This window comes from Arachis ipaensis, chromosome B3, assembly GCF_059453495.1.
Source record: "Arachis ipaensis isolate K30076 ecotype BB chromosome B3, ASM5945349v1, whole genome shotgun sequence".
Classification (NCBI taxonomy): domain Eukaryota; kingdom Viridiplantae; phylum Streptophyta; class Magnoliopsida; order Fabales; family Fabaceae; genus Arachis; species Arachis ipaensis.
In genome coordinates, this window is record NC_142438.1 from 128,731,211 (window position 1) to 128,791,103 (window position 59,893).

Here is a 59,893-nt window from a genome sequence, read left to right on the forward strand (position 1 = left end):
GTGCACCATTGCCACTATGTTGTCCTGCACAGGAAACTTAACACAAAGGTGAACCGTAGAGACAATAGCTCCAAAAGAGTTAAGGGACGGATGTCTCAAAATAATATAATAAAGGCTAGTGTAATTAACTACTAAAAATTGAATATCTATAGTTTTTGAGTTCAGAGACTCCCCTAGTGTCGTTCTCAACCATACATAACCTGATATAGGGACTCTTTCTCCATAGAACCCTACCAATTCTCTGGCTGAGGGTTGTAGTGCTTTGTCGTTAAGCTACATCTTTTTTAAGGTGGAGTAGAACAATACGTTGGCACTGCTCCCTGGATCGAGGATAACCTTTTTTACTGTTAGCTCCCCCTTGCGGATTGAGATCACCACTGGATCATCCAAGTTTGGACACTGTGACTTGAAGTCAAATGCATCGAAAGCAATTTGGGCAGCTAGAGCTGAGGTGTGCATCTCTTGACGAGATCCTTCCATTGTCATCATGGCTCGGTAGCTTCGTTTCCTAGCTGTATTAGTTGTTCCTCCTCCTGCAAAGCCACCTGAAATATAATTTATTACCCCTTTCAAAGCAGGGGTTTCGACCACCCCGTGCCATTTTCCTTTGTCTTTGTGATTCGAACTGTTGTTCGATTTGTCATTGTCTCTGGTTGCTTCCTTTTGATTTATGGATGTAACATATTTATCTAGCAACCTCTGCCTGGCTAAACTCTCCAATAGGTCTTTGGCCACTACACATTCATCTATGGTATGGTCGTATTTTTGGTGGAACGCGCAGTGTTTGCTCCTGTCAACGTATTTCTGATCTTGATATGTTCCTATTTTGCTTGACGGCTTTATCAATTTGTTGTGTAGAATTTCTTTAATTATATCCTCTCTCTTGGTGTTGAATTTGGTGTACAAATCAAATTTTGGCATTAATTTGAAAGGTTTCTTGAGGTCTCTGTTCCAAGATCTGTGTGATCTTTCTTCCTCTTTTCAGGATGGTGGTTTCTCCATTCTCCGAGCTTCTCTTAGTTCTTCGACTTCCATTTGTCTGGTTGCTTTATCTCGGAATTCTTCCAGTGTCTTCGGCATTGCCACTGTGATTGCTTCCTGAAACTTTCCAAGTCGGAGGCCACTTTTTATTGCATGTAAGTATACCTCCGAATTGAGGTCTGGGATTTTCATAGCCGCCGTTGTGAATTGTGTCATGTAGTCTTTTGGGCTTTCATATTGTCCCTGCTTGATTGTGCTGAGATAGTCTGAATCACGCACGTAAATTTTTGACACTGCAAAGTTGTTTATGAACAACTTGGCGAATTCGTCAAAACTGGAGATTCAATGTGTAGGCAAATTAGAAAACCACAGTAAAGCAGCTCCATCTAAAAAAGTAGGAAAAGATTGGCACAAGATAGGGTCGGAATCACTATTAAGGAACATCATAGATTTAAATTTTGTGACGTGCATTTTGGGATCTCCGATCCCCTTGTATGGTGCTAGTGTCATTGAGAGCGTGAAATTTTTAGGCGTTTCAAAATTCATTATTTCTTCGGAGAAGGGACCGATTCTTCGCCTTCTAGATTTGGGGGGTGCTCTGCCTTTCTTTGCGTTTGACTCAGATTGGTGTTCGTCATGGAGGTCATCATTGACCTTTTTATGCTCATTCTTCTCTTCGTCATTATTCTGTTTCGCCGCTAACAGCTCGGCCATTCGTTGGTTTTCCACCTTTAAAGCAGTGTTTGCTGCCAAGAGTTCAGCATTAGTTCGGTTAGCATAAGGAGTAACTGAATGATTTGTCATTGCTTGAACCCTGCGAAGAAAAGAAAACACAGGAAAAGTTAGTAAAGTGTTAGGTCAAACTGGAAACGAGGTTGGGCCCCACGGTGGACGCCAAATGTTCTGGCAATGATACTTTCTCCAAATTATACGTCGGCTTTCGCTTCTGGAATGCAGTATCCCGCGAACTCGGACCCAAGTGTGGTATTTGCAAAAAGGACTCGGACGCTCAAATCAATAAAAAAATCTCTAAGAAAAATGAGTATAAAGTCGTTGTTGCGTTGTTTTTGTTCTCTGCCTTTTGTCGTCGGCCTACCTCCTGATTTATAGTGGTTTGGGCTGAATCATTCGTCGGTTTGAGTCGAAATATTCATGGCCGACTTGAAGGCGAGATTTGGGAGAAAAGTTTGTTGTGATAGAGAGTTATTCATATTTGAATTTGTTTGATCAAGCCAAGGTATAATCTGTTTCTTCCGATGTATTGGGATACAATACAATTCCATTTCACCATTGGTATGATGATGAGCTGAGATTGTTCATGATGAAGTGATGTTATTACGCCCAGTCTGATTTATTGTGATTGATGGTCTTATTTATATGTTCCTTTGATTATAAGTTTAGGAATGTCACGTTTATGGAACTCGTATGCAATGTATTTTACCTCAGTTGAAGGTTAGTGTATGTTGAGTACAGTGGAGCGTATGAAACTGAATGAATGAGAAGTGTAACATAATAGAGTTTGTTTTTTGTATAGCTGTCAAGTTGGTTAGTTTGTTAGACATAATTATAGCACTATTAGTTAGTAATTTATTTTCCCTTTTGCTATATATATTGTAATTGGTACTCAGTACTCTGTGGTGGTTTTTTTAATCAATTATTCTCTCTTTTCACTTCTTTCTAATTCTTCTTCCATTACTTTAAATTTCAATGACCTGAGAGTACATCACCGACCTTCTTATTTTCTTATAATTATTTTTGTAATTCACTTGAATTTTAAGCTTGGTATCATTTTACATGGTATCAGAGCGAGAAGATCCAACTATGGCAGATAATTTATCTAATCCGAATGCAAGCCCTTCATCAAATTCCGCTGCAGATTTTGAGAATTTCACCGCTTTCATGCGTCAATTCTCTCAGTTCCAGGCACATCTTGGCAGATCTAGTTCCTCTTCTGCAATTTCTGATCCGATTAGCCCTTATTTTCTTCATCCAAGAGAAAGTCCTGGATTGGCTCTAATTCCGCTTAAATTGACACCTCAAAATTATTATCAGTGGTCGCACGATATGTGGAGAGCACTCAGATCGAAGAACAAGGTGAAATTCCTCGATGGATCCATTCTAAAACCAGGTGAAGGTGATCCTAATTTTGAAGCATGGGATAGGTGTAACAATTTTCTCCTCTCCTGGATCAACCTCTCTCTCAGCCCTGAAATCGCTAAGAGCGTGATGTGGATTAGCTCAGCTCCAGACTTGTGGAATAATTTAAAACGTCGTTACTCACAGGGAGATGTCTTTCGAGTTGGTGCGTTAAAAGAAGAATTGTATGCACTCAAACAAAGTGATCTTACTGTTACCTCTTACTTTGCTATGTTGAAAGCTATTTGGGAAGAATTAGAAAATTTACGTGCTATTCCTAGTTGTGTTGCTTGTGTTAATGGATGTTCATGTGGATTACGAATTGTTCGAGACTATGCTTCTGAGGAATATGTTGTCAAATTCTTAAAAGGATTGAATGAGCAATATTTAAATGTTAAATCACAAATCATGCTAATGAAGCCGTTACCTGAAATCAACACAGTACTATCTATGTTAACCCAACAAGAGCAAGAATTGAATTGTGACCCGTCAAATAGCAACATAGTGACTAACTCTTTAGAGGTGCAAACCTCAACTGGAGGCGGTTCATTTTCTGGAAGAGGCAGAGGCCGTGGACGAAATTCAGGCAGAGGAGGAAATCAAAAATCTTATAGTCGAGGCTACACTTCAAAGTTTTGTAGCTACTGTAATCGAATTGGTCATTTAGCAGAGACATGCTATAAGAAAAATGGCTTTCCTACTCACCAAAAGCAGCGAGTAGCCAATCAACTTAGCACTGACGAGATAGTTGAGAATTCTAGTGCTGAGATTCCTGATTCTAACCATGATAAAAAGAGCGATGATACAGTACTTGTGTTGACTCCAGATCAGAAGGAAACCTTACTAGCACTCCTTCAATAACCACGCATGCCAACTTCAAATAGTGTAAACCACATTACTTCTTCCGCCACCCTTACTCAACCAAAAGGTAGGCATTGCTTGAGTGTATCATCAAATTTTACTAAAACTTCTTGGATACTTGACAGTGGAGCTACTGATCATGCATCCTATATTCAAGAGTCTTTCAAAACTTTTCATTATATGAGACCAGTTTTGGTAAATCTACCTGATGGTTCTACCACTACAACAAACATTTGTGGCACTGTGCAACTCTCTAAACATTTGATTCTTACCAATGTTTTATTCATACCTCACTTTAAATATAATTTGATTTCAGTGTCTAAACTCACAAAGTCATTACATTGTGAATTAAAATTTACTGATTCTTTTTGTGAGATACAGGTACTCCCATCATTGAAGATGATTGGGCAAGCTAAAGTCATTGGTGATCTTTATGTGATGGATGCTCAACCTTGGAAACTAACTACACCAGAAGTTAACACACATTCTGTAAATGTCACATTGCAGCAAGATTTAGGAACTCTATGGCATGCTAGACTAGGTCATTTACCATCCAAAAGAATGTCAATCATGAAAAATACATTTCCATTTATTGAATGCATTTCATCATCTCATGTTTGTGATTCTTGCCACTTGGCTAGACAAAAGAAATTGTCTTTTCCCATTAGTAATACACAATCAGAATATATTTTTGATTTGTTACATATAGATATTTGGGGACCACTCTCACTTTTATCTACTGCTGGCCATAAATATTTTCTTACAATTGTGGAAGATAAAACGAGGTTTACTTGGATTTATTGCATGAAACTAAAATCCGAAACTAGAGTGTTAGTAGAAAATTTTGTTCAAATGGTGCAAACTCAATTTCATAAAGTTGTGAAACAAATTAGAACAGATAATGGGATGGAATTTAAAATGAACTCCTTCTATAACTCAAAAGGAATATTACATCAAACATCTTGTGTTGAAACTCCTCAACAAAATGGAATTGTTGAGAGGAAGCATCAACATATACTGAATATTGCAAGAGCACTTTTGTTTCATTCTAATGAGCCAAAATGTTTTTGGCATTATGCTATGCAACATTCAGTACATTTAATAAATAGACTACCAAGCACCTTCTTGAATCATCAAACGCCTTATGAGGCACTTTTCAAGAATAAACCAGATTTGACTCATCTCAAGGTGTTTGGTTGTCTTGTTTTTGCTACCACTTTGAGTACTAATAGAAGAAAATTAGATCCTAGAGCTAGAAAATGTGTTTTTCTTGGTTATCAATCAGGAACAAAAGGGTCCATTTTGTTTGATTTAAAATCCAAAGAAATATTTATATCAAGAAACACTGAATTTTATGAACACTATTTCCCATTCAAACAAATACCAAGCACTGATTTTTCTATAGATCAGCCTTCAATTGAATCATCCAATTTTGACCCTTTTGCATTCTTTTATAATAACTCTGCACATACTTCTTCATATGAGCATACTCATGGCATAATTGCACCTCACACCATACACACTACACCTGATTTATCTGCCACTTCTACATCACCCATGGCATCTCTTCATGATATAACAGATTCTGCATCACCCGCCACCTTAGACTCAGCATCTGCATTGGCACCATTGGAACATTCATCCATTCATATTGAGTCACAATCTGCTGCACCAGTTTTGAGAAGGTCTGAACGAGAAAGAAAAACACCCTCTTATCTTAAAGATTTTCATTGTTTCCATATTTCATCACATAGAGATCCAATTAATGCGGCCCAATTACCTTCAACATGTAAGTATCCCCTTTCTCACCATTTGTCATATTCATTGTTTACTCCCAAGCACCAGGCCTTCACTTTTGCTCTCATAAATAACTCGGACCCCAAACACTATTCTAAGGCTGTTATGCATGATTGTTGGAGGAAGGCTATTGAGGCAGAACTCACTGCTCTTGAGCAAAACAAAACCTGGATCATCACTTTTCTTCCTCCTGGAAAGAATGCAGTTGGTTGTAAGTGGATTTTTTGCACAAAATTCCACCCAGATGGCACTATCGAGAGGCATAAGGCACGTCTTGTTGCCCAAGGTTTCACTCAAATTCCTGGAGTCGATTACATTGACACCTTTAGTCCCGTTGTGAAAATGAGCACTGTGCGTGTTCTTCTTACCGTTGCAGCAGCAAAGAATTGGCATCTTCATCAACTTGATGTGAATACAGCTTTTCTCCATGGAGACCTACATGAGGACGTTTATATGAAACTTCCAAAGGGGTTACAGTGTTCCAATCCAAACTTAGTCTACAAGTTGACAAAATCTTTGTACGGTTTGAAACAAGCTAGTCGCCAATGGAACATCAAGTTGTCTGCTGCACTTGCTGATCTGGGGTTTACTCCATCTGAAAATGATCACTCACTTTTTACCAAATCCACAGGTACAACTTTCACAGCTATTCTTGTTTATGTTGATGATCTTGTGTTAGCTGGAGATGATTTGAGTGAAATTCAAGCTGTCAAAATGTTTTTGGATGATAAGTTCAAAATTAAAGACCTTGGCCTTCTTAAGTTCTTTATTGGGATGGAGGTAGCACGAAGCAATGCTGGTATTGCACTGTATCAAAGAAAGTATGCATTGGATTTGATCACAGACTGCGGTTTGCTTGGTGCAAAACCAGCATCTACTCCTATGGAGTACACTACTTCTCTGTCTAAGGTTTCAGGCTCCCCTCTTCCTGATGCAACCATCTATTGTAGATTGGTGGGCAGACTTCTGTACCTTACTAACACAAGACCATATCTCAGCTACTCTGTTGGATGTCTATCTCAATGGATTCACCAACTGATGCCCACTTGAAGGCTGCCTATAGGATCATCCGGTATCTAAAACAATCACCAGCAACTGGCTTATTTTTCTCTGTCAACAATTCTTTCACACTATCTGGTTACACTGATTCTGATTGGGGGCTTGTAAAGACACCCGAAAATCCATCAGTGGTTATTGTTTCTTCCTTGACCAAACTCTTATTTCTTGGAAGAGTAAGAAGCAGGCTACAGTTTCAAGGTCGTCCTCGTGCCCTTGCTAATGGCACTTGTGAACTCGTTTGGTTACTCAAACTACTAAAGGAATTCAACATTCTTCCTCCTCTTCCGGTTGATATCTTCTGTGATAATAAATCTGCTATCTATATTGCTTCAAATCCTGTCTTTCATGAAAGAACCAAGCATGTTGAGGTTGATTGTCATGTGGCTCGAAACAAGTTCAAAGAAGGGGTTTCTAATCTTAGGCACGTTGTCTCCAGTGAACAAAGTGAACAACCAGTTGATATATTCACTAAATCCCTTCCTCCAGGACCATTCTCTCATTTGCTTTCCAAGTTGGGATTACTTGATTTGCACAAACCACGTAATACCAGCTTGCGGGGGATGTAACATAATAGAGTTTGTTTTTTGTATAGCTGTCAAGTTGGTTAGTTTGTTAGACATAATTATAGCACTATTAGTTAGTAATTTATTTTCCCTTTTGCTATATATATTGTAATTGGTACTCAGTACTCTGTGGTGGTTCTTTTAATCAATTATTCTCTCTTTTCACTTCTTTCTAATTCTTCTTCCATTACTTTAAATTTCAATGACCTGAGAGTACATCACCAACCTTCTTATTTTCTTATAATTATTTTTGTAATTCACTTGAATTTTAAGCTTGGTATCATTTTACAACAAGAAAAACTAACTATTGGACCTTTGACTAGCTATTTGACAAAAAAATCTCACGAGTCATGACTTGACAGCCTAATATCTTTGTTGTTTTTAATGAGAAAAATACATTAGTATACAAAAGGTGCGGTTAAATTCTCATTTGTGTGTGAAATAATGTACAGAGGACGATCTTTTTATAAGAACAGAGACTTGTGTCTTCAGAGTAATATAATATGTATACTTTAATTTTTGGCCCGATTAGATTTAAAAATAGAAAAACACTGTAAAAAAATAAGTAATTAATTTGTTTTCTTATATTTATTTTGTATTTGAGATAATATTTTAACTAATTATTCATTTCTTTATTAAAAATGTAGCTACTTAGTAACTTTTTCTCTTACATTTATTTAACATTTAAGAGAAAATTAACTAAATTTTTTATTTTTTTTTACTAAAAAGTTAAGGATAATATTACAGGTTTAACACAAGTTATTTTTTTGTTAGTAATTAGTTAATAAATATTTAAAAATATAAGCTAAAATGTGAAGTTAAACTATTAGACTAAAAATATTAGACTGTTGATTAAAATATACACTGATCAATATAAATTAAATTGTTGACTTTGAACTTTCTTCTAATAACGTTAATCTTCTAATATTTTCTCTAAAAATAAATTAAATTATCGCTTGGTTTAATTCATGACCAAATTCACTACATGATGTCTCTCTAGCAGCCACAAGCCCACAAACCTAAACCTGTCCATGAAAATTAGAAACGTTATAATTTGAATGACGATTACAATTATTAATAATTAACCCGTATCTAGTTGAGAATTTTTAATCATTCAATTTGAGCTTTTGCTGACTTAAAAAGACTTTGATACAAGATAATAATAATAAGAGGAAGAAGAAAATCGAACAAATAAATAATTAAATAAAATTTCATAATACCAAAATATAAAAAATAAAAATTCATGCCATAAGATGTTGCCATGCTTGGCTCCAAGAAGCTACCAAAATATGCGAAAGCCCACAACTTTAATCCAATTATATAATACTAGTATAGATGTGCGTATTAATTTCCTTCTTTATTTATTAAATATATATAAAAGTAATAAAAATAGAACTAATTGAAATGATAAGTTATTTATAGTTTAAATTAAAATAACAAAAATTATGTTTTTTTATAAATTATATATATATAATGAAAGATATTTATACAAGAAAGTTGTGTATTGATTTTTTTAATATATATTCTCATTATGTATAATATACAACTTAGAAGTATAAATAGTTATGATACATGTGCACTGAGACAGATATGGAACACAATTCGATATGTGATATTTTTAATATTTTATTTTAATTATATAAAATATTTAAAATATTTTTATTTTAATAAATAATAATATATATTATTTTTAAATTTATTTTAAAAATATATATTAAGAATAAAAATAGACATATTAATACATGATTATATTTAAATATATTAAAATGTGTCCAAATTTTTTATTATTAAAACACAATTAGACATAATAGATACGCATATCTGACAAATATAAAAAAATATCATGTGCAAAATATATCAAACATGCAAACACCGTAATTCAGCAAATTGTGAATGTTGGATAGATAAATAGATAATATACTATAATGTATTAATATGTGGTATAATTGGCTTAGCAAGTAGGCTCAACATAGGTACCACCACGTCACTATGGTGACGCTACGACTTTCAAGTGTGTGATGCAGACATATCTGTGAGTGTTAGGAACCTTCAATACATCCCTCCACGAAGGTGTTTGGAAGCATCAAGCTTAGTTAGTAAAGCATAATGGGTATTTTGAAATCACTCACTTTTCCATTTATATATCCCTTCTAGATACTATCTTTATTATCGCATAAAAAACTCAATGCTCTATCACCTCATTAATTAGGCTTTTATTTGTACTTGAGTAGAGTATTCAACTACTTCAAGCACGCACACCAAAAATATTATGGATTACTATTATGTGAACCCAATAAACCCCAATTACGGTGCTCATCATGATGATGATGACTACTCTGCCATGATGAGCATGTCCGATTTCATGATATCCGATTTTCTTGTGGCTGATGATGATGCATATGGGTATGGTGTTGATGATCATCATCATAATAATCAAGAGAGTGGATCACAATCGCAAAGTACTAATGAATCGTCGGAGATGGCAGCCTTCAGCGATGTCACTACTACCAATAATAGTGGTGAAGCCTCTAGCATCAACAATAACATGTAAGTGCTCTTTTCTCTTTCTCTTTCTCTTAGTATTAAGCTTTGCTTAGTTTTTCATGTAGTAACAAGTATTAACTAAGTGTAGTTTGTTACGTTGTGCAGAAAATGCAAAAATGGGAGTAAGAAAGAAGTGAATTCAAGAGTGGCGTTTAGAACGAAATCGGAGCTTGATGTTATGGATGATGGATACAGATGGAGGAAGTACGGAAAAAAGGCCGTCAAGAACACTCCAAATCTAAGGTAATCAAATCATGGCGTTTTTAATTTTAAGATGTTAGATGCGATCCATCACGTAAAAATGTATTCAGATATATGACAATTAAAATCTTGAGTTAAACATACATGTCAACGTATTTAAGTATTTAATACTTCTCAACGTTTTTATGTTAATAATATTTTAGTTTTATGATAAACTTTTTCTACATATAGTCATTATATATTATGATCTATATTGTTAAAAAAGGTATATAATTATCATATTAATTATGGTTAGTTCTATATAATCAAATGAAAAAATAACAAATAGATGCCTATGTTTTTTATCTTGAAAATAAATAAGTTTTTGATTAATTAAAAATACAAAAACGCCTCTCACTTTTTAAAACGCGATATATCTAAGTCTTTTTAGAAGATTTATTTATCTTTATATATTTTTGACAAATAAATTTAAATGTTTCATATTTTAAAAAATAAAAAATGTTTTTATATTTTAATTAGTAAAAAATTTATATATTTTCAAATTAAAAAGTAAGAGATTTATTTATCTTTTTCTCTAAAAAGAGTAATTCAGCATGCTGATAAAAAAAATGTTTATTTGACTTTTTTATACGAAAAGCCATGGTATAATAATAATAATAATAATAATAATGTTTCCGGTATTGAAAGTGCATAGATTATCAAAGTTCATTCCATTTTGTAACAAATTAGCAGAACTTTTTTTTGTTGAAATTATTTTTCATTTAAATTGTTATTTATGGAAGAAAAAAAAAAAGGGAAAGAGAGAGAAAAACGTTACATATAACTATATAAGTATATAACCACATCTACTCATCTTGTGGTCTGTATACTCAATCCCTTTTTCGCATGTGAAACGAGGAATGCAAACGATCACATTGTTGAATAAAAAAATAAAATTAATTTTTTATTTTCTTTATTGATAATTTATTTATAATAACTTTATCTGCATTTGTAACGTAAAAGTTCTTTTTTCATCCTAATTTTTATTATCTGTTTTTTCTTTTTCTGAAAAAAAGAACAATGGTCAACTTGTCAAGTGGACTATATATAGCTAGGCCTACAGTGGGATATGTAGACATGTAGTGCCCCGGTATCTAAAATTCTAAATGCTTTGATGAATCTTGTGGCGGCTGATCGCACACTGATCATAATTGTATAATTTGACTAATGTTGTCTTCACACTTTTTATAAAATTTTTTATTTATTTAAAAATACACGAAAAAAAAAAAGAGTTGAGGTCTTTTACTATATGATTGGAGGAGGTAAAATAGGATACTGATTAAATGGGGTCTTCTAGGTAATAAAGCAATGTGAAGCAAAATACTAAAATCTTGTTATGTCTTGTCCTAATGCAATTATGCCTGATTGCCTATTTTGTCCCATCAATTTAATTTGTAGAATTATTGATTGACGACGATGACACATACAGGAACTATTACAAGTGTTCGAGTGAAGGATGCGGTGTGAAGAAGAGGGTGGAAAGGGACAGAGACGACTCAAGCTATGTTATAACAACCTATGAAGGGATACACAATCATGCAAGCCCTTTTACCTACTAAGTTCTAAACCTTAATTGGTTTATCAATTTCTGATCCATAATTAATTAGGAATTTGGCACTTTGATCAGGCTTGTCTCATCTTAGTGTCACTTCTCCTATGTTACTTAATGTGTCTTCTCTCCTCTTCGCTTTCATATATGGCTATTTTGTGAATTACCATGTGAGCAACCTCTCCCTACTCCAAAGCCTGTGCACGTTCCTGGCTCCTAATAAGAGAAGGTCAACAAGATCCAAGGTCATAACCTTGTTTAGTCAACTTAATTGTATTATTATTAGTTTATTACTGGTTTTATGATGTCATCATTTGTTGGGGAGAGAGAAGGGAGAGAGAGTTTTACATGACTTTTTGTAATCTTTTTGGGGGGTTGAGGGTTTACTGTTTATCCCCCTTGTGATGAGTACAGTTTTTTTTGGGTGAGTTAGTTTAATATCTCCCTTAAAAATATAGTCGAAAATTTCAAAAAATAAATTTTAATGTGAAAATAAATGTTTTTTTTTTTAAGTACAATAATGTTGTGTGGAATACTGGAATATAATCATATAATGTTCGGAGGGACTTTGGTCTATTTCAGGTACATTTAGACATGACGGAAAAAAGTATTTAAATTTACTAAAAATATTATTATTATTATTATTATTTAATAGGTTTATGATATCATTATATTATTTTACAATAGTTTGTACTTTGTATTCTGATGTAAAAAATATTGATGTATCAGTATGCATATTTCTCTCTTTTTAAATTATTTTAAAAAAGTCAATAAATTATAGCTCAATGACATAGTCTTTTCATATTCACTTTAAGAGGTTGCAAGTTCAAATTTTTTTATCTTTAATAAAAAAAATTATTTTAAAAAAATATCTCTTTTATAATTATATAAAAATCAAAATTTAATAAATATTATACTAATTATCAATCCTTATAATATAATTATAAATCATACATAATTAACATTTATATGATATTTATATTGGCATCAAACATATTAACATGGCACATTCTAATATCAATTTACATACTTCTATTTTCTCAAATTATTTAAAAAAAAAGTATCTTTTTTATAATTATATAAAAATTAGTATTTAATGAATAAAATAACTTCAAGGATATTAAACATAACATTCAAATTGAATTTTGAAAATAAAATAATATTTAAATTTTTCATTGTTAAAAATTCCGCAATTGATTTGTTTAAAGTAGTTACTTCTAAATTTTGTTTTCTAATACATTGAATATGATTTTATTTTGATACCTTTTATTATATCATTAATTAATAATTTTTTTTTCTAATTTTAGAAGCATTATACTTATGGGAGGAACGTGCATATATATTAATATATTAATATATAATTATAAATAAAAAAATATTTATATATTATTAGTTAGAGTGCATATAATAATACTTTAAATCAATTAATAGTAGAAATATATTAGAATATATTATTAATTAGAAGAATATAATATTCTAATTTATTATTAATTACACTAAATATAAATTATACTACAATCATACATAATTATTTGTTATTAATTATTATATTATTAATTAATATTTTTTAATTAATCTTAAAAGTAAATAAATGCATAGATTTATCTTAAGAGATAAATATGTTAATCTTATAATTAGTTTATTTTAGATAGTTATTTTGAGATTTTGTTTCCTGACGTATTGGGTATACTTTTATTTTGATGATTTTTATTTTCTCTCTATTTATGTATGGGTATTTTGGGAGTGTACAACTATCACATAAAAAAAATATTTTTAATAAGGTTTAATTATTTTGTTAGTCCTTATAGGTTTACTAAATTTTTAATTAGATCCTTATATTTTTTTTCTTTTTTACTGGGTCCCTACACTACTTTTAATTTTGTAATTAAGTCATTTTCATGTCAAAAACGTTAAAATTAATAGAATATTTCTTCCAAAGTTCATGCGGCCAAAGATCTAATTAGGTTTTTAATTATGAATACCTTCTGAACTATACCAACAACCTCGGCAATAAAACAAACAAATAAACGAGTATATATCGGAAAGAAAAGAAAACCCCAGCAACGTTCCAAAAGCCGATATTCGAGCAAACATGATAACCACGAATTCGAAATTCAAATTACACATAACCACCTGAAGAACAGGGGTTCAGTAACCCTAAAGTCGTTACAAGGCAGTAACCTTGGTCATCTATAAAAGATGAAGACACCAACTAAACAAGACACAGCGCATAGAGCAACATCAACAAAACAATATAAGAATAGAGCTTTTTATTTCTAGAAATTCTACTGACTTGAGCGTCGGAGTATTTTCTGCAGGACCCCCGATGGATTGAAGTCCTTATTGAGCAGAAGAGAAAGACCAGCGATGCCAAGAATACTATGCATTCAAGGAGCTTGGACTATACCTCGGCTAAATCACTGGTCTACTTAGAACATTTTGGCGCCCACCGTGGACCCAGTTAAAATAACCCCACTGAATCTCACTTTTTTTTTCTTTTTGAGCATTATTTTACAGGGGTCTTTCTAGTATGGTTGACAATGGAATCTCAGAATTAACTCAATACGAGCTGATGGGCCAAAACGCAGAGCTTCAGGCCGAGGTTCAAAGGATGATCGAGCTACTGGCCCAAGAAAGAAATGGGAAGCAAAATGCCGAAGACCTCAAAAGCACTAACGGTATACAATCCCAAGACCCAGAGGAGGTGACTCCCCCAAAGCAGAAGAAGATGATATCCAACCCCTTCTCGGAAGATATAACGAAATTTCTGATGCCAAAAAACTTTGTGCTGCCCACCACGCTGAAGCCATATGAAGGCTTGGGGGACCCTAACATTCACATCACCAAGTTCTAATCATTGTTTTTCTTTAATGGTGCTTTCGATCTTATACTTTGTCAATCTTTTTCGACCATTTTAGATGGTGCTGCTATATTGTGGTTTTCTAAGTTACCTGCAGGTTTAATCTCTTGCTTTGAGAATCTGGAAGAATCCTTCACAAACTATTTTGCGGCTTCTAAAATATATGTTCACGGCTCAGACTACCTTAGTACCATCAAATAGGGACAACATGAGAGCCTCAAGGATTATAAGACGCGACTTGCAAAGGCGACTATGGAAATTCCTTATCTTAGCCCGGATGTCCACTTACACACACTCAAGAGCGACCTCCGACCAAGGAAGTTTCAAGAGACCATAGCCGTAACTAAACCAAAAATATAAGTAGAATTCTGAGAAAAATTTGTGGGACAAATGGAAATCGAGGAACTTCGAGAAGCTCAGTGTCTAGAAAAAATCAACAATCTCGCCGAGAAGAGGAAAAAAAACCCAAACCACAACCAAAGATATTAATAAGCCCTTCAAACTAACCCCGAAGTTTGATGCTACACTCAATTTAATACCAAGAGGGAAGACATCATTAAGGAAATACTCAATGCTAAATTATCAAACCACCAAGCAGAGCAAGGTCGTACCAAGATCGAAATACGTTGACAAATATAAACAATGTGCTTTTCACCAAAAGTTCGGCCACATTACCGATGAATGCGTGATTGCTAGAGATCTCCTAGAAAGATTAGCAAAACAAGGTCTTTTGGATAAGTATGTAGATGGTCGCATACAGGAAGGACAGTCGAAGATAAGTGGCACACAATTAGAAAATGTCCCAAACACGCACAAAAAGTCAAAATACCAACCACCCCCAACAAGAGGAGTTATCAACTGCATCTCTGGAGGGTTCTCAGGTAGGGGACCCACAAGCTCGACAAGGAAGAGGACCTACCGAGCAATGCTAGTCGTAGAAGGGACACCATCAGAAGTAGCACCACAATCATCCACATCCATAATCACTTTCAAGCACCTTGACTACCAAGAAAAGGCAGCAATTTAGATGACCCTGTCATCATTTTAATTCAGGCAGGAGACCTCTTAGTAAGGAAGGTCTTCCTTGACCCAGGCAGCAGTTCCAACGTGTTATTTTATTCTACATTTTAGAAAATGAAGCTAAGTGAAAAGGTGGTACACGGAAATTAACTTTGTACAACTGAACCAGTAAGTGCACTGGGTCGTCCAAGTAATACCTGAGGTGAGCTAGGGTCGATTCCACAGAGATTGTTGTTTTGAACCAAGCTATGGACACCTTGTAGATCTTAGTCAGGCGATTAGAAAAAATAGTTTGTTGAGATAAACGCATAAAACAAGCATAGGGATAAAATTACTTAATTTGAGTGAAAACAGTGATAAGAGAACGGTTGAGGTTTCGGAGATGCTTCATTCTTTTGGATCAACCTTTCCTAGTGTCTTTCTTCAACTATGAGTGATTCTTTCCATGGCAGGCTGTAAGTGATCAATGCCGGTTTAATGGCCGCCAATCTTCCTCCCTTAGGCCGAACGCCAGGTTTAGTGTGCACCCAACCTGAATGAGGGTGAAGCTTCTGCAGTTCATCCCCTTGATGATCCTACTCAAAATGCCACAGACAAGGTCGAATCTTTCAGATCAGAGAATGATGCACCTTTGGTTCTAGCCTCTACCACAAAGACTCTAATCTCTCCATACCTCGGCTGAACTGGTGTCTCGAGAAGTCCCTAACGAAGTCGTGGATTAGCCGTCTAAGAGATGTATAATCAAGCTGATGGTTCAGTGATCTCCTGTTACAGACTCACACTGAACCCATATAGAATGAAGATGAGTATCGCGGATCATTCCATTCATAAGGTTGAAGAACGAAGATACATCTTAGAATAGAGTCACACACGAATTGAATAGAACATTAGTACTTTTATTAATCCATGAAAATTAGCAGAGTTCCTAACCTTAACCTTAGGAGGTTAGTGACTCATACTGTATATAATAGTATTCGAAAATAATAGGGGAGGAAGAAAATCCTAAACATGGTTGATCTTCTCCTATATATATAAACTGCTAACTAAGGATTATAGAAATAAGATAAACTAAGTTGATAGTGCAAAAATCTACTTCTAGGACCCACTTGGTGAGTGTTTGGACTGAGCTTGAGTGTCTTCCATGTGCTAAGACTCCCTAGGGGCATTGAACACTGGCTAGGGGTCCCCTTTTGGGCATTGGACGCTGGCCACCCCCTTGTGGGCGCTGGATGCCAGGACTGGGGCTGGTGGCTGGCGTTGAATGCCAGTTTTGGGCCTTCGTTTCTGAAACCAAGTATGGACTATTATATATTTCTGGAAAGCCTTGGATGTTAGTTTTCCATAGCCATTAAGAGCACGCCATTTGGACTTCTGTAGCTCCAGAAAATCTCCTTCGAGCGCACGGATGTCAGATCCTGACAGCATCTGCAGTCCTTTCTCTGCTTCTGAATCAAACTTCTATTCAACCTCCTCAATTTCAAACAAAAAATACCTGAAATCACCATAAAACACACAAACTCAAAGTAGAATCAAAAAATGTGAATTTTGCACTAAAACCTATGAAAATATAATAAAACTTAAATAAAATATAATAAAAACTATATGAAAGCAATGCCAAAAAGCGTATAAAATATCCGCTCATCAAAAGACAATGCAACCTTCCTCGGGGGAGCTGGTAGGCTTCTCAGGGGTGCGGGTACCCATCCTCGAACACCAGTAGATAAAAGTGACACTAGGAAAACACCTATTTATCTAAAATAATGGATGTTCAATTCTTAGTAGTCGGCTGCATTAGCCCTTACAATATCATTCTCGGTAGACCTTCCTTAAATTCTTTTGGTGCAATAGTTTCTACTGTTCATTTGTATGTCAAGTTTCATGTGCAGGATAACCAGATAACAACTATTCACTCTGATCAAAGGGAGGCATGACACTACTACAACGCGAGCCTGAAAGCCAGATCGGTGCAACCACCAAAAACCGAATTTTCACAAACTATATACAACATCGTCGACATTTCGAGCACATCTAAACTTGATCCAAGAGAGGATTTCAAAGAGAGGCCTTCCCCAGTGGATGACCTCGAAAAGGTAATTTTTGATGATAATGGCAATTGATTTACTTATATAGGCTGTTCTTTGTATGCAGATGACAAAGAGTAGATCATCAACATACTCCGACAAAACATGGATCTCTTTGCTTGGACTCCGTAGACATGTCATGCATTGACCTGAACTTCATATGCCACAAACTACAAATTGATTCAACCGTCCGACCTGTAGCACAAAAGAAATGGGATATGGGCGAGTAAAAGAGAGCGGCTTGTTTGGAAGAAACCAAAAAGCTCCTGGCTGCAAGTTTCATTAAAGAATTACACTTTACCACATGGTTGTCTAACGTGGTCATGGTAAGAAAAGCCATAGGTAAATGGAAAATGTGTGTAGACTTTACAAATTTGAACAAAGCATGTCCAAAAGATGCCTACCCCCTCCCATGCATTAGCAAACGTGTAGATAATGCTTCAGGTTTCGGCTTTTTAAGTTTCTTAGATGCATACTCTGGCTATAATCAGATTCTGATGCACCCCAAAGACGAGGATAAGACAGTTTTTATGACTGAACATGGAAATTATTGTTACAAGGTAATGCCTTTTGGCCTAAAGAATATAGGTGCTACCTATCAGCGATTAATGGACAAAGTTTTTGCTAAACAAATTGGAAGGAATGTTGAAGTTTATGTTAATAACATGGTGGTAAAGACAAAGCACTGTCAAAGCCACAAAGCTAACATTAAAGAAATTTTTGATCAGCCCTGAAAAATATGCATTCGGTGTCAAAGGAGGAAAATTTTTGGGTTTTATGCTCCCCTCCCAAGGCATCAAAGCGAATCTCGAGAAATGTCAAGCTATAATAAACATGTGAAGCCCACAAACAATAAAGGAGGTGCAACAACTCAACGGTAGATTGGCCGCACTATCCAGGTTTTTGCTTGCTATTTCCAGTCATTCTCACCACTTTTTTAATATACTGCGAAAACAACGCAGTTTCAACTGGAGCTTGGACTGCGAAACGGTCTTTCAAAATCTAAAAACAACGTTATCCTCATCTCCGATTTTACAAAAGCCAACCCCAGGTATGCTTTTATTAGTTTATTTATCAGTTTTTAGTAATGCCGTTAGTTTTGTTTTGGTCATAAAAATACAGGATAAACAAGAACCGGCATACTTCGTTAGCAAGTCATTACAAAACGCTAAGCTAAGATATTCGCCCATGGAAAAACTAGCATACACGCTAGTCATCACAGCACAGAGGTTGAGACATTATTTTCATAGTAACACCATCGTCGTTAAAACAAACCAACCTTTGAGGCAAATCCTAACAAGACCCGAGGTATCCAGACAGTTTGTAAAATGGTCCATCGAGCTGTCTGAGTTCGACATTACTTACGAATCTCAGACCGCCATAAAAGCACAATTTTTAGCCAACTTTATAGTCAAACTAGCAACACAAACAAAACAGGATGGCGTCTGGCACCTGTATGTTGACGGGGCCACCAACACAGAGGGATTATGGGCAGGGGTACTGCTTACCAACCAACATAACTTGAATACCGAACAATCAATCTAGTTCTCTTTCCCCACAAGTAATAACCAGGTGGAGTACGAAGCATTACTCACCAGACTTAGACTGGTTCAATCTTTAAATGTCACACATATACAGGTATATTACGACATATTATTGGTCGTCCAACAGATAACAGGTCATTTTCAAGTCCGAGACTAATTACTTGAAATGTACTTTACAATGGTAAAAAACCTCATCTCTCTATTCATTTCATTTCAAATAACACATATAACTCGGGAACATAACACCTGAGCAGATGCATTATCAAAATTAGCAACAACCAGAAAATATATGAACGAATCTATTTTTTGTCAACTCACCCTTGCTGAGCCCAGCTTCAACAACAAAGCTGTTTTGTCTGTTTCACAGGTCCAGGATTGGAGATAACTGTACAAACAATATATACAAACGAGAGATATCCCAAAACAAAAGTCCTTATACGGACATGACCATTAATCGTAAAAGCAAAAGCAACAAAGTTTGGCAAAACAAACTGATATAATCAAAATAGCTAACATCTACAAATGACCATACTATTCTATACAAACAAAAATGCAAACAAGAAGAGATTTCAAATTACTCTTCTTTACTAACAGAAACGCTTTTATCTTGGTTCTAGACCAACATATCATCATCCAATAATAGACCATTAGATACAATCTTCGTAACATCAAATCTTGTCACATCTACTCGGGTGCAATCACTCCAACCTGTGCTATATCTTGGTCAAAATCCTGTGTAAAAGCACTCAATATTTCGTTCTCCAGCTCAGCAATCCTCGCCTTCAGCTTATCACCCTCAGCCACATTCAGTTCCAACTCATTTCTGACCCTTCTCGACTCATTCTCCATATTGTTTAAGTTTTCTTTCAAACCCTTCACTTCCGTTCTCAGTTTGTTCATCTTCTCGTCTTTTTCCTTCACAAACTCCTTCAACTTCTTTATAGCAGCAATATTATCACTCTCCAAAATAGCGTCCAATTCATATGTGTGACCAATCGACATCAACTGAACCCCAATAACTTTAATATAAACAAAATCATATCTGGATTTGCAAATGCAAGCAAGGAATCAAAAACGTAAAAACACAAATACAACTCACCTGCAAATATCGAGCCACACCAATCTTACCAGCCTCGTAAACAATTTTCACATTAGCATCAACCTGAGCAAACTCATCAGCAACGGCCATGAAAAGATAGCTTGTGGTCCACAAAGAATTCATGGGACCTTCCTTGTACCCATGAAGAACCAGCTGACTCTAATAAGTTGTGTTGATCTCCTCAGCCGTGAACACCCCGCTATTCTCCTTCAAGTCGGTCAAATCAACAACTTTGGACAATGCATCACCCTTTTTTCTCTTTAGATTCCCCTCCTGATAGGCCACGGAAGGCACCATCAACCTCACTATCTTTCGCCACATTAATAGAAGATCCTTCCTTCTCTTTCTTCTTAACATTGTTAACAAATGCCTTCAGGTTGGCAGTGGTCAACGTCGGAGCTTTCTCACCTGAAAGAAGAATCACAAATACAATAAATTAAAAATATTACAACCACTCCTAGATCACAACATCAAATATACAAACCTAGATTACCTAAATACTCCTCCATTGCCTTTCTATCTCCTTCAAGCTTCAACAAACTAGAAATTGACAACAACTCCGATGATGACATCACAGATACCAAAAATTTTAAAATATACTCCTCACTCTTCACCCTATTTTCACAATCCAAAATCTGTTTCGGTTCCGGAGACCAGAAAATAGGGAATCTTTCATTCATCAACGAGTCCGGGAAGAAAGGATAAAACTCCTCACTAACTTGCACTTTCACAAACATATCTTTAAAGTCCTTAAACGAGGACTTATATAGGCTAAAAATGCTACGACCTAGGTAACTGCTTAAGTGTACCCAAACCCATTTTCACACACCCTTTGCCTGAAATAAAGAAAAGAATAACCCCAAAGATGGGTAATACTCCAAGTATTCCACCAACACACTCAAAAGCTCGCACAAAGGGATAATATTATGAAACTGAGCTTTTCATAAATGCAGCCTTATCTTGCTTAATTAGAGAGTCTATAAATAGTTCCGTAAATAATGATCGAGATAAATAAAACCTTGACCAATGGGATTAAATGAATGAAGAAATGAGTTTCTTAGGTCATTCACAATTCATTATAATAATGGTAACAAGTTAGAGTTTGACAATTAAACCATACTCTAAGGGTTCACAAAGAGTTGGAAAGATGGAATGAATTATACTTTATTTTTCTCGGGTTCTTAGTAAAAATATATTACTTCATACTATCGGGTTGTTAAGGAGTGTTGCAAGATGCCAACCTTGATTAGTAAATTTAGTATGACTAATTTACTTCTCGCTTAATGTTGAACCTATGGGATCACACACTAACAAGTGTTCTAATCTTTGCTAAAGGATTATTTAATTATTATTTTGATTTGATCAAATAAATAATTATATTAATTTAAATATAATATTATCATATTCTTTGTTAGCACCAAAAATATAATAATAATATGATTAAATAAAAATTGAGAATAATTAGTTATTCTATTTCTAAATTTAAATTCTAAGTTTGGATGAAATCCTAATTGATTCTGTTTCAAATTGAGTTAATGATATGATTCATAAATTTAAAGGATTTAAATTTAAAATTACAAGATATGATTTAAATTTGAATTGAGATTCAAATTTGAAATCAGTAAAATAAATCTCATACTATATATATGTATGTCAAGAGTAGAGAAAAAAAATTAACCAGCACAAGAGTTTTATTCCTTCACGTCTACACACATAAATGTATGTAAATCTAATTTTTGGAGAAGAATTTTATGGTGTGCAAAGATTGTAAAGAGGTTTCTCAATTTAGATCAAATATTTATTGGTCAAAAAGTTGACAGCAAAAGTTGGTTTCGGTGTGGATACTCATAGCACTTTCGTACCATCGAAGGAGAAAGTGAATTTTACTAGCGTACTTAGGTATTTGAATCTAATCTATCTTATTAGAATAAAATTTAAGTACAAAATAGATATTTAGGATTACTTTCTTTTCTTCCACTACGTGTTATGAATACATAGTAATCCTTCACATTTACGACAGCGCGAATGGTCTGTGATCTATTAGATATGAGAAGAAGTCCCGGCTGTGGAGTAACATGCTGCCTTAAATTCAATAGGAAAAACGATCATGACTCGGTTGTCTCAGACTTGACTAATGCAAAAGCAATGGGCAGAATGTTGTTATTATCATCTTGAGCCACATTAATTAATAGCATGCCATCGGACTTTCCGTACAAGTGTATCTCATCTACTGATACAAAAGGTTTGCACTGCTTAAACGCATCAACGCAAGGAGGGAATGCCCAAAAGACCTTATCAAGTTGGCTCCAATCTCCGTCAACCATGTCCCCGTCATAATACAGAACAGCAACGCAATCGTGAATCGCTATGTATTTAGATAATTAATTTATATTTTATATATTTTCGTAATTTTTATATTTATTTAATTTAAATAAAAAATTTTAAAATTATATCATCAATGATTAATGACCAAAGTCATGCAATCCACTCGTTCTATTGTTTTATTGAGATTTTTTTATTCACCAATCCTAATATTTAGTTTTTCTTTAAATATTATTATTAAATATTGCATACAATCATTTAATTAGATTTGATATTTAAGTAATATTTTAAATAATAAATTTAAATATTAGTTATTTCTATCAACATAATAATAATAATAATATATAACTAACTATGTGTACATGAAAATTAAATTCTATTATTAATACAAAATATGTCGTTAATAAAATATAATTATATTTAAAAATTGAAAGTGAAATTATTAAGATTTGACGCACTCACGCGCTATCGGTGGCGTGGTTTTCACGAATTGGTATCGAGATGGCATCTCATCTTCCTTTTCAAGTTTGTGGCACCGTCATCCTCCATGATTCTTTCATTCTCAAATTTCCTCATCCAAACTACCTTGCTCTTTCTTCATTTTCTTTTTCTTTTCTTCTTTCCCAATTTGAACAAGTTGCATATTCCATCAATTTTTACCTGAACCCTAATCGTGGACCATTGTTTTACTCTGGAACTTTCTGGTACCTTTTCAGAAGCTTCTTTCATTAGATCCGATTGGCGAAGTAATTGATTTTCTTGGTGGCGCATTTGGATTTGTGGTGCTTTCTTTCAGAGATGCGTAACAATGGGGTTTGGGATCTCGGTGTGATTCTCACATAACATGGATTCTGGAAGGGGATTTGGGATCCCTATTTTGAAAAATCGGTGCTTTACGGGGAGATTGAACCCTTTTGACGGAACTTGAGAAAGAGCATTTGGGGTTTTGGCATTTGGTATTGCGATAGTGATTCCTAGAGAGGGTCTTGGAGGGAACCATGTTTTGGAGGGAACGTGAGAACACGGAGCAGAATAGTGGGGTGCTCTGTGGACAGGTCAGAGTGCTAGTTGTTGGTGACTCAGGTGCATGAATGATTCTTAATTTCTTATAGAATACCCTTTTGCTGCGTTCACTTATTAGTAGCTTAGTGTTAACTTTTCCGAATTTATTTTTTTTCCCCCTAATCATTCGTTTTGGTGGGAAATTTTCACGTTGTTTTGTACTGTGGATTGAAAAAAAGAGAGAGAAACAAAAAGTCATGCTGATTAAGATTAGGAGGTTGTACTATGAAGATCCATTGGAACTTTGTGATAGCTCTGCTGGAAAACCTTAGATCAGGGGAGTAGGAGAGTAAGAAAACTAATCACTATGAATGAAATCAATTTTACGGTTAGTGATGGCTCCAAGAGTTATTGTATTCCATGTATTTTTAAATGGATCAATATCTTATTCTGTTTGAGAAGATGGTGGGAATTGCTGTAGCCTTATGTTGTTTGGAAATTTTTTTTTTTTGTCAACACAAGACTCCAAGCAGTAAGACAATTTATTTAGGCTTGCTTTGAGGACGTATCTGTTTGATCTTCGGAACCAAGTGATTTCCTTCTTATGGCTCCCTTCTTTATTATTGTTTCTGATTCATTGCAGGTGTTGGAAAGACTTCTCTAGTTCAGCTGATTGTTAAAGGTATTCCTGTTGCTCGCCCTGCACCGTCAATAGGTTGTACAGTTTCTGTGAAGGTAGTTAGTAACACTTAAACAAGAAAATATGTTTTTGTTTCTGTTTATCAGTGTCTCTACCAAATACGAATGACTGTTATTTTCCCCGCTTTTCAGCACACTACTTATGGTAATGCTGGCAGCTCTTCAAGTAGCCTTAAAGGTGATTCTGAGAGAGATTTCTTCATTGAACTATGGGATGTCTCAGGGCATGAACGGTACAAAGATTGCCGATCTCTGTTTTATTCTCAGATTAATGGTTGGTAACAAAGCTCCTATTGTTTTAGTTATCAAAAATGTATATGCTTACATTTTTAAGTAGTATTTGTGTATGGTGAACTCTACAAAGAGGAGTATCTTGCCTTTTGGCCTTGTAAAACCAACCAATTGCTTTTCATACCCAGGTGTAGTTTTTGTTCATGATCTTTCACAAAGAAGAACAAAGACTAGCTTGCAGAAGTGGGCAGCTGAGATTGCGGCAACTGGGACATTTTCAGCTCCTTTGGGATCAGGTGGCCCTGGTGGCCTTCCCGTTCCATATATTGTTATTGGCAACAAAGCTGATATTGCTGCAAAAGAGGGTAAAAGAGTAAGCAGCGGGAATCTTGTTGATGTTGCACGCCAGTGGGTTGAGAAGCAGGGTTTGCTTCCATCCAGTGAGGAGCTTCCGCTGACTGAGACCTTTCCTGGTGGTGGTGGCCTTATTGCTGTAAGTGTGTCAACTTAAAGTTTCTGTATCGATTTTAATGAAGGATTCACTTGTTGCTTTTAACTTTCTATGCTCGAGATTCTAGAGTTCCTCCATGTAAAATAGACCATCACATTCAGGTACATTTGATCTGATATTAATGCTAATAACCTGGAGTTTCAACCACTAGTCCCTCTAAAATTACTTGCCACTCTATTGAGCTCTAGAAACTTTTGAACTGGAGATGCTGTAACATCTGGATTAAAATGTTGAAATCTCAAATTATATTAATTTGTTGCAAAGATATGTTTGGTTTTTAATTCTGTTGAATAGTTGTTGTACAATTAATTTTTCTTCTTGTAGTTGTGGTTTTAATGCCAGATGTCTGCAGGCTGCTAAAGAAGCAAGGTATGACAAAGAGGCTGTGATGAAATTTTTCCTCATGGTTAGTATGGCTATTGATCTTGTTTCCTTTTAGTTTATTTCCTTCATGATTGGATGTCATCTAAGTTTTCTGGCACTACCTCTTCTTTTAGCTGATCAGGAGAAGATATTTCTCAGATGAAATGCCTGCACCAAGACCTTGGTCCATTCCTTCTGCTCCAAGAGCCACTCAGCGTATAGATGATGATGATGATCAATGGTCCATTCCTTCTGCTCAGAGACTTCCTCAGCGAATAGATGATAACTTCATAGAAGATGATCAGTCCTATAGTACAAGGTTTTTCTTTTTCCTTGGAAATCATTGTTTTTTCTCTCTTCAAGCTTGTTTCATGCCTGGGCCTCAGATTTTATTGTTGACTGCAGCGTAAGCAGTGATCCTTACAAGTATGACACGCTTCCCCCCCTTCCGGCTCAAAGGAACCTAACTCCGCCGCCTACTCTTTATCCTCAACAGCCAGTTTCAGTCACTGAAAACTATAGTTTCCCTAGATTTTCTTTGTCTGGCTCCTCCGAAATCAATGCTGCAATGAGGACAAAGCGCTCCGATATTAATGTCTGAAGATATCTATATTTGGTTATCAGTCCTTCTGTCCTTGATGATACAGTGATGTGTATTCTTGCATTGAATGAAGTTGTATGTTTCTTTAAATTCTTTGTTCCTCTTGTAACTTTTCTATTGATTCATTCATTATTTTTAGAGGCTTTTCCTCAGTGGGAAGGAGGAGCTACTTGATCAAAGTTTGGGAAGAATTATATGATAAATGGTCAATTCCTGTTATGTCATACATATCTTTCCCTATAGTTGGAAACGACAACAATACTCTAATTCTTTGCGAATGGGATGGATCTTTTGTTTCCGAAGTTTTAAGTGTCCTTTGAAAGAGCTTTAGTTTATTGATGCTTAAACGCATGCTAAAGAAATTTGAGTAATTTGGGTTTGATTTATGAACATGGTCAACTTTGTGAAACTTTTAAAATCCGTTCAAGCAGTCTTTCATACCTGATGAATATAAATAAGTAATGGAGATTTTCTTTCATGAGAGTGCATGTAAACACGAAAGCCATTTTTAATTGTCAGTAGAAGTTTGATTTCCACAAAATTGTTAGGGCGAGGTTATTGATCTACACCACCCACCAAAACTTAGAAGCGGTTTTTGTGGATAGGTAAATGTTATTTAGATATATAGAATTTTAATATAATGTTAAGAACGATATAAAGGTAGGATTAAATTCTCTCAATTCTTTTTCAATTAAGGGTGTAAAATGTAATTTTTTATTTTTTAATATTTTATTTATTTATTTTTTAGTTCTACTTATAAAATATATAAAATATATGATAAAAAATTACATTTTATCTCTTCAAGTGAAAAAAATTTGAAAGTATCTAATTCCTTAATTTGCAAAGAGATAATTTCAATGCATTGGTAATGTAATTTTATACTGCCAAAAATTATTAAATTCATAAAAAAAATGATAACTATTCAATGCATTGAGTGACTTATTATTTTATTTATAATACATGGATGCCAAAAGATAATTATGTTTGAAGTATTCAAGAAGCAACGAATGACTACATGCAAGATGCGAAGGCCACGTATCTTGAACGGGTTCAAAATGCAGAAACCGCAAACCAGCCACATACATTGTCATTCCTCCCTCCCTCTCTCAAACCTTGAAGATTTCATTACATATTGGGATGGATAGATTCAACGGAACCTCCCTTTTATTCTTTCTTCTGTTCTGTGTCCCATTCATTCTTCAGTTTCAGCCTATAGCACCTGATGAAGGTAGCCAACATATTAATCAAAACAACTACCCTGAAAAACCACTTCTCTCCAGGATAGTAATGGACACCATTTCTCTATTTAGAAAATCCCACGAAAGTTCATGGGAGAAAATCAAAACCATCATACATGACTTGCAGATGCAGTTTTCCCCACCAGATCTTGAGTAAGCTCGGTTCCTTAGACACCCTTTAGATTATTATATCTTTATACGCACAGAAATTTTTGTGTGACCACAAGTTTAACATATCAGATCAACACAATTTTCCTGTAAACACAAATTTAGTGCTTTATTCTTAGGCACATACAATACTTGGTGGGGTCTATAAATAATAAATGTATATTAAACTAAAGTTAGATGGGGATCCATTTTAATTGTAAATGCACTTCAAAATGATTTGTTAAATTTGTATTTATGTAAGAATATCTCTGTTTACACACAGAAAAATGAACTCTACCATTTATAAATTTTACCATTATTCTTGTGATTGTGAGATATTAGATTTGTGATCATCTAAGTAAATAGTATGTTTCCATATAAAACAACAAGGGAATTAATAAAATCAACGGTATGTATACATGTTTTGGTGGTCAGCTTTAGGGGTGGGGCTGATAGAGGAGCTGATAGTGTTAAAGGAACAATGATGGATGCGGCTGAGAAGAGTTTTGACACAAGCAAAGAAACTGTTAAGGAAAGTGCAAGATCAGCAGCAAAAGTGGTCGGAGAAGCTATTCATAAGACAACAGTAAAGGTTACACAAACTGACTCTGAGAAAGAATCTCAAGCGGAACTCTGATGCAAAATCTCAGAAGTATATACTGCTGTTTGTGAAGGTGATAGGAAGCTATGTGAAAGTAACTTTCATTTTCTTTGCTTTCTTACATTATTGCTCCAACTAGTTAATTAGGCTAAATGTTTGGAAAGAGTAAGGTGCATAGATATTCAGATATTGAAGAATAGAAAAGAAAATTCAACCTTATCTCCAACAAATATTATATCACTTATTTTTTATGACAAAACATAAACAATCATTACATCTCATATGCAGTATCAAAAAATTTGTGGCATTATTAAGAGCGCTTCCAAACTAGGCTGTTACCGTGCAAATGATCCAAACTGCTGTTCCGTTGATAAATAGATACACGGTGAACACTCACGTACAATTGTGAAGTTAATAGTTTTCATAGTCGAAAATTATTAAATAATAATTTAGTTAAATAGTCAAATCATTTTACAATTCTTGATTAGCAGCTTCCGTGAATTTCCATATAAATACAGATAAGAGATGAGATTATAACAATAGGGTAACTTAATATAAAAATAATGTTTTTCCATCAAAAAAGACATTAAATGACCAATATTTTTTCTTTACAACACTTTGTAATTGAATTTAGCTAATTTTCTATTTATTTTTTCGATTCCGCTAGAAATTAATTAGGAGGGTAGCCAACTAGAGTTAATTAGTTAAAAAACAAGAAATTTGTTATAAAAAAGAAAAAAATAATTTTCTATTAACCTAATTTTTTAAATTTTAAAATTAAAAATACAAAAAATTGACTTGAGTTAACTTATGTTATAGTTGATTGTCTAAATTTTTTCTTTTTTTTTTTAACAAATTTAACGTCCGATATTTTTCTTTTATCATATTAACGATCATTTTGCCAGTCGAATCTATTTTGCCCATAAATTATTTAATATATAATATAATAATTGAATAAAATCAGAATAAAGATAAGGATTTTGGGGATAATATGGGATTTGTGGTGTACGCTCACTGGCTTATGCTCATAGGTTTGCATCACATTCTTCAATTCCATGTCCTCATCTTATTTCCACATCTACAAAATTTCTCAATCAGAGAAAAATTGATATAGCAGGGGCATGGGGCCAAGTATCTAATTGAATTATATTTGGGTCTTCTGGTAAATGTGGATCAACTATTACTAACCATGAAAACTGCAAAGCTATTTCTGTTTTCTTTCCCCACCTACAAGGGGTGCAGGACCATCTTACCTAACATACAAATTGAGTGACGGTCTAATAGTAAAAGTAAAATATATATAATATGATAATTTTTATAATAAAAATATTATATTTACATAAAAATTAGCTATTAAATTATTTATTATGCATTTGTATATAAATATATATATTATTCAATTTATTTTTAATGTGTATTTTATATTTTAAAATTTATTCTGTATAAGTGATTATTTTTTATGTATATCTAACATAATTGTTGTTATAATTATATTTTGTTATTGTAAAATATAATATTTTTTTGAGTCGATTTTTAAAAAAGAATACCAATCTCATTTAAATTTGATCATTATAATGTATATTTAATATAAAGTTTTCAAATTGATTATCAAATATCAAAAGTTGAATAAAATATTATTATGGAATCAAATTTAATAATTTAATAAAAACAAATAAATATTTTTATTATTATGTACTATTCAAACAAATTTTAAATTGTAGTATAAAACAAATAGATCCGATACGACCCCGTAGTTGAATTGAAGCTCAAAAGGTATTAAAACCCCACCCCACTAGTATTTCACCATAACAAACATTGTGTACACACACTCCTCAGGTTTTTGTAGTATTGGATAATCCCATGATAAGAGGTGTATTGTATTGACCTAGCATAAATAACATCAATTTCATCACAGGAATATTGTGTAAAACTTCTCAAGGAATTAAGATCTAGTTAGAACTTCCTTTTCCATCGTAATATTTATTTATTATTAAATTTCTCACTAATGGAATATTTAATGAATATTATTTCATGTCAATGCATGGTGGCTGCTAGTGTTAGTTAGACTTGTTCAATCCGGCCCATGCAAATTCAATATTTGTAAAGATTTTGGCCTTTCATGGCGAGAATTCACTGATCTTATTAATTTTCGCACCTTATCAACAAGGAAGAATTCAAATACCACGTTGGTTGTCATCAATGTAAATTTTGCCAATGAGCAGCGAACTATTTTTTTTTTTTAATATCTGGACGAAAAACAGAAAAGACATATCTTTTGCAAAAGGGATTCGAATATGGGAGATTCTTGCAATTTCTCTTTTTGAATTTTGAGCATGTGCTGAGAGTCAGTTTCTACTAGAGTGAAGTTCCTTTCTGTGCTTAACGTCCTTCTGAAATGTCACAACTTCGGTTGACACGAGAAAGGAACTCTCCAAAACCAATTAACTAACGACTATGCTACGTGTACACTAAAATTAGCCACCAAGTCAATCTATAAAATACATGTTAGAATATAAATACATGTTAAAAATAAATTAAATCACACATATATTTATATACAAATACATTGATAGCTGATTTTAGTGGCTGATTTTAGTGTACAAATAATATTTTTGATTAACTAAATACCTATTTATATCGATAAATATTTGAATAATCATTATCATCATATTATTCTATAATAGATTACATTCTGCCATTAAATATTCTGTTGTGGAGTATTCTAGACTTTCTAGTATCAATTTGTATATATTCTTTTTTCAACTATTTTTTTTAAAAGATATATATAATTACTCATACATAAATAAATATTTAATGATTATTTATATTAAAAATTATCAATAATTTTAATATTTTATTTTATATTTTTTTAGTAATTAATTAATTATTATTATGATTCTTTCTTATATTTTAGTGAACCAATAATCATTAATTCTAATTCTACAACGGATAATATTTTAGTGATATGTTTTGGTGAGAGTTTCGATACTTCTCTCTTTTTAACTATTTTTTTAAAAATAATTATATAATCAATTATACGCAAATTAATATTTAATGATTAATTATATTAAAATTTAAAAATAATAGTAATATTTTATCTCATATTTTTTAGTAATTATCATAATTTTTTATGTTTTTGTAAATCAATCATTATAATATTTTATTTTATAATTTTTTAAAAATTATTACGATTCTTTTCATATTTCTGTGAATGTTATATATAGTCTTTTATTTTAATATTTAGGTTTAATTATTCTATTGGCTCCTATAATTTTATTAAATTTGTAATTAAGTCCTTATAATTTTTTTTTTTTTCAATTGGATCTCTACCCTACTTTTAATTTTATAATTAGGTCTTTTCTAATGTAAAAAATGTTAGTGTTAATTAAATACTTCTTCATAAATTAAAGGTATTCATAATTAAAAACCTAACTAAATCTTTGACTGCATGTATTTTGAGAGAATATTTGATTAATTTTAATGTTTTTAATATAAAAATGACTTAATTACAAAATTAAAAATAGTGTAACTGTGTAAGGACCTAATTGAAAGAAAAAAATATAGAAATCTAGTTGAGATAGACCAACAGAATAATTAAACCTAATATTTATGAGCGTAAGTTTTAGAGCAAGTATGTTAGCATGGCACATTCTGGTGCTAATCTATATGTTTATGCTATTTTTTGAAAAATACTATGTATTAAATAATTATATTTGTTAACCTTTAATGATTAATTATAGTGAAATTTGTCAATCATCATCATTATATTATATTATTCTACAACAAATTACATTTTAGTACCAAACATGTATGTTAATGTGACACATTCTGATGACAGTTTACATTTATTTTTGTACAAGATGTCTCTGGTACGGGTTGAAAGATGGATCGAGAACTTGCAGATTGAGGTAGATGCCAGATCACTTGACTGGAGCAATGGGGGGGAGGTACCTGCAAAGACACTCCGACACTCAAGTCAGAATGGATCTAAGAGGTATAAGGTGTGAGGAATGAATGAATACTTGGAGGGACCTGGGTCCTCTATTTATAGGGGATGGTGAACATCATATCTTATCTTATCTGGCTAAGATAAGGGAGACGTTTGAATTCGAAAGTTGGTTAGGAACTTCAGCGGGCCGGTTCCGGGCCTTCTGGAAGGGCGAAGCGGGTCCAACCCGGGTAACTGGGTTCGGAGACCGTTCCGGGTATAGGATCCATGGACTGAATCCGTAACAGTTGCCCCCCGAGCGAGAGAGAGAGGTTGCTCGGTCTCATCGCTGGAGGAATCTTTGTTGTTTGGTTCTTTCAGTTGAGGTCGACAATTTGGGGAGTTCCTGGCCGTTTCATGGTCAGGCGAGGAGCGCGTTATTTGGGCGTTTCATCACATGCCGGGTTTGATGACCGTAACAGTTGCCCCCGGAGCATGAGAGCGAGTGAGGTCGGTCTATCGTTAGGAGATGTGGGTTCGACCGCGAGTTAGGTCGGTTTGTCGATGGGGAGATGTGGTTCCGACCGCGAGTCAGGGGAGTTCGGTGTGTCGGCCCTGGTCTTTTAAGGTCGTGGCGAAGTTTTGCCTGGCTGTTTTTGGTTTGACACGACTCTTCTGTGTCCATCGTGCCTGTTGCGTTTTTCGAGGCGTACTTTATTGGTTTCTTTTTTGAGGGGCATTTATTATGAGGGGACGTTTTTGGGTGTTTTTCCTCTATTGCCCCTGTGCGTCATATTATTGCTCAGGGCCATTTGCGTCTTTCTGCTTTCTTTTGAAACTGTTTTGTTTTCCTTCTTGCTTCCCTCGTTCATTTTACTTTCCCTTCGTTCTCTAATCTGAAAAATCTCTTCCTCTTTGTTGCGTTTTTCTGGAGTTGAGTTTTTGCCTCCCATCTCCATTTTTCAGGCTTGTTTTCTATATCATCAGGTTGGTTTTCCTCTGCTCTTCCTTGTTTTCACTTTTGTGATCTTTTGTTGTTCTATATTTTCCATGCGTTGTTCTGCCATTTCCTTTTTTGTACTGCATTTTGTGCTTTGGGTGGTGGTGTCTGTGTTTTAAAGGGGTTGAGCACTACTGTGTTGGGTTGGTGGTGGCAGTAGGGTTTCGGTTGTCTTCCTTGCTTCTGCGTAGGGTTAGTAGGCTGATGGTGGTGCTCCTCCCTGTTTTAGGTATGCATCGGCGGAGGAGTGAGGGTGTGGGTACTCCAATAGCCCCCTCTAGGGGCGTCCCCGCTCGCTATACCTGGGTGACTAGCGACGTGTGGGGCGTTCCGTCACGGATGACGGAGGCCGATCTTCAACGCCTCCGTGATCAAGGGGCAATTTGTGGTGGTGGCGATATGGAGCGGCAGTATGAGCTTGCCCTCCCAGACGCCGACGAGCGCGTTTGCTATTTGAACCTTGATTCGCCCACTGTTCCGGACTGGATATGGGTTTATGAATCAATATTTACTCGGCTCAGCGTGCGGCTTCCTTTTTCGCCGTTTGTTCAGGAGCTGCTGAGTCGGTGTTCCGTGGCGCCGTCTCAGCTTCATCCGAATAGTTGGGCAGCCGTTCGAACTTTTGAGCTTGTGTGTCAGTATCTTGATCTCCCGGTTTCTGTTCCTGTCTTCCTTTTTCTTTTCTTATGTACTCTTCCGTCTAAGGAGGGGAAGCATAAGAAAGGGTATATGTCGTTCCGGGCTCAGCCTCATCGCCGTATTTTTGGTTTGTTTGAAGACTCTTTTCATGGTTTTAAGAGAGAGTACTTTAAGGTGCGCCCCGTTCAGGGGCATCATCCATTTTGGTTGTCGTTAGAGGGCGTGCGCCGGTTTCCGACCTATTGGAATTTTCGTGCCGGGCCATCGGTTTTGACTAAGGTTACTTATGATGGTTTGTCTCCCGAGGATAAGGACATTGCCAGTGTCTTGTGGCATTTGTTTGGCGAGCGCCCGTTAAATCCTCGAGACGTCATGGGGGATCCTGAGGCTTGTCGGACGTATATTGGTGTGTGACTGTCTCTTTTTCGGTTTTCATGTTTGTTTTCCCGCTTTTGTAACTTGATTTTTCTTTGGTTTCTTTCAGTTGAGATGGCTGGTGGTTTGACTTCCCTGGCGCGGCTGAAGGCGGCGATGGGTCGGGAGGAGGGATCGCCGTCTCCTGCTACCCCTGTCTCTAATCCCGCCGTGGACTCTCAGGCTGTTTCTCAGGAGGTGGTTTCGTCGGGGGTGAGGGCCGACGCTCGGGCTTCGCCTAGTCCCGTGAACTCGCCTGAAGTCGTTGTGGTCACGGCTGCCGAGGCTTCTCGGAAGAGAAAGAGGCCTAAGGAACCTAGCAGCGAGACTTTTGAGGAGGAGGGTGCTGTGCCCAGTGTGATGGATCGACGTTTTGATGCTTCGGGGTTCATAGATCAGCACTTGATGCCTGGCACAGAGCCATTTTTTGATGATTTTGATGTTTCGTTCCAGGCTAAGTCGGTGTATCGTGCCCTCCTCCGATCTGCTATTGTTGTTCGGAAGGCTGAGCCCGTGATGGCTCAGGTCGGTTTGTTGGACAAGAAGCTCCGTCATTCGCAAGCTGAGGTGGCTAAGTTGAAAGAGCAGCTCGAGGCTACCGAGGTAGCGAGGGAGAAGGCAGTGAAGTCTTCCGAGGAAGCCGGGACGGAGATCCTCCTTCTTTCCGAGGTCGAGACTTCGCTTCTTTCCCAACTGGGCGAGGAGCGGCAACGGGCTTCCGACGCGGGTTCTCAGGCTGCCGTGCTTCTTGGCGAGCTGGAAGTTTTAAAGGCCGAAGTTGCTGCCCTGAAGAAAGAGAAGACGGAGTTGTTGGCTGATACTAAGGGTGCGATCGTTGCCACCGAGGAGACGATGAGGGCTCAGGCTTGGGTGTTGGCTCCGGGTGCGGACGTGTCTGTGATGGGGGCTTTCAAGGCCGTCCGTGATGGCCGAATTGTTGACCTTGAGTAGTTTTATATCTTGTAATTTTAGTTTGCTTTGAACTTAGTCTTTGTTTTGGATATTTGGTCGGCCGTGGGCCGTGTATTTGGTATGTTTTGAACTCTGGGTTGTGCCATTGCGGCCGCTTATAACTTGCTTTCTTTTTAATGACTCGTGTGGCCGTTCAGGCCTTATGTTTATTTTGAGCCGTTATGTCTTTAAGCCGTCGTGACTTAGGACCTTTAGTAGGCCGCTTAGTGTTTAGGGATATCCGTTTGTCAGGCCCCGAGGGTGATCAGTTCTCGGTGTTTGTGGCTGTGTTTCTATTCCGTTTTGGGAGGTAGAAGGGGGAAGGGTAGAACATAGTGGAATTTTATTTGGGCCTCGTTAAAACCCTCCGTGATGACAGGAAAGAGTACCCGAGTTTAATACTTTAATTTAAACAAGGAAAACAAATGTAGTAAAGAGGTAAAATCTGAGTAAAAGGAAATTAAAAAAGACAAGGGGGACCTATGGCGGTCAACCTAAGTGTAGTAGCGTCACAAATTGGCGGCGTTCCATGTTCTCGAAATTTCGTCGCCGTTGAGTCGTTCGAGCTTGTACGCTCCCCTTCCAATTGCGGCTTTGATTCTGTATAGTCCTTCCCAGTTGGGGGTGAGTTTTTCTTCCCCTGGGGTCGGGGCTTTGATGTCGTTTCGTCGTAGAACGAGGTCGTCAGGCGCGAATTCTCGTTTGATGACGCCGTGGTTGTACCTTAAGCTGATTCTTTGTTTAAGGGCTAGCTCCCTGACATGGGCTATGCTTCTTTCTTTGTCAATGAGGTCTCGTTCCGCTTCCTCGTCGTTACCTCCGACCGTTTTCCTTGGGCTTGGGTCTCCTATTTCTACTGGGACGACGGCCTCCCCTCCGTATGTTAATCGGAAAGGGGTTTCCCCTGTGGTCGTTTGGGGAGTGGTTCGGTATGACCATAGAACCGATCCGAGTTTGTCGGCCCATAGTCCTTTGGCTTCGTCGAGCTGTTTCTTGAGTCCTTTGATGATTATTTTGTTTGCGAATTTCACCTGTTCGTTTGTTTGGGGGTGTTCTACCGAGCTGAAGTGGTGGGTTATACGTAGTCCTTCTAGGAATTCTCTGAATTTTTTGTCAACAAATTGGGTTCCGTTGTCCGAGATGACGATCTCGGGGATCCCAAATCGGGTGATGATCTGTCGCCAGAGGAATTTTTGGCATTGGGTTGCCGTGATGGAGGCCAGGGGTTCGACCTCAATCCACTTGGTGTAATAATCTATGGCGACAATGAGATATCGGAGTTGACCGGGTGCCGTAGGAAAGGGTCCGACCAGGTCGATCCCCCAGGTGCCGAATGGCCGCTCTGCCGATATGATGCTGAGCTGGTGTGGGGCGGCCTGGTGAATGTTGGCGTGCCTTTGGCATTTATCGCAGTTCTTTACTAACTGCATGGAGTCCCGGATAACCGTGGGCCAGAAGTAGCCGGCCCGGATGATTTTCTGGGCAAGGGGTTGCGAGAATCCGCGTTTGTATAGTTGTCCTGCGATGACTGTGTAGTTGGCGGCTTTCTTTTTTGTCCATTTTTCCTCCTTGGGGTCTTCAGGTAGCGTTCCGTTGAGGAGGTATTGTAGGATAGGGTAGGTCCATGATCCTTGGCTGGGGAGTGTCAGGTAAGCACTAGCCGTTGTTGATATGGATGGTGATTTAACGACTTCCTGAATTAGCGATTTATTGCCGTGTCCTGGTTTGGTGCTGGCTAGTTTGGAGAGGATATCTGCTCTTGTATTTTGTTCTCTGGGAACGTGCCGTATGGTGACGCGATCGAACCCTTCTTTCAGTTTGTTTACCTTAGCGAGGTATTGTTGGAGTAAAGGGTCTCGCGTTTGGTAGTCTCCGTTGATTTGGGAGCTGACTACCTGGGAATCGGTGTTTACTTCCAGGATTTTTGCTCCGACGTCCTTGGCTAGGGCTAGGCCCGCTAGGAGGGCCTCATATTGTGCTTGATTATTAGAGACTGGGAATTCGTATCATACTGACTGTTCGATTATGACCCCGGCGCCTCCGGAGGTGGCGTTTGACGAGCCGTCGACGTGCAGCTTCCATGACTCGGGAGCTTGGTTTCCCGGAGTCATTTCGGCGATGAAGTCGGCCATGGCTTGCGCTTTGATTGCGTTTCGGGGTTCGAACTTGATTTCGAATTGGGACAGCTCGATGGACCAAGCTAGCATTCTTCCTGCTAGGTCAGGTTTTTGTAGCACCTGTTTGACCGCTTGGTCGGTCCGGACCGTCACGGGATGGGCCTGAAAATATTGCCGTAAGTGTTGGGAGGCCATGAGGAGCGCGAAAGCTAGCTTTTCCAGGCGTGAGTACCGAGTTTCCGTGTCTTGTAGGACTTTGCTTATGAATTAGATGGGTTTTTGTTCTTTCTTCTCATTTTCGCGGATAAGTGCTGCTGCGAGTGCTTCTTCCGTTATGGAGAGGTATAGGTAGAGGGTCTCCCCTGTTTGGGGTTTGGCGAGAACTGGTGGTTCCGCTAGTACTCTTTTGAAGTGTTGGAATGCCTCTTCACATTTTGCTTCCCATCTGAAGGGGGTTCCTTTCTTCATCAGTTTGAAGAACGGGATTGCTTTTTGTGCTGATGCTCCGAGGAAACGGGATAACACCGTGAGTCGACCGGTGAGCTTCTGGATGTCGTGGAGGTTTTTTGGGCTTGTCATCTCAAGGACGGCACGACATTTTTCCGGGTTTGCTTCAACTCCGCGTTGGGTGATCATAAAGCCGAGGAACTTCCCTGCCTCCATTCCGAAGGCGCATTTTGTCAGGTTGAGTCGCATATGGTGCTTTCGCAGGGTGTTCATTATGACCTTGAGGTCGCTTATGAGTTGTTCGCCGGATTCAGTTTTGGCGAGCATGTCGTCTATGTAGACTTCTAACTTTGTTCCGGAAAGGTTCTGGAATATTTTGTTGACGAGCCGTTGGAACGTGGCTCCTGCGTTCTTTAGGCCGAAGGGCATGACTGTGTAGCAGTATGTCCCATCGGGGGTGATGAATGCTGTTTTCTCCTCGTCGGGTTGGTGCATAGGTATTTGATTATAGCCGGAGTATGCGTCCATGAAGCTGAGGTACCGATGTCCGGATGCGGCGTCTACCAATCCGTCGATGTTTGGCAGGGGAGAGGCGTCTTTTGGGCAGGCTTTGTTGAGGTCTGTGTAATCGACGCACATTCGCCACTTCCCGTTGGACTTCTTTACTAGTACGACGTTTGCCAACCACGTCGTGTAGGGTAGTTCTCTGATGAAATTCGCTTCTAGTAGGGCTTGTACTTGTCTTTTGACCTCGGCTGCCCGGTCTGGGGACATTTTTCGTCTTCTTTGTGCCACGGGTTTGGCTTTGGGATCTACGGCCAATCGGTGGGACATCAGGTCGGGGTCTATCCCGGGCATGTCGGCTGGTGTGAAAGCGAACAAGTCTTTGTTCTGCTTCAAGAATTGGGAAAGGTCTTCTTTAAGGTCGTTTAGGAGGTTCCTGTTGATGAAAGTATATTCGTCTCTGGTTCGCCCTACTTGTATTTTTTCCATGTCGCCTTCTGGTTCTGGCCTGGGTTGGCCGTTTTGTCGGGCGTCCAAATTGGCTAGAAAAATTCCGGCCGCGTTGCGAGATTTTTTCTGTAAAGCTAGGCTGGTGTCATCGCATTCCGCTGCGACTTTGCGATCTCCGTGGATAATGCCGATGGAGCCGTCGTCCGTTATGAATTTCATAAGGAGGTATTTGGTGAAGATGATGGCGGAGAAGTCATTGATTGTCTTTTTCCCGAGGATGACGTTATAGGCGGTGGAGTTTTTTAGGACCACAAATTCGGATAGAATTGTCTTTCTTTGGTTGCTTGCCCCTATGGTGAGGGAGAGGGTGATGGAACCGTCCGGTTTGAGAAAGTTGTCCCCGAGTCCCGTGACGCCGTTGCGGTGTGTTTGGAGATTTTCGCTGCGGAGTCCGAGCTTGTCGAAGGCCCCTCGGAAGAAGATGTTGGAGTCTGCGCCGGTGTCCACCAGTATTCTTCGGACTGGTCCTGTTCCGATTCTCGCCGAGATGACGAAAGGTGCGTCTTCGGCCGAGGTGCCGTGCTGGCAATCCTCGGGTAGGAAAGTTATCGCTTTGTCGGCTGTGATAGCTGGGGCTTGGTCTCTGACGGCCAAAACTTTGAGGTCCTTTTTAAGTGCTAATTTTGACTTGCCTGACACATCTTTGCCCGTGATGACGTTTACTATTAGGGCCGGGTCGTCTTCTGGGCTTTCCCTGGGAGGTTGCTTTTGTGTTCTCGGGTTGCGTCCTGCTCTTTCTGGCGACCTGTCTCTCTCCGCACATTTTGGTTCTCTGATGATTTTGGCGAACTCTGAGAGCTTGCCGTCTCTTATGGCTTGTTCAAGGGCGTCTTTAAGGTCGAAACAGTCTTGTGTCCTGTGCCCGTAACCTCGGTGGTAGTCGCAGTAAAGGGTTTTGTTGCCTCCCGTTCTTTCTTTGAGTTGTCGGGCTTTCGGCATGATGCCTCGATCTGCTATTTGGTGGTATATCTCGGTAATTGGTGCTGTCAAGGGTGTATAATTAGAGAACTTGCCGATTCTTGGTGGTCGGTTTGTGTTTGTCGGTTTGGGGTGGTCCCTTTGATTTTCTCTGGGTGGTGGGTTATGTCGTTGCGCCGGGTTGCCATGTTCGGTGTGGGTGTGTTGTCGCTTGTTGGCAACGACGACCTGGCTGACTTCCTCGTCATTTATGTAATCTCTGGCGACGTTCTGGATCTCGTGCATGGTCCACACTGGTTTGGTGGTGAGGTGTTTGCGGAAGTCTTCGTTCATGAGCTCGTTAGTTAAGCAGAGGCTTGCGACTGAATCCGTGAGACCGTCGACCGTTAGGCATTCGTCATTGAAGCGGTCGAGGTATTTCCTTGTAGATTCGTCTTATTTTTGTGTCACCCCTAGCAAGCTGATGGGGTGTTTAGCTTTAGCGATTCTGGTGGTGAACTGGGCCATGAACTTCCGTGTGATGTCGTGGAAACCAGCTATGGATCCGTTCGGGAGGGCGTTGAACCATTTGATTGCTGGCCCGGCTAGGGTCACCGGGAAGGCCCTGCATCGGACTGCGTCGGCTGCTCCTTCTAGGTTCATCCTAGCCTCGAAGGCAGTTAGATGTTCCTGGGGATCCTTAGTTCCGTCGTACTTCATGTCGGTGGGTTTGTCGAAACCTTTGGGGAGTTTTGCTCTTAAGATCCTTTCTGTGAAAGGTGTAGCTCCCATTATTGTGTGGTCGTTTCTTGTGCGCTTGGTTTCTCGGTGTCGCCGATCTTCATCTGAGTCGCGCTGATGACTTAGATCTTGGGAGGTACTGCGGTTGTGCCTTTTGCTGTACCGTCGTTCCGGCGACTTTTCTCGCCTGGGGTCGCGCGAGGTGCTGCGATTATCTTTCCTATCGTGTCGCCGTGTTGGCGATCTACCGTGGCGAGATTTTGATCTAGAGGTTGCGTGACTTCCGTGTTCGGTATTATACCTTTCCTTGGAAGCTAGTCTGCCTTCGAATTCTTGAACTCGGAGGCAAAGATCTTGGATTATTTGTGCCACTTTGTCCCCTGTTTTCTCAGGATGTCGCGGATCCGGAATGATGTGATCGTTTTCTTTATTCTGTGCGTGGTGGATGGTGCTTGCTATCCTTCCATGGTTTGTGACCTCCTGATGCTCGGGGGTCGGGTTCTTTGCTCGAGAGTTATCCCGGCTTGAGGAGGTTTCTTCGAGTACGTCCCCCATTCCGACTCTAGTCGGCGCAAGTTCCCCACAGACGGCACCAATGTACAAGATGTCTCTGGTACGGGTTGAGAGATGGATCGAGAACTTGCGGATTGAGGTAGATGCCGGATCACTTGACTGGAGCAATGGGGGGAGGTACCTGCAAAGACACTCCGACGCTCAAGTCAGAATGGATCTAAGAGGTATAAGGTGTGAGGAATGAATGAATACCTGGAGGGATCTGGGTCCTCTATTTATAGGTGATGGTGAACATCTTATCTTATCTTATCTGGCTAAGATAAGGGAGACGTTTGAATTCGAAAGTTGGTTAGGAACTTCAGCGGGCCGGTTCCGGGCCTTTTGGAAGGGCGAAGCGGATCGAACCCAGGTAACCGGGTTCGGAGACCGTTCCGGGTATAGGATCCGTGGACTGGATCCGTAACAATTTTCTTCTCAACTATTTTATAAAAAAAAAATTATATAATCAATGATATACAAATTAATATTTAATAATTATCTATGTTGATGAGATTTGTCAATACTTCTAATATTTTATGTTATATCTTTTTCGTAATTGTTATTATGATTATTTCTTATATTATAACGAGTCAATCATCAATAATCAATAATACTAATTATATAACAGGTTACATTATGAGGGTTAGCACGTTGATGTAGCACATTTTAGTGTCAATTTGAATACCTCCTTTTTTTTCAACTATTTTTTTAAAAAAAATATTATATAATTAATCATACCAAAATTAACATTTAATTATGTTAAAATTTGATATTAATTCTAATATTTTATTTCATATTTTTTTAGTAATTATTATGATTATTTTTTGTATTTTCATAAATTAATAATTTTAATATTTTATTTTATATCCTTTTAAAAATTATCACAATTATTCCTTATATTTCTATGAATATTATATATGGTATTTTGTTTTACCATTTATGAGCGTAGCATGTTGACACATATTGATGCTATTTTTAAAAAAATATTATGTATTAAATAATTAAATTTATTAAAATTTAATAATTAATTATGATAAAATTTGTCAATAATTATAATATTTAATCTAATATCTTTTTAATAACTACCTTTTTTATGATATCTTTACAAATATTATATATATCTTTCAAATAATTCTTAATTCTTTTTTATACAATATTTTTAATATAGTATTTTTTTATTTTTGTCTATTCAATTTATCTAAATAGTTAAAGAATTATTTGTTAATATTTTAATATTATATTATTATTTTTGACTACTCAAATCAATATTATTTTTATTATTATTATTATTATTATTATTATTATTATTATTATTATTATTATTATTATTTGACAACATTTAGTGAATATATATAAAATCCACTTTAAAATAGTTTAGTTCATTTTTTTATAGACATTGAGTTATTTGTTTACTGCATACGATATCTTTTCTTTATTAAATATAAGTACTTTGTGAATTTCTTTATTTTATAAATTTTTAGTATTAACATAAATAACAAAAAAAATATGAAGTTTTATTATATAAGGTAAATATATTCATGAATAACTTATTTTAATATTATATTTCAGATATAAATATAAAAAAATAGAGGTAGGTCAATTAGATTTGAAGCTTATTTAGAGTTTGTTTTGGTGTTATTAAATTGTTAGAAAAAGATATTTTTTAATAATTTTTTTATTTTTTACTGTATTTAGCAAAATTTTAGTAATGAAAGCAAAAACAATAGAAAAAGTAAAAAAAAATATATTTTTTAAAAATTATAATTTATATTTTTTTTAAAAAAGTATTTAAAAAATATTTTTAACATAATAAATAAATAAAAAATATTTTTGTATTATTGTATCTGTACTGTACCTCTAATATCTCGGATAAAACTAAGTCATACCTCGGTGTAACGGCTCTATCCCAACAGAACACTCCCCACAATCTCAGATGAAGATCAGTCCCCACAATCTCGGACGAAGATCAATTACCAAAATCTCAGAAGAAGCTGACCACTAAGCTACAAACTTATCTATAAAGTAGGCTGAGCCATCAATGAAAAGATCACAAGACAAAAATACTTCGTCCCGAAAACAACATACTTTAGAGCTATATCACCAATCATATACACTCTTTATTTATTTTATCTCCTTACTAACTTGAGCGTCGGAGTCCCTTTTGTAGGTACCACGCTCGGGTCCAGGTTCACAAGGATGTCATCGACTCGGCCAAAGCCACCAAGCATAGTGAGATTAACAGAGAGCCGACGTATAGATCGGACAGAGTATCCTTGCAAGAACATTTAGCGCCCATCGTGGAGCCGGAAATTAACTTCACCCCACTCCGAAATTATAATTTTTATAATTCGTATTTGCTTTATACCTCTTTCTCTTTGCAGAAAAGGGAACATGACTGATTACCCAAAGACCCAGCAACCCCATCAAGCTAACGCCGATCTCCTGGCAGCCAACGCCAATCTCCTGGCGGCCAACGCCGCTCTCCAAGCAGAAAACTAGCAGATGGCGGAATTATTAGCAGCAATGCAAAATAACAGAGATCAGAAGGTCGATAGCAAGAAGACAAATGTTGATCAACACGAAGAACATTAATCAGAATCCAACGCAAAGACAAGGGAGACACCCCCAAAAACCGGAAGACGGCAAACCAACCCGTTTTTCGAGAAGATAATGAATTTCAAAATGCCCAAGAACTTTACGCTACCAATGACCTTAACGCCATATAAGGGGATCAGGGATCCTAAAGTTCATGTCACAAAATTTGAGTCTATGATGTTCCTTAATAGTGACTCCGATCCCATTCTATGTCGATCTTTTCCTACATTTTTAGATGGAGTTGCCTTACTATGGTTTTCTAATTTGCCTGTAGGGTCCATAACCAGCTTTGACGAGTTCGCCAAGATGTTCATCAACCACTTTGCAGCATCTAAAATCTATGCAAGAGGTTCGGATTATCTCAGCACAATCAAACAAGGGCAGCACGAAAGTATGATGGATTACATGACGCGCTTCACAACGGTGGCCATAGAAATCCCCGACCTTAACCTAGAAGTCCAGCTGCATGCCATAAAAAGTGGCCTTCGACCTGGAAAATTCCAGGAAGCTATAGCTGTGGCGAAACTGGAGACATTGGAGGAGTTCCGAGACAGCCACCGAAGAAATTGAAATAGAAGAATTGTGTGAGACACGAAGAAACGAACGACCACCATCACGGAAGGAAGACGACAGGCCGAACAGGTCAAATAACAGAGATTCCAAAAAACCTTTTAAACTAACTCCAAAATTTGATTCATATACCGGGTTTAATACCAGTAGAGAGGACATCATCAAGGAAATACTCCACAACAGACTTATAAAGCCACCAGTCAAGGCAGGAACATACCAAGACCAAAAATACGTGGACAAAAGCAAACATTGCGCATTCCACCAAAAGTCCGGCCACACCACTGATGAATGCGTAGTAGCAAAAGACCTACTGGAGAGATTGGCCAGACAGGGATTATTGGACAAAATATATCAGTTCCAAAAGTCAGAAGGAGGCAACCAAGGACATCGACAAGCCGAGATATGGCTCGGATCACAAAGAAAAAGGAACATGGCGTGGCTCAATCGAAACCCCTACCTCCAAAGGAGTCATAAATTACATATCAGGCAACTTCGCAGGAGGAGGACTCACCAACACAGCTAGGAAAAGATGCTACCGGACTATGATGACAATGGAAGGGTCGCACCAAAACCCAACAGTTCCGACCTCAGCTGCCCATATCAGTTTCAATACTGACGATTTCAAATCACAGACACCAAACTTGGATGATCCAGTAGTAATCTCGGTGCACATGGGAGAGCTGACCGTAAAGAAAGTTCTGCTCGATCCGGGAAGCAGTGCCGATATCCTATTCTATTCCACATTAAAAAAGATGCAGCTAAGCGACAAGGCATTGCAACCATCAGGAGGAGAATTAGCAGGGTTCTCAGGAGAAAGAGCCCCTATATCAGGTTATGTATGGCTGAGGACATTGGGAGAATTCCCAAATTCCAAAACACTAGACATCCAGTTCTTGGTAGTCGATTGTGTTAGTCCTTACAATATCATCTTAGGACGCCCCTCCCTTAACTCCTTTGGAGTTATTGTTTCTACCATTCATCTATGTGTCAAGTTTCCTGTGCAAGATAACACAGTAGCGACAGTCCACGCCGACCATAAGGAAGCTAGACAATGCTACAAAGCAAGCCTGAAGAAAATCACAAAGGAGGCTATCCCGAGAATCCATTAAGTATACAACTCGGAAAGCATCCCCACCCTGGCCGAAATGGATCCTAGGGACAACAACAGTCACCCCTCCCAAACGAACGACTTAGAAAAGGTACAATCGGATGAAACAAATCACTATACTAACATCGGTTTGGCTTTCTCTGCAGAACAAAACAGAACTTGGAGGACATATTAAAGGCCAATGTCGACCTGTTCGCCTGGACCCCTGCTGATATGCCAGGGTGATGAGCGGATAATTTATACGCTTTTTGGCATTGTTTTTAGTATGTTTTTAGTAGGATCTAGTTACTTTTAGGGATGTTTTCATTAGTTTTTATGTTAAATTCACATTTCTGGACTTTACTATGAGTTTGTGTGTTTTTATGTGATTTCAAGTATTTTCTAGCTGAAATTGAGGGACTTGAGCAAAAATCAGATTCAGAGGTTAAAGAAGGACTGCTGATGCTGTTGGATTCTGACCTCCCTGCACTCAAAGTAGATTTTCTGGAGCTACAAAACTCAAAATGGAGCTCTTCCAATTTCATTGGAAAGTAGACATCCAGAGCTTTCCAGAAATATATAATAGTCCATACTTTGGCCGAGTTTAGATGACGCAAAAGGGCGTTGAACGCCAGTTCTACGCTGTTGTCTGGAGTTAAATGCCAGAAACACGTCACGAATCAGAGTTGAACGCCAAAAACACGTTACAACTTGGCGTTCAACTCCAAAAGAAGCCTCTGCACGTGAAAAGCTAAAGATCAGCCCAAGCACACACCAAGTGGGCCCCGGAAGTGGATTTATGCATCAATTACTTACTTCTGTAAACCCTAGTAGCTAGTTTAGTATAAATAGGACTTTTTACTATTGTATTAGACATCTTTTGATCATTTTTAGATCTCTAGACCTCCATGGGAGGCTGGCCACTCGGCCATGCTTACCCTATGTTCACTTATGTATTTTTCAATGCTAGAGTTTCTGCACTCCATAGATTAAGGTATGGAGCTCTGCTGTTCCTCATGAATTAATGCAAAGTACTACTGTTTCTCTATTCAATTCAACTTATTCCGCTTCTAAGATATTCATTCGCACTTCAATATGAATGTGATGAACGTGACAATCATCATCATTCCCCCACGAACGCGTGCCTGACAACCATTTCCGTTCCACCTTAGATTGGATGATTATCTCTTGGATCTCTTAATCAGAATCTTCGTGGTATAAGCTAGATTGATGGCGGCATTCATGAGAATCTGGAAAGTCTAAATCTTGTCTGTGGTATTCCGAGTAGGATTCTGGGATTGAATGACTGTGACGAACTTCAAACTCGCGAGTGCTGGGCGTAGTGACAGACGCAAAAGGAGGGTGAATCCTATTCCAGTATGATCGAGAACCTCAGATGATTAGCCGTGCTATGACAGAGCATTTGGACCATTTTCACAAGAGGATGGGACGCAGCCATTGACCACGGTGATGCCTCCAGATGATTAGCCATGCAGTGACAGCGCATCGGACCATTTTCACAGAGAGGATGAAAAGTAGCCATTGACAACGGTGATGTCTTTACATAAAGCCAGCCATAGAAAGGAGTAAGACTGATTGGATGAAGATAGCAGGAAAGCAGAGGTTCAGAGGAACGAACGCATCTCTATATGCTTATCTGAAATTTCCACCAATAAATTACATAAGTATTTCTATCTTTATTTTCTGTTTATTTATCATTAATTTTCGAAAACTCCATAACCATTTGATATCCGCCTGACTGAGATTTACAAGGTGACCATAGCTTGCTTCATACCAACAATCTCCGTGGGATCGACCCTTACTCACATAAGGTTTTATTACTTGGACGACCCAGTGCACTTGCTGGTTAGTTATGCGAAGTTGTGAAGTTATGTTTGGACCATGGTTCTGTGCATCCGTTTTTGGTGCCATTGCCAGGGAAAAAAACGAACAAATAATTTTACAACCTAATCTGAGTAGCAATTTCGCATACCAAGTTTTTGGCGCCGTTGCCGGGAATTGTTCGAGTTTGGACAACTGACGGTTCATCTTGTTGCTTAGATTGGGTAATTTTCTTCTTATTTAAAAAAAAAGGGTTTTCAAAAAAAAATTTCAAAAATTTCTCATCTGTTTTCGAAAATCATTCTAAAATTTTTTAAGAATGAATTCTAGTGTTTCATGAAGCATGTGAAGCCTGGCTGGCTGTAAAGCCATATCTAAATTTATTTGGACTGGGGCTTCCAACCCAACATTATCAAGAGCAAGCTAGTTGTTGCTAATCCACCTGCTGCTGTTCCTGATCCAAAAGATTTACATGCTAAAGCTTGACTGGCTATTAAGCCATGTCTAATCCTCAGATTGGAGCTTTAGACTAAAGAGTGCAAGATTCCTGGAATTCATATTAAAAATTTTGGAATCCTTATTTTTCTTTTTTACATTAATTTTTGAAAAAAAAAAATAATACAAAAAAATTATAAAATCATAAAAATAAAAAATATTTTGTGTTTCTTGTTTGAGTCTTGAGTCAATTTTTAAGTTTGGTGTCAATTGCATACTCATCTAGCATTTTTCGAAAATTACATTCATGCATTGCATTCATCATGATCTTCAAGTTGTTCTTGATAAACCTTCTTGATTGATCTTCATATTATATTGTTTTGTGTTGTATGGTGTTTTTCATATGCATTCTTGAATTCTTAGTGTCTAAGCATTAAAGATTTCTAAGTTTGGTGTCTTGCATGTCTTCTTTGCATCAAAAATTTTTCAAAAATATGTTCTTGATGTTCATCATGATCTTCAAAGTGTTCTTGGTGTTCATCTTGACATTCATAGCATTCTTGCATGCATTCATTGTTTTGATCTAAAAATTTTCATGCATTGCATCATTTTCATGTTTTTCTCTCTCATCATAAAAATTCAAAAAATCAAAAAAATATCTTTCCCTTTTTCCTCTCATAAAATTCGAAAATTTGAGTTGACTTTTTCAAAAAATTTTAAAATCTAGTTGTTCTCTATGAGTCAAATCAAATTTTCAAATTTTATCTTTTTCAAAATCTTTTTCAAAAATCATATCTTTTCAAAAATATCTTCTTATCTTATCTTTTTCAAAAATTTGATTTTAAAATATCTTTCCTAACTTCTTATCTTCTTATCTTTTCAAAAATTGATTTTCAAAATTTGTTTTAACTAACTAACTAACTTTTTGTTTGTTTCTTATCTTTTTCAAAACTACCTAACTAACTCTCTCTCTCTAATTTTCGAAAATATCTCCCTCTTTTTCAAAAATTCTTTTTAATTAACTAATTATTTCAAAATTCAATTTTAATTTATTTCTTTTTTTTAATTTTCGAAAATCACTAACCATTTTTCAAAAATAATTTTCAAAAATCCTTCTCTCTCATCTCCTTCTATTTATTTATTCATCTACTAACATCTCTCACTCACTCACCAAAAATCCGAACCCTCTCTCTCTGAGTTCAGATTTTCTCTTCTTCTTTTCTTCTACTCACATAAGGGAACCTCTATACTTGGGTAAAAAGGATCCCTATTATTATTATTTTTCTGTTCCTTCTTTTTCATATGAGCAGGAGCAAGGACAAGAATATTCTTGTTGAAGCAGATCCAGAACCTGAAAGGACTCTGAAGAGGAAACTAAGAGAAGCTAAAATACAACAATCCAGAGATAACCTTTTAGACATTTTCGAACAGGAAGAGGAGATGGCAGCCGAAAATAATAATAATACAAGGAGAATGCTTGGTGACTTTATTGCACCTAATTCCAATTTACATGGAAGAAGCATCTCAATTTCTGCCATTGGAGCAAACAATTTTGAGCTGAAACCTCAATTAATTTCTCTAATGCAGCAAAACTGCAAGTTTCATGGACTTTCATCTGAAGATACTTTTCAGTTCTTAACTGAATTCTTGCAGATCTGTGATACTGTTAAGACTAATGGAGTAGATCCTGAAGTCTACAGGCTCATGCTTTTCCCTTTTGCTGTAAGAGACAGAGCTAGAGTGTGGTTGGACTCTCAACCTAAAGATAGCCTGAACTCTTGGGATAAGCTGGTCAAGGCTTTCTTAGCCAAGTTCTTTCCTCCTCAAAAGCTTAGTAAGCTTAGAGTGGATGTTCAAACCTTCAGACAGAAAGAAGGTGAATCCCTCTATGAAGCTTGGGAGAGATACAAGGAACTGACCAAAAAGTGTCCTTCTGACATGCTTTCAGAATGGACCATCATGGATATATTCTATGATGGTCTGTCTGAATTAGCTAAGATGTCATTGGATACTTCTGCAGGTGGATCCATTCACCTAAAGAAAACGCCTGCAGAAGCTCAAGAACTCATTAACATGGTTGCTAATAACCAGTTCATGTATACTTCTGAGAGGAATCCTGTGAGTAATGGGACGCCTCAGAAGAAGGGAGTTCTTGAAATTGATACTCTGAATGCCATATTGGCTCAGAATAAAATATTGACTCAGCAAGTCAATATGAATTCTCAGAGTCTGAATGGAATGCAAGCTGCATCCAACAGTACTCAAGAGGCATCTTTTGAAGAAGAAGCTTATGATCCTGAGAATCCTACAATAACAGAGGTGAATTACATGGGTAAACCATATGGAAACACCTATAATTTCTCATGGAGAAATCACCCAAATCTCTCATGGAAGGATCAACAAACGCCTCAACAAGGCTTTAATAATGGTGGAAGAAACAGGTTTAATAATAGTAAACCTTTTCCATCATCCACTCAGCAACAGACAGAGAATTCTGAGCAGAATCCATCTAGCTTAGCAAATTTAGTCTCTGATCTATCTAAGGCCACTATGAGTTTCATGAATGAAACAAGGTCCTCCATTAGAAATTTGGAAGCACAAGTGGGCCAGATGAGTAAGAAGATCACTGAAACTCCTCCTAGTGCTCTCCCAAGTAATACAGAAGAAAATCCAAAAGGAGAGTGCAAGGCCATTGAATTGACTATCATGGCCGAACCCACAAGAGAGGAGGAGGACATGAATCCCAAGGAGGAAGACCTCCTAGGACGCCCAGTGATCAATAAGGAATTTTCCTCTGAGGAACCAAAGGAATCTGAGACTCATCTAGAGACCATAGAGATTCCATTGAACCTCCTTATGCCATTCATGAGCTCTGATGAGTATTCTTCTTCTGAAGAGAATGAGGATGTTACTGAAGAGCAAGTTACCAAGTTCCTTGGTGCAATCATGAAGCTGAATGCCAATTTATTTGGTAAAGAGACTTGGGGAGATGAACCTCCCCTGTTCACCAATGAACTAAATGCATTGGATCAACTGAGATTGCCTCAGAAGAAACAGGATCCTGGAAAGTTCCTAATACCTTGTACCATAGGCACCATGACCTTTGAGAAGGCTCTATGTGACCTTGGGTTAGGAATAAACCTCATGCCACTCTCTGTAATGGAGAAACTGGGAATCTTTGAGGTGCAAGCTGCTAGAATCTCATTAGAGATGGCAGACAATTCCAGAAAACAGGCTTATGGACAAGTAGAGGACATGTTAGTAAAGGTTGAAGGCCTTTACATCCCTGCTGATTTCATAATCCTAGATACTGGGAAGGATGAGGATGAATCCATCATCCTTGGAAGACCCTTCCTAGCCACAGCAAGAGCTGTGATTGATGTTAACAGAGGTGAACTAGTCCTTCAATTGAATGAGGACTCCCTTGAGTTTAAAACTCAAGGACATCCTTCTGTAAACATGGAAAAGAGGCACAGTAAGCTTCTCTCAAAACAGAGCAACCAGAGCCCCCACAGTCAAACTTTAAGTTTGGTGTTGGGAGGCCACAACCACACTCTAAGTTTGGTGTTGAACTCCCATATCCAAACTCTAAGTTTGGTGTTGGGGAGTCTCAACAATGCTCTGAACATCTGTGAGGCTCCATGAGAGCCCACTGTCAAGCTATTGACATTAAAGAAGTGCTTGTTGGGAGGCAACCCAATTTTTATTTATCTAATTTTATTTTTATTTTTTTTGTTCTTTCATGTTTTATTAGGTTCATGATCATGTGGAGTCACAAAATAAATCAAAAAATTAAAAATAGAATCAAAAACAGCAGAAGAAAAATCACACCTTGGAGGAAGGACTCACTGGCGTTTAAACGCCAGTAAGGAGCATCTGGCTGGCGTTCAACGTCAGAACAGAGCATGGATCTGGTGTTGAACGCCAAAACAAGCAGCATCCTGGCGTTCAAACGCCAGAAATGCACACTGAGGAAAGCTGGCACTGAACGCCAGAAACAAGCATAGAACTGGCATTCAACGCCAGAAACATGCTGCATCTGGGTGCTGAACGCCCAGAACAAGCATCAGTTCGGTGTTTAAATGCCAGAATTGCATGCAAAGGCATTTTACATGCCTAATTGGTGCAGGGATGTAAATCCTTGACACCTCAAGATCTGTGAACCTCACAGGATCATCTCAGGATCTGTGGATCCCACAGGATCCCCACCTTCCCTCCTCATAATCCTAGTTTCTTCCACATCTTCTTCTTCATCTATTCTTTCTTCTCTTGCTCGAGGGCGAGCAAACATTCTAAGTTTGGTGTGGAAAAAGCATTGCTTTTTTTTTGTTTTTCCATAACCATTGATGGCACCTAAGGCCAGAGAAACCTCTAGAAAGAGGAAAGGGAAGACAAAAGCTTCCACCTCCAAGTCATGGGAGATGGAGAGATTCATGTAAAGGATCTATAGCTCAGTGGTAGAACATTTGACTGCAAATCAAGAGATCCCTGAGATACCTCAGGGGATACATTTTCCTCCACACAAGTATTGGGGACAACTAAGGGTGGAACATCAAGAGCACTCCATCATCCTTCATAAAATTAGAGAAGATCAAAAAGCAATGAGGGAGGAGCAACAAAGACAAGGAAGAGACATAGAAGAGCTCAAGGATATCATTGGTTCCTCAAGAAGAAAACGCCATCATCACTAAGGTGGACTCATTCCTTGTTCTTAAATTTTCTATTTTTCGTTTTCTATGTTAAATGTTTATCCATGTTTGTGTCTTCATTACATGATCATTTGTGTCTAAGTGTCTATGCCTTAAAGTAGTGAATATAAATCCATCACCTCTCTTAAATGAAAAATATTTTAATTCAAAAGAACAAGAAGTACATGAGTTTCGAATTTATCCTTGAACTTAGTTTAATTATATTGATGTGGTGACAATACTTTTTGTTTTCTGAATGAATGCTTGAACATTGCATATATTTTTTGAAGTTGTTGTTTAAGAATGTTAAATATGTTGGCTCTTGAAAGAATGATGACAAGGAGACATGTTATTTGATAATCTGAAAAATCATAAAAATTATTCTTGAAGCAAGAAAAAGCAGTGAATACAAAAGCTTGCAGAAAAAAATAGAAAAGAAAAAAAAATAGCGAAAAAAAAAAATAGAAAGAAAAAGAAAAAAGCAAGCAGAAAAAGCCAAAAGCTCTTAAAACTAAAAGGCAAGAGCAAAAAGCCAATAACCCTTAAAATCAAAAGGCAAGGGTAAATAAAAAGGATCCCAAGGCTTTGTGCATCAGTGGATAGGAGGGCCTAAAGGAATAAAATCCTGACCTAAGCGGCTAAACCAAGCTGTCCCTAACCATGTGCTTGTGGCGTGAAGGTGTCAAGTGAAAACTTGAGACTGAGCGGTTAAAGTCAAGGTCCAAAGCAAAAAAAGAGTGTGCTTAAGAACCCTGGACACCTCTAATTGGGGACTTTAGCAAAGCTGAGTCACAATCTGAAAAGGTTCACCCAATTATGTGTCTGTGGCATTTATGTATCCGGTGGTAATACTAGAAAACAAAGTGCTTAGGGCCACGGCCAAGACTCATAAAGTAGCTGTGTTCAAGAATCAACATACTGAACTAGGAGAATCAATAACACTATCTGAACTCTGAGTTCCTATAGATGCCAATCATTCTGAACCTCAATGGATAAAGTGAGATGCCAAAACTATTCAAGAGGCAAAAAGCTACAAGTCCCGCTCATCTGATTGGAGCTATGTTTCATTGATAGTTTGGAATTTATAGTATATTCTCTTCTTTTTATCCTATTTGATTTTCAGTTGCTTGGGGACAAGCAACAATTTAAGTTTGGTGTTGTGATGAGCGGATAATTTATACGCTTTTTGGCATTGTTTTTAGTATGTTTTTAGTAGGATCTAGTTACTTTTAGGGATGTTTTCATTAGTTTTTATGTTAAATTCACATTTCTGGACTTTACTATGAGTTTGTGTATTTTTCTGTGATTTCAGGTATTTTCTGGCTGAAATTGAGGGACTTGAGCAAAAATCAGATTCAGAGGTTGAAGAAGGACTGCGATGCTGTTGGATTCTGACCTCCCTGCACTCAAAGTGGATTTTCTGGAGCTACAGAACTCAAAATGGCGCGCTTCTAATTGCGTTGGAAAGTAGACATCCAGGGCTTTCCAGAAATATATAATAGTCCATACTTTGGCCGAGTTTAGACGACGCAAAAGGGCGTTAAATGTCAGTTCTACGCTGCTGTCTGGAGTTAAACGCCAGAAACACGTCACGAACCAGAGTTGAACGCCAAAAACACGTTACAACTTGGCGTTCAACTCCAAAAGAAGCCTCTGCACGTGGAAAGCTAAAGCTCAGCCCAAGCACACACCAAGTGGGCCCCGAAAGTGGATTTATGCATCAATTACTTACTTCTGTAAATCCTAGTAGCTAGTTTAGTATAAATAGGACTTTTTACTATTGTATTAGACATCTTTTGATCATTTTTAGATCTCTAGACCTCCATGGGAGGCTGGCCACTCGGCCATGCTTACCCTATGTTCACTTATGTATTTTTCAACGCTAGAGTTTCTGCACTCCATAGATTAAGGTGTGGAGCTCTGCTGTTCCTCATGAATTAATGCAAAGTACTACTGTTTCTCTATTCAATTCAACTTATTCCGCTTCTAAGATATTCATTCGCACTTCAATATGAATGTGATGAACGTGACAATCATCATCATTCCCCCACGAACGCATGCCTGACAACCACTTCCATTCCACCTTAGATTGGATGATTATCTCTTGGATCTCTTAATCAGAATCTTCGTGGTATAAGCTAGATTGATGGCGGCATTCATGAGAATCCGGAAAGTATAAACCTTGTCTGTGGTATTCCGAGTAGGATTCTGGGATTGAATGACTGTGACAAACTTCAAACTCGCGAGTGCTGGGCGTAGTGACAGACGCAAAAGGAGGGTGAATCCTATTCCAGTATGATCGAGAACCTCAGATGATTAGCCGTGCTGTGACAGAGCATTTGGACCATTTTTACAAGAGGATGGGACACAGCCATTGACCACGGTGATGCCTCCAGATGATTATCCATGCAGTGACAGCGCATCGAACCATTTTCACAGAGAGGATGAAAAGTAGCCATTGACAACGGTGATGTCCTTACATAAAGCCAGCCATAGAAATGAGTAAGACTGATTGGATGAAGATAGCAGGAAAACAGAGGTTCAGAGGAACGAACGCATCTCTATATGCTTATCTGAAATTCCCACCAATAAATTACATAAGTATTTCTATCTTTATTTTCTGTTTATTTATCATTAATTTTCGAAAACTCCATAACCATTTGATATCTGCCTGACTGAGATTTACAAGGTGACCATAGCTTGCTTCATACCAACAATCTCCATGGGATAGACCCTTACTCACGTAAGGTTTTATTACTTGGACGACCCAGTGCACTTGCTGGTTAGTTATGCGAAGTTGTGAAGTTATGTTTGGACCATAGTTCTGTGCATCCGTTTTTGGTGCCATTGCTAGGGAAAGAACGAACAAATAATTTTACAACCTAATCTGAGTAGCAATTTCGCATACCACAGGGATCGACCCAAATTTTATATGCCATAAACTAGCAGTCAATCCCAATGCCCGACCTATAAGACAAAAGAAACGTAACCTGGGCACTGAAAGAAGAAATGCAGCAGCAATAGAAACACAGTAACTATTGGATACATGTTTCATCCGAGAAATCTATTTCTCCTCATGGCTAGCAAACGTGGTTATGGTCAGAAAAAGCTCAGAAAAATGGCGGATGTGTGTAGATTTCACAGATCTAAACAAGCCTTGCCCGAAGGACTCGTACCCGCTGCCGAACATTGACAGACTTGTAGACGACACCTCAAGTTACCAAGTGCTAAGCTTCATGGACGCCTACTCTGGGTACAACCAAATACAAATGCACCCAGATGACGAGGATAAGACGACATTTGTAACTGACAAAGGTAACTTTTGTTATAAAGTAATGCCTTTCCGACTAAAAAATGCAGGGGCCACTTATCAGAGACTAATGGACAAAATATTTAAAAATCAAATTGGACGGAATATCGAAATATACGTTGATGATATGGTCATCAATTCTAGCTCAGAAAAACAACATGAAGCTGACCTTCAGGAGGTTTTCCAACAACTCCGAGCCTACAATATGAGACTAAACCCGGAAAAGTGCGCATTTGGCATACAGAAGGGCAAATTCCTCGGATTCTTGTTAACAAACCGAGGTATAGAAGCCAATCTTGACAAGTGTCAGGCAATCCTAAACATGCAATCACCAAAGACGATCAAAGAAGTACAACGACTCACAGGCTGCCTAGCAACCCTATCCAAATTCTTACCAGCCGCAGCAACAAGATCCTATCATTTCTTCAAGACCATGGAGAAGTCGGATAAATTCATTTGGACGGAAGAATGCGAAAAAGCATTTTCCAAATTCAAGCATATCTTGGGATCACCACCTATACTCAAGAAACCAGAGCAAGGTAAACAAGTCTTTCTATTTCTTTCCATTTCCACTAACACTATTAGCTCTGTACTCGTAACAGAAACAGGTAAGGAGCAACACCCGGTGTATTTCGTAAGCAAAGTCCTACAGAATGCCGAGACAAGGTACCCAATGATAGAAAAAATGGCGTTCGGTCTAGTAATCACTGCTCGGCACCTGAGGCATTATTTTCAAACACACCCAATTATAGTTCGGACAGGCCATCATTTACGACAAATACTATCAAAACCGGACTTAGCAGGGCGAATGACAAAATGGGCAATTGAGCTCTCTAAATTCGACATATCATATCAATCGCATGGATCGCCTAAAGCCCAGGCATTGGCCGACTTTATTTCAGAATTTATGGACATATAAGAACACATCAAAACATGGGAACTATATGTGGACGGAGCGTCAAATGAAAATGGATGTGGAGCAGGAATTCTCCTAAAAGACGATAATAGAGTCCAAGCCGAACAGTCAATCAAGTTCCTCTTTGAAACAACTAACAACCAGGCCGAATATGAAGCCCTACTAGCAGGCTTGAGGTTAGCCAAGGGCGTGGGGATCTCTAACTTAACAGTACATTGCAATCACTTCTCGTAGTGCAACAGGTAAACGGCCAATTTCAGGTATGAGATTCGCTCTTAGAAAAATACCTGAACTCGGTCGAAACGCTAATGAAATCTTTTCAAATTTTTGAAATACTGCATATACCTAGAGAACAAAATGGCAGGGCCGACATCTTATCCAAACTAGCTACATATAGGGTAACCGATCAAACAGATAAACTACATCACATTACACTAACAGAATCAAGTTTAGATGTAAAATCTGTTTTAAGTGTCTCACAGGAAGAAGATTCGCGAAGCACATTCATTCGCTACTTAAAAAGCGGAGAGATACCAGAGGATGAAAACCCAAGGACATTCAAATACAAAGCAAACCAGTATACCTTATTAGGAGCCGACCTATACAAGCGAGGTATTTCCTGACCTCTTCTGAAATGTCTCGGCCAAGCAGAAGCAGAAACCACTGTGAACGAACTATATGAGGGAATCTGCGGACACCATACTGGAAGTAGGAGCTTAGCTACAAGAATACTCCGAGCAGGATACTTCTGGCCGACATTAAGAAAAGACTGCAGAAATAAGGTACAAAGCTGTGATGCATGCCAAAGATGCACACCGCTCATTCACAACCCAGCTGGGCTCTTACATACCTCAGACGTCAGCTGGCCATTCCACAAATGGGGGATGGATATACTCGAACCATTTCCAATCTCAACACGACAGGTAAAATTCTTTCTAGTAGCTGTTGATTATTTCACCAAATGGATAGAAGCACAGCCTCTTGCAAAAATTACATCCGAAAAGGTACAAAATTTCATTTGAAAGTCGATTATATGTAGATTCGGTTTACCTAGAGAAATCATATCTGATAATGGCAGACAATTTACGGATAAAAGATCGCATCATATCTAACAGACCTGCATATTAAGCACCATTTCTCCTCCGTCGAACACCCACAAACTAATGGGCTCGCGGAGGCAGCTAACAAAGTTATCTTGCAGGCCTTAAAAAAGAAATTAACAGATGCTAAGGGACGATGGGCCGAGCTCATACCAGAAATATTGTGGAGTTATAACACGACACCCCACACAACAACGAATGAAAGCCCATTCCGACTAGTGTACGGTGCAGATTGCATGATACCCATAGAGATTAGCCAAGGGTCCACTCGGACCGAATACTTTGATGAGCAAGACAATTCGGAAGCCAGGTCAACAAAGCTCGACCTAATAAATGAAGAACGAAGCCTCACCGGAGTAAGGCAGCAAGCCATGCAGGCAACAATACGAAAACAGTACAACAAAAAAGTAAGGCCATGAACATTACAAGAGGGAGACTTAGTCCTGCGACAAATGGAAGAAGTCCGAAAACCGCCAGGTCACGGGAAGCTTGCAGCTAACTAGGAAGGCCCTTTCCGAGTCTTTAAAGTAATCGAAAAAGGAGCATACTCCCTCGAAACACTAGAAGGAACACCTCTACCTAACACATGGAATATCTCATCTTTGAGAATCTATTACAGTTGAACTTTTATGTAAATATGAACTGACCAGGTACTCTTTTTCCTGATCACAAGGTTTTATCCCTAAGGAGCGTTTTATTCGGACAGGTTTTAACGAGGCCGACCACTTCATACCTTAAACATCTCATTCATATCAATAAATATTACATTCAGCTCGACTATCTATACTTCGAATATTACTGAACGCCTATCAATCAAACTGACTTATCAGCAATTAGAAATTAGGACCAACGCATCGAACCGACCACACAAGTCGGAAAGACTAGTACCATCAAAATTCAAATATCAAAAACTACTATCAAAATCAATATCTATCATCTAACTAGCATGAAAAAGATAAATTAAATATCCATACACGAGCTTTTGATAAAAGCATTGTCACAAGTCAACACCAACACCAAAACAGTCACTAAGTACAAAGTTTAAAATATTCTGAAAACATCGGAAAAGTCATGAAACAAAATACAAATATCTTTTCAAGGGGGACGAGGAATGCTCTCAGCCTGGTCTTCGCTAACTTCGTCATCAGCAAGTTCACCATTAACAACAATTTTAGCCACGTTGAGTTTTCTTACGTCAAAGTTCGGCGAAAACAAGGAGACTTGGCTAACAGCACGATCAAACCCAGCTATAAACATATCCATCTTCTCCTCCTCAAGCTCGTTAAGATGACCAGTCATCTCACCCTTAGTCTTATCACTCTCCTTAACTTCAGCTTGCAGCAACCTAACTTGTTCCTGAAAGCGGCCGACTTCATCCTCTTTCTCCTTCATCTTCGCAGTAACATCAACAACAACTTCTTCCCTTTCCTTCAACAGACGCTCAAGAGACGACACTTTCTCAACCACCACCTGCTGCTCCAAACCCAATAACTCACTAGTTCGTCCAACACACATTAGACGAGAAGCAACGATCTGCAAAGATAATAGAGTAAATGATTAAAGCACTCTACAAAGATGAAAACAACCAAAATAAAAACCACTACCTGAATGAATTTTCCCATCCCCTCGATCCATGTCCGACGTGTGAGACCCATATCCCCAGGATACTGAGAAACGCAATCTGCGAGCTCGGAAATCGGAAATTGGTCGCTCCATAAAGAATGCAAGTTCTCCCCAGGTATAAAGCCATGCAATCTCCGCAGCCTTTCAAAAATAGACTTCACGGCAACACTCTGATCACCTTCAGAGATGACCTCCAAAGAATTCTCCGACTCATTTTTCCTTCTTTTTGGAGAAAGAGGGGCCTGAGCAGCAGAGAACGCGGCATCCCCATCAGTCTCCTTCACAACCTCTGACACACTACCACCTTTCTCACCCTTTTTCTTCAAATACGCTTGGAATTTAGCAGCATTCAAATTCGGCACCCTACTACCTGCAACCACAAAAATAGAAAGTCAACAAATACACAACCAAACATCATTAAGACGTGTAAAATCAAAATTACCTATATACAATTTTAGCCCTTCAATGTCATTTTCCTCTTCACATTTCAATAAATCGGGAATAGACAAATATTCTCCAGCAGCAAAGTTTTCAATTAAAAACTCCAACAAACAGTCCTCTTCCTCACTTCTTTCACTAGCCTCAAAAATTTGCAAGGGTTTCGAACACCAATACAAAGGAAATCTTTCTATCATCTCGTCATCCAAATAAAAGGGATACACAGACTCCAAAGATCGAACCTTTACAAACATCGACTTAAAATTTTTAAAAGAAGATTTGTACAACAAAAAGAGAGAGCGACCAAGGAAGCTACTTAGAAAAACCCACAGCCCTTTACGAACCCCCTTAGACTGAAACAAAGAAAAGAAAACAATTAGCGAAGAGGGAGACTTCAGAAAACCCATTAGAACCTCAAACGCATGCAAAAATGTCCATGAATTTGGATGCAACTGTGATGGAGCACAGTTCAATTGGGTCAGAACTTTACACTCAAAATCTAAAAACGGAAACCTTACATGCAGCTCAGTCAAACAGGGA

The 59,893-nt window shown here is 37.6% G+C and overlaps 8 protein-coding genes and 1 non-coding gene across 9 annotated transcripts; 8 read left to right on the plus strand and 1 right to left on the minus strand.

Annotated features, from left to right (window-relative positions):
• Nucleotides 1-2,775: 2,775 nt before the first annotated feature.
• LOC107633691 (uncharacterized) lies at nucleotides 2,776-3,978 on the plus strand. The gene has a single exon (XM_016337295.2). It carries the CDS (start codon nucleotides 2,776-2,778, stop codon nucleotides 3,976-3,978), a length of 1,203 nt encoding a protein of 400 aa, XP_016192781.2.
• Nucleotides 3,979-9,555: 5,577 nt separating this feature from the next.
• On the plus strand, nucleotides 9,556-12,296 carry LOC107634659 (uncharacterized). The gene is made up of 3 exons (XM_016338087.3): nucleotides 9,556-9,944; nucleotides 10,047-10,184; nucleotides 11,611-12,296. Exons 1-3 carry the CDS (start codon nucleotides 9,667-9,669, stop codon nucleotides 11,738-11,740), a joined length of 546 nt encoding a protein of 181 aa, XP_016193573.1. The 5' UTR covers nucleotides 9,556-9,666; the 3' UTR covers nucleotides 11,741-12,296.
• Nucleotides 12,297-23,179: 10,883 nt separating this feature from the next.
• On the plus strand, nucleotides 23,180-26,365 carry LOC107631136 (small GTPase LIP1). The gene is made up of 7 exons (XM_016334479.3): nucleotides 23,180-23,739; nucleotides 24,302-24,393; nucleotides 24,490-24,631; nucleotides 24,777-25,081; nucleotides 25,452-25,505; nucleotides 25,597-25,781; nucleotides 25,868-26,365. Exons 1-7 carry the CDS (start codon nucleotides 23,655-23,657, stop codon nucleotides 26,061-26,063), a joined length of 1,059 nt encoding a protein of 352 aa, XP_016189965.1. The 5' UTR covers nucleotides 23,180-23,654; the 3' UTR covers nucleotides 26,064-26,365.
• Nucleotides 26,366-27,070: 705 nt separating this feature from the next.
• LOC107634658 (uncharacterized) lies at nucleotides 27,071-28,279 on the plus strand. Its single transcript, XM_016338086.3, has 2 exons — nucleotides 27,071-27,454; nucleotides 27,884-28,279. The coding sequence occupies exons 1-2, from the start codon at nucleotides 27,201-27,203 to the stop codon at nucleotides 28,083-28,085; spliced, it is 456 nt and encodes a 151-aa protein (XP_016193572.1). The 5' UTR covers nucleotides 27,071-27,200; the 3' UTR covers nucleotides 28,086-28,279.
• A 6,111-nt stretch (nucleotides 28,280-34,390) lies between these two features.
• On the plus strand, nucleotides 34,391-34,981 carry LOC148572424 (uncharacterized). Its single transcript, XM_088508496.1, has one exon. The coding sequence runs from the start codon at nucleotides 34,391-34,393 to the stop codon at nucleotides 34,979-34,981; it is 591 nt and encodes a 196-aa protein (XP_088364622.1).
• An 8,474-nt stretch (nucleotides 34,982-43,455) lies between these two features.
• On the plus strand, nucleotides 43,456-43,914 carry LOC107633690 (uncharacterized). The gene has a single exon (XM_016337294.1). The coding sequence runs from the start codon at nucleotides 43,456-43,458 to the stop codon at nucleotides 43,912-43,914; it is 459 nt and encodes a 152-aa protein (XP_016192780.1).
• A 545-nt stretch (nucleotides 43,915-44,459) lies between these two features.
• LOC107633689 (uncharacterized) lies at nucleotides 44,460-45,023 on the plus strand. Its single transcript, XM_016337293.1, has one exon. It carries the CDS (start codon nucleotides 44,460-44,462, stop codon nucleotides 45,021-45,023), a length of 564 nt encoding a protein of 187 aa, XP_016192779.1.
• Nucleotides 45,024-49,114: 4,091 nt separating this feature from the next.
• On the minus strand, nucleotides 49,115-49,222 carry LOC148572425 (small nucleolar RNA R71). The gene has a single exon (XR_015909038.1). It is a non-coding gene; the product is annotated as a small nucleolar RNA R71 (small nucleolar RNA).
• A 5,869-nt stretch (nucleotides 49,223-55,091) lies between these two features.
• On the plus strand, nucleotides 55,092-57,711 carry LOC148572426 (uncharacterized). Its single transcript, XM_088507489.1, has 5 exons — nucleotides 55,092-55,281; nucleotides 55,327-55,815; nucleotides 56,260-56,368; nucleotides 56,542-56,804; nucleotides 57,308-57,711. The coding sequence occupies exons 1-5, from the start codon at nucleotides 55,092-55,094 to the stop codon at nucleotides 57,709-57,711; spliced, it is 1,455 nt and encodes a 484-aa protein (XP_088363615.1).
• Nucleotides 57,712-59,893: the final 2,182 nt, after the last annotated feature.

What these genes read in the sequence shown, in the direction of transcription:
- LOC107634658 (XM_016338086.3), top strand. Translation starts at nt 27,201, where the DNA reads ATGGATAGATTCAACGGAACCTCCCTTTTATTCTTTCTTCTGTTCTGT. An exon ending in TTTTCCCCACCAGATCTTGA is followed by an intron (nt 27,455 to 27,883) that starts GTAAGCTCGGTT and finishes TTTGGTGGTCAG; the next exon opens with CTTTAGGGGTGGGGCTGATA.
- LOC148572426 (XM_088507489.1), top strand. Translation starts at nt 55,092, where the DNA reads ATGTGTGTAGATTTCACAGATCTAAACAAGCCTTGCCCGAAGGACTCG. An exon ending in GACATTTGTAACTGACAAAG is followed by an intron (nt 55,282 to 55,326) that starts GTAACTTTTGTT and finishes TAAAAAATGCAG; the next exon opens with GGGCCACTTATCAGAGACTA. An exon ending in GCCCTACTAGCAGGCTTGAG is followed by an intron (nt 56,369 to 56,541) that starts GTTAGCCAAGGG and finishes GCATATACCTAG; the next exon opens with AGAACAAAATGGCAGGGCCG.
- LOC107633689 (XM_016337293.1), top strand. Translation starts at nt 44,460, where the DNA reads ATGACAATGGAAGGGTCGCACCAAAACCCAACAGTTCCGACCTCAGCT.
- LOC107634659 (XM_016338087.3), top strand. Translation starts at nt 9,667, where the DNA reads ATGGATTACTATTATGTGAACCCAATAAACCCCAATTACGGTGCTCAT. An exon ending in TCTAGCATCAACAATAACAT is followed by an intron (nt 9,945 to 10,046) that starts GTAAGTGCTCTT and finishes TACGTTGTGCAG; the next exon opens with AAAATGCAAAAATGGGAGTA. An exon ending in AAGAACACTCCAAATCTAAG is followed by an intron (nt 10,185 to 11,610) that starts GTAATCAAATCA and finishes TGACACATACAG; the next exon opens with GAACTATTACAAGTGTTCGA.
- LOC107633690 (XM_016337294.1), top strand. Translation starts at nt 43,456, where the DNA reads ATGACCTTAACGCCATATAAGGGGATCAGGGATCCTAAAGTTCATGTC.
- LOC107633691 (XM_016337295.2), top strand. Translation starts at nt 2,776, where the DNA reads ATGGTATCAGAGCGAGAAGATCCAACTATGGCAGATAATTTATCTAAT.
- LOC148572424 (XM_088508496.1), top strand. Translation starts at nt 34,391, where the DNA reads ATGGATCGACGTTTTGATGCTTCGGGGTTCATAGATCAGCACTTGATG.
- LOC107631136 (XM_016334479.3), top strand. Translation starts at nt 23,655, where the DNA reads ATGTTTTGGAGGGAACGTGAGAACACGGAGCAGAATAGTGGGGTGCTC. An exon ending in GTGGTGGTGGCCTTATTGCT is followed by an intron (nt 25,082 to 25,451) that starts GTAAGTGTGTCA and finishes AGATGTCTGCAG; the next exon opens with GCTGCTAAAGAAGCAAGGTA. An exon ending in TGATGAAATTTTTCCTCATG is followed by an intron (nt 25,506 to 25,596) that starts GTTAGTATGGCT and finishes CTCTTCTTTTAG; the next exon opens with CTGATCAGGAGAAGATATTT.